Source organism: Mangifera indica, chromosome 19 (assembly GCF_011075055.1).
Source record: "Mangifera indica cultivar Alphonso chromosome 19, CATAS_Mindica_2.1, whole genome shotgun sequence".
In the NCBI taxonomy this organism is placed as follows: Eukaryota; Viridiplantae; Streptophyta; class Magnoliopsida; order Sapindales; family Anacardiaceae; genus Mangifera; species Mangifera indica.
In genome coordinates this window covers 2,030,798-2,102,886 of record NC_058155.1, presented here as the reverse complement: position 1 = coordinate 2,102,886, position 72,089 = coordinate 2,030,798, and the positions used below count along the sequence as shown (strand labels likewise).

General features: G+C 31.3%; 2 protein-coding genes, 1 long non-coding RNA gene and 1 pseudogene across 10 annotated transcripts; 3 read left to right on the top strand and 1 right to left on the bottom strand.

The window, feature by feature from the left end:
• Positions 1-13,040: 13,040 nt before the first annotated feature.
• Positions 13,041-15,509, top strand: LOC123202959. Of its 5 annotated transcripts, XR_006499099.1 has the most exons (5): positions 13,041-13,370; positions 13,929-14,027; positions 14,126-14,755; positions 14,864-15,076; positions 15,204-15,509. It is a non-coding gene; the product is annotated as an uncharacterized LOC123202959 (long non-coding RNA). The 5 variants fall into 5 exon arrangements; XR_006499097.1 differs by having other exon boundaries at positions 14,126-15,029; XR_006499096.1 differs by having other exon boundaries at positions 14,126-15,076.
• Positions 15,510-24,542: 9,033 nt separating this feature from the next.
• LOC123203742 (lysine histidine transporter-like 5) lies at positions 24,543-26,413 on the top strand. The gene is made up of 7 exons (XM_044620202.1): positions 24,543-24,610; positions 24,711-25,097; positions 25,248-25,644; positions 25,719-25,824; positions 25,925-26,016; positions 26,097-26,165; positions 26,315-26,413. The coding sequence occupies exons 1-7, from the start codon at positions 24,558-24,560 to the stop codon at positions 26,411-26,413; spliced, it is 1,203 nt and encodes a 400-aa protein (XP_044476137.1). The 5' UTR covers positions 24,543-24,557.
• Positions 26,414-32,788: 6,375 nt separating this feature from the next.
• LOC123202743 (disease resistance protein RPV1-like) lies at positions 32,789-38,414 on the top strand. Of its 4 annotated transcripts, XM_044618837.1 has the most exons (7): positions 32,789-32,983; positions 33,389-33,915; positions 34,282-35,380; positions 35,500-35,772; positions 35,910-37,234; positions 37,604-37,720; positions 37,848-37,932. In XM_044618837.1, exons 2-6 carry the CDS (start codon positions 33,419-33,421, stop codon positions 37,632-37,634), a joined length of 3,225 nt encoding a protein of 1,074 aa, XP_044474772.1. In that variant the 5' UTR covers positions 32,789-32,983; positions 33,389-33,418; the 3' UTR covers positions 37,635-37,720; positions 37,848-37,932. The 4 variants fall into 4 exon arrangements, with proteins under 4 accessions (XP_044474772.1, XP_044474770.1, XP_044474769.1 ...); XM_044618835.1 differs by lacking the exon at positions 37,604-37,720 and having other exon boundaries at positions 32,789-32,927; positions 37,887-38,414; XM_044618834.1 differs by lacking the exon at positions 37,604-37,720 and having other exon boundaries at positions 37,887-38,414.
• A 9,568-nt stretch (positions 38,415-47,982) lies between these two features.
• Positions 47,983-50,555, bottom strand: LOC123203715 (annotated as a pseudogene).
• Positions 50,556-72,089: the final 21,534 nt, after the last annotated feature.

The window sequence follows — 72,089 nt, the reverse complement described above, 5'->3', positions numbered from 1 at the left end:
TATTTAGAGATCGAGTATATGTTCCCCAGATAACTGAATTGAGACAGAAAATTCTTACAGAGGTTCATAATTCTCTTTACACTGCCCACCCTAGGGGTGTAAAGATATATCAGAATTTAAAAAGACATTTTTGGTGGTCAGGCATGAAAAGGGATATAGGTGAGTTTGTTACCAGATGTCTCACCTGTCAGTAAATTAAGGCCGAACACCAGAGACCTTCAAGGTTGCTTCAGCCTCTGCCTATTCCAGAATATAAATGGGAGCATATCTCCATGGACTTTATCAGTGGACTTCATAGAGTTCAGAATGGATGCAATGCTATCTGGGTAATTATTAATAGATTAACCAAGTCAGCTTATTTCCTGCCCATCAAAGATTCTACTACCACAGATCAGTTGAGGAGATTATATGTTAGAGAGATTATTAGATTACATGGTATACCCAAGATCATAGTATCCGATCGTGATACAAGATTTGTATCAACTTTTTGGAAGAGTCTTCAAAGATCTTTGGGTACTAATTTGGCATTTAGTACAACCTATCATCCTCAGACAGATGGACAGACGGAGAGGGTTAATCAAATTTTAGAGGACATGTTGAAAGCTTGTTGCCTGGATCATAAAGCTACATGGGTAGAAATGTTACCCTTAGTGGAGTTTGCTTATAATAATAGCTACTAGGAGACTATTCAAATGACACCTTATAAGGCATTATATGGTAAGAGGTGTCGTTCTCCTCTCTACTAGGATGAGATAGGAGAGAGAGATATGTTATCCCGATCCCTTGGGCCCGAGTTGACCTAGAAAATGATTGATGATGTCTAATTGATCAGGTAGAGAATAAAACAGGCCCAGGATCGATAGAAAAGCTATGCAGATCATCAACGCCGAGACTTGGAATTCAATGTAGGTGAATTTGTATTTGTAAAGGTTGCTCCATTCAAGCATTTGATGAGATTCGGAAAGAAAGGAAAGCTAACTCCCAGATTTATTGGTCTATATGAGATAATTGAAAGAGTTGGTAAAATGGCTTACAAATTGGCCTTACCAGCGAGTATGGATTGGATTCATGTTGTATTTCATGTCTCATCTTTGAGGAAATGTCATGGTGATCATTCCCAGGTCGTGAATACAGATGATATTCAGTTATCAGAAGACCTTAGTTATGAAGAAAGACTGATTCAGATACTTGACAGAAGAATTAAGCAACTAAGGAACCGACAGATTCCTCTAGTAAAAGTCTTATGGAGAAACCAGAAGATAAAGGAGGCTACCTAGGAAATGGAGTAAACCATGAAGGAGAAGTATCCAGAGTTGTTTTTGTGAATTCCGAGGACGAAATTCTTGCAATGGGGGAAGAGTTGTAATACCCTCAAGTATGTTCTAGGGGCAATTATGTCTTTTGACCTTGTTTTGAGATATTTCCCATTTTAAGTATATATAGATTTTCACATGTATATATGTGTTTTTATAAATAACTATATAGATATATAAATACAAAAAGAAAAAGAGATAAAGAGAAAGAGATAAAGATGTAAAAAAAAAAAGACAAAAGACAAAAACAATAAAAGGAAGCTTCAAGTGTTTTCTATCATCTACTCCCGTAAAACTCCAGTAGCCAGCCCCTTCATGCTTGTTTTCTTCATTTTTTTTAGAAGGAAAGTGGATGACTTGAAGAGTTTGAAAGGAAAGTAAGGAAAGAAAAGAAGAAGAAACACTTTTGGAGCTTGGTAACCAAAAGATCTCTTTCTTTTTCCCTCTTCCTATGTTTATATATATTGAATGCATGTTATATGAATATGTTAGTATGTTTTGGTGTTGATTTAAGGTGATTTTGGGGATAAAAGAAACAAAACAAAGAGGAGTGAGCCAACTTGCAAATATTGGCTTGAAACAAGGTAAGGGATATCATCCTTGATATGTTGCATGTTTTAGGCTTTTGGTTTCTTGGATCTATGTTATAAATGATGATTTTGAAGTTGAGAAATGTTTTTTTGTCATTTGGGGTGTCTATGTGTGTGATTTTGTTGATGGCAGAGAGTTAGATAATATTTACAATTTTGCCACTGATTTCGTCCCATGTTTTGGCTGTTTTATCTGATGAATCATAGGTGTCATTATATCTTGTTGGAAATCTATTTGAATCCTCTTTCCAATGATATATAGTTTGTATGAATTAGAGATCATTTGGACTATTAAATATTGTATGAACCAAAAGGACTGTTTTACCAAATAAACAGTGAAGACAGTTTTTGCCACTGATTTCAGTCTACGTTTTGACTGTCTTATCTAATGAGTTATGAGTTCTATTATATCTTGTTGGAAATCTCTTTGAATTCTCTTTTCAGTGATATATAGCTTGTATGAATTGGGGATCATTTGGACTGTTAAATATTGTATGAACCACTAGGACTGCTTCAACAAATAAATAGAGGAAACAATTTTTGCCACTGATTTCATCTCACGTTTTGACTGTCTTATCTAATGAATTATGAGTGCTATTATATCTTGTTGGAAAGCTCTTTGAATCCTCATTTCAATTATATATAGCTTGTATAAATTAGAAATCGTTTGGACTATGACATTGTATGAAAAAAAAGGCTGCCCTGTCAAATGAACAGGGTTATGAACAGTATTTCACAGTTTTGGAAAGGAAAAGAAAGAAAAGGAAAGAAAAGAAAGGAGAGAAAAAGAAAAGAAGAAGAAAAGAAAGAAAAGCAAGAAAAGGAATTTGGGGCTCAAGATTCAGGGGTCGTCCCAAGAGTATGGTCTGGTGAGTTATGAATAGTTTAGATGGAAGCAAAATTAGTAAGATATAAGGCCCGTATGTATGCTATGAACTATAATGGGGCACTTTACACTACACCGCCAGCAGTAGGGCACGTCTGTAGTAAGACATGTCCGTAGTAGGACATAGACCTCTAGTAGGGTCCGCTCGCAGTAGAGCAGACTTGTAGTAAAGCTCAATTCAGATTCAGAAATGGTGTAATGAGAGAAAGGAAGAGAGCTCGAGCTTAGAAAAGTGTCAAATCCTTATAGTCAGCTTTTAGAAAGTATCAAATAGACACCAGATGGGACAAAGTGTGACCCAAATAATAAAGCATGAACTAGATTATCCTCTCGATTTCTTATGAGGGTTATGAGTGAGGTTGAGTCCCGAGAGTGAGTTAGAACAGGAAATAAGATAGTTTACTTAATTCTTTCCCCTTACTGAGTGTTTTTATCTCTCACTTCCTTTTCTTTCATGATTGTAGGTACAGGTGATCGAGGTAACTGCAAGGTAGGGTCAGATCAGTATAGGTAGATTCGATTGGAGCAAGTTATCTTTAGTTTATATTACATGCATACAGTGGCATGTTTTTGTTGACTTTTGACCTTTTTGAGATGATGGTACAATTGTATATAATTACTCCACGTATTCAGATGCTTTCATATGAGTTTTCATATGAGTGTATACATCTTTTGTTCGCTTCTAGATTTTCAGTTTTCTTAGAATAATTTCTAAACACTTTTAGTGATGCGTTCATGTTAAAGTATTTTAAAAGAAAAAAATAGACGCTCCGGATATTAATTCGTAGCATTTCTCCTTTGATGGGTAGTACTTCGAGGGAGGGATGTTGCACTTTCTGTCTTCCATCCACAGTTACATCATCCTCTAGAGCTCACTCTTTTAAGCAAATAAAGCCCATAATCTTTACCTTCCTCCCAAATTGGTGTATTACAAAAATTTCAAGCCATCCTTTGCAATAACTTTAACATCAAGCAAGGGGGTGCCTTTGCAGTTCACTTAACAATCCAAAATCTTTACCAATCCTGCAAATTTCAATATCACTGTCACATTTCCTGTATAATTCTAAAGCTGGTTACTTTCACTTTAATACTTTCAATGTTACAACCATATTACTTGCAAATCAAGAAACCAATCTCTTTCCCTCATTGAAGAAACACACTAACATCATTTTAAGCAAAAAACATAAGCCCAAAAACCTCTTTAGATTCAGGAATTAAAATTCTAAAATCTCTTCAAAACAAAACACTGAAAGCAACAAATACAAAAAGGAAAGACTATAAAAGAAAGTTTATTACTAACACAAAGCCAAGCAGAGTCAAAGCCAATTTTGCGTACAGTGTGCATCAAAGATAAGAAGAGTGATTTTCGAAGCTACATTCCTGAAAATCCGTTCATTTTTCTGCATTTCACAGCTGCTTTTGATATGGAACTAACGTAACATTCTTTTTCATTTCTATCAATTATAATATGAAAAATAAATCTATATAAATAAACTTATAAATTTATAGGAAATTTTACATTGAGTAAAAATATATTAAACATACCATTACATAACAAAATTTTTGTTAAACCCTTTTATAGGTAGAAAATCTTGAGTGAAATGAACTTACTTTACCATTTATATATCTTTTAATGGCTATAAAATTCACAAAATTTGACTTCATAAACGTACAAATAATACATAACTGTTTTTAATATAAATTATGTGCTGGGTTCTTTGGTTTACAACTTTAGAGCTCGTTTAATATGGATTTATTAATTTTTCAAAGATTTTTGCAATTGAATTTTATAGATAACTAATCAAGATAAATTGATAATGTTAAGTACATTAGATATACATATTGTTTCAAAAAAACTTTACTATAAAACAAATATCTCTGAATCAATGTCACTGTTTAGGGATGGCAATTTGGACCCGATTTTAGGGTCCTGACCCTCCCCGACCCTAACGGGGAAGCGATTCCCTGATAAAAACAGGGAAAGGGGAGGGGATGGGGACAAAAAAAATCCTCGTAATTGGGGACGGGGATACATATGTCCCCGCCCCTCCCCTACCCTCCCCTCCCCTCCCCTCCCCTCCCCGCCCCCTCCCCACCCCCTAAATCTAATATATTAATATAATTATTTTTGAACTATTAAATTCTATAAACTTTTACATTATGATTTATTAAAACTATAACTTTAATTTTACTGATTTTTGAATTATCAATTATCAGTTTTTACTAATTTCTGAACTATTAATCTAATATATTAAAAAAACCTAATGTCTCATTTATCATAAAATGCAAATGCACCAAATTAATTATATTTCAACTTCAAAACTTAATCAGCCAATCCACCAGGTTTTACAAAAAAAAAAAAATTATAAACTTGATAAAAGCAATTGAAGTGAATGAAAAGTGTTAAATTTAATGTTATTACAAAATTATCTTAAATCGCATACATATTTACTAAAAACTATAACCTTAATAATTTTTATTACAAAATTGCCACCCATCTTTTAACCCTAAATCTAAATCTCTTTTTCCTTCCATTTTTCACTCTACAGCCGCACACTCCCTCTCCCAACCAAAGCTTCCATTTTTCACTCCATAGTTGCATACTCCTTCTCCCAGCCAAAGCTTCTTTGTCTTGTAGTTGGAGGTAAGCTTCTTCCTTCCATGATTGCACTGGCATGCAAGGACTTTTGATATAAATATATTTTTTTCAACATTTTTTTTCCCAGTCAAGTTTGGATGGATGTGTGTTATGTTTCTTTGTTTTGGTATCAAATTTAGCTTTACAGATTACGTCTTTTTGATTATTTTTAATTATTAACTAAAATTAGAGACTTGTGTGTTATCAAATTTATGACAGTAAGAGAAATGATTATTAAGATCTTGATTCGCTCTGATTTCTATTACTATTACTATTACTATTGTTATTTGTCCTAAATACGATTACTATTGTTATATTATTTTTTGTTATTTCCTAGCCTATTTAATTCTTCTTCGTTTATCCATATGTAAATTAAAGTCTTTTTCTGCTTGTCAGGTTTGTCTTCATATTAAAACGATAAAGCTCTCCGGAAGTTCTTGCAAGTATTCTTTTTGTTCATATACCTACACATACACAAACATGACACATGCACACACACATCAGTACACACCATTTAGGTCTCTTCACTAAAGCATTGCCCTTTCATTATGCTGAGCCTGAGTTCATTCATTTTCTTTTACCAAGAACATGCTATTGGAATTTGTACTGTGATGAATTCTCAAATTATAATTCCAGTTTATCTGTTGAGGTTGGTAATAAGCTTATAACTCTTCTCAAGAACATTTTTTCATGGTTGTTTACCTGTTAGGTTAGTGTTAGAAAGTTTACAAGGAGTGTTCAAATAATGGTTGAAAAGGATAAAGAATTTTTTTCGATGTTTTCTTAAATTCTAGACATGTATTAGGTCCTGTCTATTTTATGTCTTTGCCTTGCAGTACACCAACAGGTATAACAAGTCCTATGTTACTTCTGTGGGTCTGATCAATTTAACATTTTCAAAAACAAGTTTATTATATCTTAGACGCTTTCAATAATGACAATTAAGAAGTATTTGAGAGAGAGAAGATTCTATTAAGATCTTTTTCCATTAGCATTGAAGAGTGAAAGAATAATACCCTGTGTTCTGTAAATCTTCAACTTTTTAATTAACTATTACACACTATGCATTTCATGTGTGTGCATGTGTTTATGCATTTGGATTGGCAGACTATGTAGCAAATTACTCACTTTGTTATGATTGTATAGATTTCTTCTGCCTCTTTGAGTATGCTTAGACAAAACTCAAGATTCAAGAAATTTTCATTTGATAGTTATTTTCTAAAATCAGTTTTAATGAATACAAAATAATTTTCCAATGTTTCCTGGAAACAGAAACATGTTTAATTGTTTTCATTTCATGTAGAAATAGTTCTCAATTTCTTGTTTTCTTAATGCTATTTATTTTCTTCAAATTAAATTAGTTAAAAGTTAATAATATTTAAAATTGTTTTATAGATGCTTGGGTTGTAGAGGTGTGAAACTTAGTTTGCTGTTTCATTTTTCATATTCATATTTTGTATACAGATTTGTGAAACAATATTGGATGGCAATTAAACAATTTCCTGGTTCCCTTTGATTTTGTGTATTCAGTATGACTGAAATGTGTTTCTAGTTGTACCTTTTATTCTTTATTCATCTTTTTCTGCTAGATTCCTCTTATTGTCATAAATTTGATAATCATTTCTCTTACTGTCATAAATTTTATTCTAGTTGTATCTTTGATTTTGTGTATTCAGTACGGCTGAAATGTGACTTGTGTGTTATAATTATTCTTATTTAAGTGCTTGTATTTGACCCAAATTTTTTGAACTTAGTTTTAGTATAAGTAAAGTTTATTGATTGTGATTCGCATTATGAGTTTTAATATTTATGTTCTATATTAACTTGTATTCTAAATTTTGGACTATTTGATAGGAATGTCTGCTGAAAACTCTTTGGTTAATAAAAGAAAAATCATTAAAGATGTTAACGTGTAAAATTCTCAATCCTTTAAAAAACTAACATCTTCTGAAAGTGGTCCTCATACTACAACTTCGGTAGAAAGTAATCAGATGCATTGCCCGTTGATGAAATTAATAAATCAAGTTAGGAGTTAGATAGTCCTTGTTCAAGCCCTCTTCAAAATGCACTTGACAACTCTCTTGTTACTGATCTTACTGGAAGGTGTAAATAAATTGTATAGCAACATTTCAAGAAAGTAAAGGTTGATGGAAAAGACAAGGCAGAGTGTAACTATTGCCACAAACAATTGGTTAGTGGGGGAAAAAATGGCACTAGACATTTACATGATCATCATAAAATTTGTCCAAAGAGAAAATACCAAGATGTATCACAAAAGTTGCTTGTGGAATCCCATATAGAGAATAATAAGTTGACATTATCCACTTATCATTTTGATCAAGAGGCAGGTAGAAAAAACCTTGCAAATATGATTATACTGCATGTGTTGACTCAATGAGTCATTATGCTCTTATTTTGATGATAACAAACTAATATATCCCTAAACATATTAACTAATGACTTTACTTAAGTGTGAGTTTAGATTGCAATAATTTATCGAATGCACTTGAAGGAGTTTCAAGATGGAAATGAAAGACAAGGCTCAAGTGAAGAATTCTCGAAGATTTGAAATAAAACTCAAGTTTAGGTAGACATGTTTGTAAATTTGGAGCATTCATTTTGATTAGAATATTTATTTGCATTGGATAGCTCACTTGAAAACTCACTTTCATATCTTTCACATTTTGGGTTAAAATGTCATTTTTCAAACTTATTGGGTTAAGCCAAGTTTGTCACTAAAGTTTATTAATTCTTTTAAAATGATGAAGTTTTGTGAACTATATTTTCATATCTTAAAGTTGGTTTTGAAAGAATTTTCAAAAATGGGTTAAATTGTCACTTTTCAAAGTTTTAGGGGTTAAATTGTGATTTTTGAAAATTCAGGGGGTAAAATAGAATAAAATTTGGTCGGCCGAATTTTACCGACTGAATCAGCTTCTGAATTTTCCAGAAGCCATGTATTTTGGCTTCAGAAATTCTGTCAACCGAATTTTGGTTTGAATTTTTCCAACGGCTAGTGCCACATAAGCTCTACGGAAGTGCCATGTCACATCCGGTTGACCATTGTGTGTTTTTTGGAAAACTAAAACGGCTATTTTTGTGCACAACGGTAACTTTCCTCATTTTCCCCTATATAAACCCAATCAAATTCGTTCGAAAAGAACTTTTGCCACCAAAAACTTTCATATATTTGAGAGCAAATTAGTTTTGAGCTATTTACTTGCAAATTATTCTCTCTAATCAAAACCCTTGCTCATACACTTTGTAATTTCATTTGCATTGGATAGTTTTAAGCTTTAACTTTCATATACACTCTTGAGAGAGATCATATTTCAATTTCATACTAAAATTCGTGCTATAAAAGAGTGAGGTTCACTGTTGGAGAGATTAGAAAATTTCTTGTGAGAGAAATTGAGTTTTAACATTTGTAAAGGTTAATAGCACCTTGGAAGCTATTTTGGTTGTGAAGAAAAGCTTGGTTGAGATTTAAGTCAACCAAGGATTAGTGAAATACTCCAAGGGAGAAAGCTTGGAGGAGTGGACGTAGGCCGGGTTGAGCCGAACCACTATGCATCGCGTGTTTGATTTTCTCTTCCCTTAAACTCATACTTTATGTTATTTTGTTTTGATTATACTGATTATTTGGAATATTTTAGTTATTCTCATAAATTGGATTAAAAATATGCAACATTTATTGATTTGAATAAATTGCTTTAATTCTCAAATTTGGTAAAAATTGTTTTAAAATTGCCTAATTCACCGCCCCTCTTAGGCCATTCGATCCTACAGCATGAATATCCTTTAAGCATGGTAGATCATTGTGGGTTTAGGAGATTTTGTAACACCATTCAACCTTTGTTCAAGATGGTCTCTAGAAACACCATTAAGAAGGACATAATGAACATTTATGATGTTGAAAAGGGCAAGACAATGAAATTGTTATACAAAAATTTAGGGAGAATTGCAATCACTTGTGATTTGTGGATTGCAAGTAACCAAAACAAAGGGTACATGACTATTACAACCCACTTTATCGATAACAAATGGGAGTTACAAAATAGACTTATAAGGTAATTTTCTTTTTTTATGTTTAATGTCTTTTAATATATTTTGTTAATATATACATACATACATATATTATATATATATATATATATATATATATATATATATATATATATATATATATATATATATATATATATGTATTTAGTAAACAATTTTCTATTTGAATTGTAGGTTTGTTTATGTTCCTACCCTACATACAAAAATGTGATTTCTGAGGTATTGGTCGATTGCTTTTATGAGTGGAATATTGATAGAAAGTTGTCCACATTAACTGTGGACAACTGTTCCACTAATGATGCAATTATTAATGATATCTTGAATAAATTGCCACGTTCATCACTTATGTTTTATGGTTCATTGTTTCATATGCGTTGTTGTGCTCACATTCTTAATTTAATTGTTCAAGATGATTTGTCTGTAATTAGTTATGAAATTGCAAAGACTCGAGAGAGTGTTTCCTTTTGGAGAGCATCACCTAAAAGGGAGAAAAAATTTGATGAAGCGATTAATCAGTTGGGCATTCAAAGTACAAAGAAGTTGTCTCTTGATTGTAAGACTCGTTGGAACTCAACTTATTTTATGCTTAATACTGCTTTGATTTACTAAGAAGTTTTTTGTCGGTTAAAGCTTCATGAGCCACAATATAAATGTTTACCAACGGAGGAAGAATGGGACTTGACACAAGATATTTGTGGGAAATTGGAAATATTTTATAATGTCACTCTACTATTCTCTAGTACTAAATTTCCGACTGCAAATAAATATTTTCTTAAAATTTTTCAAATCAAAATTCATTTGAAAAAATGGCTTATGGGTGAGAATGTCATGATAAAGAAGATGGCTGCACAAATAATTGAAAATTTTAATAAGTATTGGAGTGTGATTCATGGTGTTATGGGGGTGGCCATTGTTTTAGACCCTAGATTCAAAATGAAATTGTTAGATTATTTCTTTTCTTTGATATATGGAGGTGATGGCAAAGATGAAATAATCAGAATTCAATAGTATTGTCATGATTTGCTTTATGAATATCAACCAGAGCATGAAAGTAGTACAAGTCAAACTTTGTTTGCTTCATCTTCTTCTCAATCTAGTTTTTGTGGTGATGAAGAGTATCTAGCATATTTTGATATGTTTATTGAACAAGAATCAAGTAATATCTTGAGAAAATCAGAACTGGAATGTTATTTAGAGGAGCAACTTTAACCTAGGAGTTCAGACTTTGATATATTGACTTGGTGGAAGTTAAATGGGCCTAAATATCCAACCTTGCAGAGGACTGCTCAAGATATTCTTACTATTCCAGTCTCTACTGTTGCTTCTGAGTATGCTTTTAGCACTGCTGGAAAGGTAATAAGTCCACATCGCAATAGACTTCATTCAGGTACATTGGAGGCATTGATGTGTTCTCAAAATTGGTTATGGGCTGACCTAAAAGGTAATAAAATGAATTTTTATCAACTTTAATATAAAGTTAATAATTATTAGATTTTGTCTTTAATTTTTTTTATTTTCTTGAAAGGTGAAGAGTCTTGTTCGATAATCTACGATGATAATGATTCAGAAGATAGTAAGTATTTTTCATTAATCTCTAAAATATTGGTTTTTAAAATATTGCAAGAATTTATTACCTATTGTCATCCCAGTAACGGAGATGGGGACGGGGATTGATATCCCCTGCCCGCCCCTCCCCGTTGTCATCCCTACCACTGTTTTTGTGTTTTTGCTTCAACTTGTTTTCATTTTGATTCAAAAAAAGTTAATTTGCTCACTGAATAGCAGTCTTTGTATATAACTGAAGCAAAGAATAAAGATAAATTGAATTGATTGGTAATAAAATTAGTTATTATAGATGTGAATAAAATTAGTCAAACTTTGAATATGAATAATTGTTTTATAGATAGATATAAGGTAGACACTAGGATAAATCATAATCAACATGAAAAGCAGCCAGAGTTATTATACTATGTACCGCCGACGAAAACAGAAACCTAGAAATATCAAGAACCCCAATAAAAAATTGAAGATCCTTGATATGGAATACCTAATTAAATAATTAAAGATCCCTTGATGTGAAATACTTAATTAAATATCTTATTATATTATATACTTTTTGTTTTAGGAGTTACGAGTGAGTATGTTCGGAAATGCAGTAATTTGGTGTGATAAGTATTGCAACTTTAGCTCCTAAAGCAGTTTTTCATGGTAAAACTAAACACAATGAGATAGATGTGCGAGAACAAATAGCTTAAAAATCTTGGTCAATACAGTTTAACCAAGTCTCCGACCGACCATCTCCAAATTTGCTCAATTAAAGGCCAAGTTCAAGGTTCTTGATGCTTCTGATTGCACGGTGGGTGTCTGATAATTCAAGTGAACATATTGAAAATTCTAATTAATCAACTGGTAGTTATGGCTGTTTACTGGTAATGTTGGATTGTTTATATTAATTTCTAGTTGTTTTGATGGTGAATATATTGACAATCTTGGGTGGTTTCTGGTTGTATGGTTTTGGGTGAATTATTTTTGAAAAGGTAATTGTGTTTTAAGAGGACTGATTAACATGTTCTATGCTGCAATTATAGTTTGTGGTGCAGATTGAGTAAGTTTGGATAGTATGAAGAAGAGGGGAAATTTGTGAGATTGTGAACAGTAATATTAGTAATAAATAATAGTGCTAATGTGTTGATATCGTGATGGTGATTTACTTTCTATTGCATGTGAAGTAGTTTATAGTAGTGGGGAGTTTATGAATATTAGTGGTAGTGCTATTGAATTGGTGTTGTGTTTTTCTATCAATGTTATGTGTATACACTTTAGAGTATGTAAATAATATATTATCATATGATTAAATGTTACACTAAAAGAAAGCATTTAGCGAGGAAAAAAGTAGCGAAATGATGAATATTCAGTAGTTATAACTACTACTTTCATGATTTTAGTGGCTAATTATTTATACATTCCTTAAAACTAAATAAAATTATACTTTTAATGATAAATTTTTAAGTTTTTGACTAAAAACCTTGTATGCCCTCATTATTGGTGAAGTTAGACTCAAACCAAATTAGCTTACTCTTATAAATTTGATTCGAATTTGTTTAACTCAATTTTAAATCAAGTTAAAACCTTTAACTCATTTCTGAAAATCAAATCGAATTCAAACTATAGAAAATTCAACTTTGTTCAACTCATGATTTAAAGATAATTCGATTTGGTTCAAATTTTGTTTATAGTTTGATTCAAATTATATAAAATAATTCTTAAATCGGTGTCATTTTATCTGTTGTTAGATAAATTGATATCATTTTTTGAATGAGTTACGGAGTAAAACCACAAATTCAAATTATGAATTTGAATTAAAATTTTCAAACTTAAATTAATTTTCTTTTTTTTTTATAGACAAACTTAAGGTAAGAGATGTATTCAGACTTAGCTTGGTTCATTCTCTTTGTTATTGGTTTATTCTTCGAAATGATATATCATTCGGTAAAGTTATGGTATTGGATTAAAAATAAAAAAATTAAAATAAAGTGTGAGTTACAAAACAAAATATCATTTTCAATGTCCATAACACTTCCTCAATCGACCATTCAGTTTCCACTCTCCAGCTCCACTCTAGTTTGTCCCAACCTAGAGCATTAGTCCCGAAATCTTACAAAATTAATGACCGGCAACGATTGAGATGACTGAGCAAGTGGCGACCGACCGAAAGGAACACATGAGACTATGTGACAACAACTGAAAGGACGAATGATTGACGGACGACGAGGAGAGATGAAATCCGACCGACGGAGCCCAAGAGACGAATCGAGAGGATGAACGACCGACCTACTACGATTTGAGACAATATCTGACTGAGAATTGAGCAGAAACTGGTCATTTCTTAATCATGTCTCCTTCATTCGATTCTTTTCCAGTGGATTTTTTTTGAATTTTATGTTTTTCTTTTTTTTTAGAAATTTTAGCTTGTTACATGTTTGTGAAGTTCAATATTGATTAAATTTGATGCTCTGTCGAAACCCTAACACATTGCTGCCGATCTTGTAAATAAGAAGTTGAAAACGTTTTCATAGTGTTTGCTTGTAAATTTGATGCTCTGTTGAAACCCTAACACATTACCGGTTGTTTTTCCTTATTTATCATTACAAATATTTATATGGAACACTTTATTATTTCAGCTGCTTGGGATATGATAAGAGGATTGAAGAACTTAACCAAAATGTATGTATGTCATTTGACATCAATGATCATATTGTGTCCGCATACTTGGGCTTTCAGCTTAAAATTTTTAATCCTTGAATATCCTTTCTGATCCAGATATAGAGTATAAATGAGTTGTTATGTCTAATGGAAAGTTATTGTCTGCCTTCTCACGTCTTTTCATTTTTAAAAGCGTAAACTTATCTAAGTTTATTCTTGTGGCTACATTGTAGTTGTTGGAAATGATCTTAAAGAATTGTGGGGACATTGTCCATATGCATGTGGCAGAGAGAGATGTTCTTCATGAGATGGTTAAAATAGTAAAGAAATAGGTGAGAATGTTTCTTGAGTAGTTTTTGCTGTCTTTCTGTGGTTTACTTATTTCCTTTTCCCGAAGCTTGTTCATAGTTCTCATGATTCTGTATTGTAGCCTGACTTTCATGTCAAGGAGAAGATACTGATTCTAATAGATACTTGGCAAGAAGCTTTTGGAGGACCGAGGGCAAGATATCCACAATATTTTGCAGCATACCAGGAGTTGTTGGTATGTTTCTGGTGGATGGTTTTTTAAGTGATTAATTAGTGGAGAAAAAACCTATGTGATGAGACATGGCACTGCCGTTTATTCATCTTTTCATGCATTTTCTACATAGATTGATTTCATTGTACATTTCTATACTGATTCTGAGAATATTTGAAATGGTGGTAATCACCAAGAGGCAGCTGAGTCTTCTGCAGATTCTGAGTTCCCAACTTTGAGGTACTTCTCTTGGCTGGTTTTTAATGGAAGCTAATTTAGTGGTACTTAATGCCATGAGCATAGCCATTTGTTTGATACTTGTGCTGTTTTTTTAAGCTGCCTGTGAGAATATGATGTTAGAATTTGTTATGCACACACACTTAATTGGTGCAGTAGTTCATTGTTATTGTGATTTCATTTCAGTGGTCAATCCTCTCTGCTTATGGCTCTATTATTTTTTTATTTTTTGTCATGTCTTTCTTCTGAGTACTGGAGCACTAACTTCACCTGATGATTTGGGTATTGCAAAAATAAGAATGAGTATTGACTATTTGCTTTATTTTAATTTTTAATGTTTGTGTTGCATTTACTACTTCCTTTCCTATCTTCTGTGGTAAAATTAGTAATCATGTTTCATAATTTAGCTAGAATTTGACTAGCCTGACAAAAATTCAGATTGCACGTGGCATTATGGATGTCCTTTTCGAAATGCTGAATGCATTAGATCAAAGCAACAAAGAGTTACTATTCAAACACTATTTGAATGGACACTTTGCTACTAAATCTTGGTGCGAGTTGGATAATTAATTGATATGTAATGCTCAAACTTATGAAATTTAGATAAGTTTTAAGATCTTACATGTAAGTTTTTAAATTTTTGTGATAAAAATTATAAGCCTCTAATCCTTTCAGTTAATTTCTCTCTTACTATAGATTAAAGTTTAATGTTTATTTTCTAGTTTTATGATGTGTTAACTTTAAATTGCAGGGGCTTAAGCAGGAGGTGATTGTTGACTTGGTGGAACAGTGTCGAACATCTTGCTAATTCAATTAAGTCATAGTTTTTCACCCACTTGTATGTGTTTCTTATATAGTGATGACTCAAATCTTTTACTGTTTCCCTGTTTCAATATCATGCTGTTATATTGCTATTTTTATGTCAAGTTTCAGCACTGCTATGTCAGCATATATACTTCTGCGGTAAATTTTTATCTATTTCTTTCAGAGATGAGTCACTGCTATGTCAAGAATTTCTTGCATAACAGTCAATGGGTATCAATGTTGTTTTGCGTGTGTGCAGTTTTCTGTGCAACCAAATCCCCAAATTTTGTGAGTGCCTACAATTTTTGATACATTAGAATCTACCTTCTATTGTGATAGGAACCTGGGTAGCCCCTCACTGCCACTGCACTTCTGAAGATATCTCACCCAAAGCTTAATCACCCAACTAAAGAAACTGTTGAACTGCGTAAATTCCAGCCAAGACAGAACACGCAAATGTAAATAGCGTAGAAAAATATGTGTTGTATTGATGGAGTTATAAACTTGATTACAGCAGTTTTCTACCAATACAATGACTATCTCTCAGCTGTTACAATTGATTAACACAAATTTACAGAACAAATACAGATTTCCAGCAAGGCATAACTCAGTAACACTGAACTGAGTTCCAAAAGTATTCACAAAACAACTCTAAAAACCATAGCCAAAGGCTCCCTTGTTCAGCTTTCGAGAGGCTGACTCTCTCCCGCTCACTCTACTCAAATTTTTTCCCTCTCTCTTTCCAGCCCCTGCTTCCCTTTTTCAACTCTTTTCCACAGCTACTTCTCTCTCTCCTTCCCCTGTTTTGCCACGTTTCATATTTTTAGTGGCTGGTTTTGCATTAGGATAGCAGCCTTCGATTTTGCATTTCCCTTTTATACCCTCTTTTTTCCTGCAGGAAATAAATAAATATATGAGTCCTAACATTTCCCCTCCCATCGAGAGGCACCTTGTCCTCAAGGTGTGATTGGGGAAAAAGATATTGGAGGTTGTTGCATGATTCCCAATTCCACTTGCAATCCGGCAACCCTTTCCACTTATTAAGCAATTCAAGATCACTATAGGAGGAATACTTGTATTCTGATACACCTTCGAGCTGCTACTCTAGCAAGTCTTCCTTCAAGCCTTTCATGTCGCCACGTTTTATCAGATCACGAACAAGGCTACGAATATCACAATGCGCAGAAAAGTTCACAACAGCCTATCGTTCTATCTTTGTTGGCTCCACTTTAGCAAAATTAGTACTTATTGAAATGCCACATGAACGTAGCATTGGTTCAACATCATGCTTGTCATTTCGTAGAACATTAGATAAGGTATTCATCCTTTCTTGTGGCTTCTGCCTTGATTTTTCCATAAGCGAAGCTCTTTGTAGAGTGTTAAGAGCTTTTGTGTAACGCTGTAAGGAAACCAAAGAACAAAGCTTAAGAGGGATATACGTAGGGCGCTTTGGCTCCCCAACATTGATGCAAGGAATATCTGCTGAATATCGTAAATCCATACCGCGATGATTGACAAAGTAGTCATAAACAGTTAATTCCTGGGACTGAACTTCACCATCCTCATCCCTCACATTTTTCTGCTTGAGTGAAAACATCTGCTCTCTGCAGGGTTTTTCACTCAATCTAGTTATCTTGTTGCTGCTAATTGGCCAATGATCATTTTGAATCCACGCGATACTTGTGGAATTATTGGCATTTCCCACCATTTTATCATCCCTAACAGTGGCAGTCACTTCAAACTACATGGTCTGACCAGATTGCATATTAAAAGGATCTTGTGCACTGACTGAGCTTGTAAAATCATTCCAAGTATCAAAGAGATCATCTTCAACATCAACAGTTTTGTTATCAAGTGCCTCCTTACTGGTGCTTTCACTTTTCCATAGGGCATCTTGAATTAAATCAACACTCATTGAAGAAGAATTATTCACATTCTCCACCATTCCATCATCCTCCGTAGCTGCAGTCAAATCAACTTGCTTCGATTTGCCTACTTCCTCAGAGTTAGAAGTACTCCATAGATCATCTTGAAACAAGTCACTGGGTTTGGTTACAGAAGAACCAATATTTTCAGATCCAAACACTGCATCCATGTGGGCAGAAAGATCTACTATTGTCTCCATAACAAGATTATCCAATTTAGATTCCTCATGAACATTTCCATCATCAGCAGATTGGAAACTGGCCTCCCAACCATCAAATGAGTCATCACCACTCTTGTCCTCCGTAGACCTCATTGTTGGCTCAAAACACTTAATATTCTCTAAAGAATTATGATTATCTCTAACTTGAAAATCATGATCAACACTACTGTCATCATTTTGGTCTTCCAACTTCTGCTGATCCGAGACAATGTCTTTCTTCCCTTCAGTGAAAAAGTTGTCAAGAGGGATACCAACTAAATGCAAACAACTTTTATCACTCTCACTCTCAACTTTCTCCAACTCAGGCTGCCATTGTATTTCTAAATCTAGAAAATCCAAGATCGAAAACTCTTCTAGTTCTGTCTGTCCTCTGTTTAATTCATTTGCTTTAACAGATGCCTCAGCAATCTCAAATCCATCTAAGGCAAGGGATTGAGGTAACCAACGACAGCCAAACGTAGACTTGAAATTAATAGGCTTAGGTGTCGTTTCTTGTTGAGCTTCTTTTTTGTCGCAAAACACGCAAATTAAAGACACAACACCTCTGAGAAGTCTTCCCTTGCAATGCTTACATCGGAGATACGGCGGAGACGGGTCGAACTCAGAAAGGGAAGATTGAGACGACGGTAAGTCAGGAACCGATGCGTCGTCTAGATCAAATGATGAGAGGTTGGCTTCTTTGAGAATTGCAATCTGTACCTGCTTGATTAGATCGTACGGGATGTCAACCGACATTGTTAGGGTTTGTAATCGGTAGTTTTTTAAATATGAAATAGGTGTTGGCTTTGTTGATAAGTGATTAGAAATGGGGTGGGTAAATGGTAAAGGGTTATTTGGGCCTGGGTCATATATTTTGGTTGGGTTAGTGGAAGGGTTAATGAAAAATTGGGTTAGGTATTGGGCTAGGTTTAATAGTGATGGATTTTGGTTTAATGAGTTGGGTTTGGGCTGGGTAAATGGTTTATTGGGCCGGGTAGGGTTATAAACCCTTCTTCCTCCTCCTCTTCTTTCTTCATGGGCACCTCCTTCTCCAGAATTCAGCATCTTCGTCTCAGGAATGCTGCAACCAAGTGAGAGAGTGAACTCCGCCAGCTGGATCTCGTTGGCATCGTCCACTGTTTCACTGTATACTTTCGATTTCTTCTTCCAGTCACCCAAATCGACTATTTTCTTGCCAAAATTCTCAATCTCAACTTCTTTCCTCCTTTTTTCACTGTCAAATACGATTAGGACGCCTTCATCATCCCGATCGTCTTCTTCCACCACAAGAATGACCCATGATTTGCGTTTACAGTCATGCTTCGGCTCTTCCTTGTCGTCACAACGAGGACAAATTTTGTTCGTCATCGATTCTTGAAGTTCCCATTGAGTCAATCGTCGAACCATCCACCAACGCCCACTATCTTTGATGAAGTCGACTTTCTCCATCCCTATAATCGGTGCTCTGATACCAATTGATAGGAACATGGGTAGCCCCTCACTGCCACTGCACTTCTGAAGATATCTCACCCAAAGCTTAATCACCCAACTAAAGAAACTGTTGAATTGCGTAAATTACAGCCAAGACAGAACACGCAAATGTAAATAGCGCAGAAAAATATGTGTTATATTGATGGAGTTATAAACTTGATTACAGCAGTTTTCTACCAATATAATGACTATCTCTCAGCTGTTACAATTGATTAACACAAATTTACAGAACAAATACAGATTTCCAGCAAGGCATAACTCAGTAACACTGAACTGAGTTCCAAAAGTATTCACAAAACAACTCCAAAAACCATAGCCAAAGGCTCCCTTGTTCAGCTTTCGAGAGGCTGACTCTCTCCCGCTCACTCTACTCAAATTTTTTCCCTCTCTCTTTCCAGCCCCTGCTCCCCTTTTTCAACTCTTTTCCACAGCTACTTCTCTCTCTCCTTCCCCTGTTTTGCCACGTTTCATATTTTTAGTGGCTGGTTTTGCATTAGGATAGCAGCCTCCGATTTTGCATTTCCCTTTTATACCCTCTCTTTTCCTGCAGGAAATAAATAAATATATGAGTCCTAACATATTGATAATTGAGAGGATTTTTTTACATGATTATTAATTTGGTAGGATTGACATTATGGTTGATTCAGTCAATTTTGGTTTCCTTTACTTTGATAATAAGATTGTGATAACAAAATATATGTTTGAATGTATGTGTGTATATGTTATGTACATTTTAATTCTATCCTCTTCATAATTTGTAGGTACTTAAAGACACAAATGAATCATAAAACACTTTATTGTACATGATACATAGATTCTTATATTACATATAACAAATTTTTAGTTTTGATTATAGGAAAAGATTATAATAATAGAAAATTTATAGTTTTTTTTCTTATTTTTGTATAGAGACTTTGAGATAATTGTGATTGGAACATAATCAATGTCAATTATTATATTTTAAAAATCAAAATTTTATTATCAATATTATTATAATGATGAGAATATTCATCATTAATATTATGTTTAATGTCGGATAAATATTATTATAACGATGGAGATATCTATTTTGATATTATGTTTAATACTAATAAATATTATTATAATGACGGAGATATTTATCGTTGATATTATGTATAGTGAGCGGTAAATATTGTTATGACGATGAAAATATTTATCGTTGATATTATGTTTAGTGACTGATAAATATTATTATAATGATGGAGATATTTATCATTGATATTATATATAGTGACAAGTAAATATTGTTATAACAATGAAGATATTCATCATTAAAATTATTATTTTAAATGATGAGACTTGCATCTCTCTTATTTATATTAATGATGAAAATTTTCTTTTAGAACGGCCATTCTATCATTGGATCAGGTGTTCCCTATTATTACTTAAACAACATGTTTTCAACCCAGCTGCAAAACTTTCTAATTCACATGGAAAATAGCACATTCAACGACCCTTGCTCTCTCTTCCTTCAATCTATATAATCGATCTAGTAGTCAATCTTAGTTTGTCTTGGCTTATACACATATTGTGACTACTTAGTGTCTCTGCGTGGATGATCATCACAACAAGAAAAATGATCATTAAGCATATAAGTAAATAGTTGCTGACATTTTGAATTTAGTTACATATTATATTTAGTGTTTATTCAAAATTAGTTGTATACTTCTTGTAAAATCACTGTTAAGAAAAATATACAATGATTAATTTCAAATAGTTATCAATTTTTTTAATAACTAAAATCTTAGCTATTAAGTATAATTAAATTAGTTGCAAATTAATCTAAATAACCATTCATTTTAGTTACAAGTGAATATTGTTAGCACCTAAAAAATTGGACATAAATGAATGTCATTAACAATTAAAAAAATTAGATGCAAATAAATGTCGTTGGTAATTAAAAAAATAAATACAAATGAACATATAAAGTAACTAAAAAATTAAATGCAGTTAAATGTGGTTAACAATTAAAAAAATTATATGCAAATGAATGTTATTAGGCATAAAAAAATTAGTTATGCTAAAAAAATTAGACACAAATAAATGTCGTTAACTAAAAAATTGAGATGCAAATGAATATTGTAAACAATTAAAACAATTAAATACAGATAAATGTTGTTAGCAACTAAAAAAAATGTGTTTCAAAGAAATGTCATTAGCAACTAAATCATTTTAATATTTTTTTAATACTCTGCCGGTATTTGGTTTAACATTTTGTAATTATTAAAATGATACTTTTGCAGCTAAAAATATTATACATCAATGGTTTTATTCTTGCACTGTATTTTTTTCAATTTTCCTAATTTTATATATACAACAAAAAATAATATAATATCACAATTATTTGAATAATATCACAATACATATCTCTTTTGTTACATATAAGGAACACATTCATTTGTACATAAAAAAATATGTATTTTCATTATTAAACAACCGCATAAACATATCGTATTTATTATAAAACCAACACTTTCATAAGTGTTTATCCAAAAAGTCAAAAAGTTTATCATATATTCAACAGAAGATACCTTAACAATTTATATATTTTAAAAAATAATGTGCTCATAGCTAAACAATATGTTTATAGTTAGACAAACAAAAAGTCCACATGTAAGCGTGAAAATAGAAATTCTAGTTTTATAAAAACCTCAATTAGATGGAGGGTGATGAGGTTGATATGAACGTGCTACATATGATGTCAAATTTTTTTACCAAATTCGTCACATTATTTTGTTGTTCTTCAAGTTCATGTTATTGGTGAGAAATGTCGTTGGAAGGTTGTTGATGGGAAAAATAATGTTATTGATAAGATGAATGATATTATTGAAGGGATGAATAATATTATCAATAGAATAAATATTATTACTATGCGGGATGAACAATACTAACAAAAGGATGTGTAGTGTTGTTAGTGAGATAAATAATATCACCGAATGAAAATTTAAAAAAACTTTGATCGAGTTATCAAACTGAAATTTCAACTAAAATTTAGTTCAAATCAAACTGAACACTAGTTTAAATCGAGTTGGCTCAATTCAAGTCCCTAAGAGTGTATCAATTATTATAAAAGAAAATAATAATCAAAAGAATGATGCTTTAATTATTTAAATGTAAATATAATTAGATACTAAGAATATATTGACATAATTTTATATTGAAAACTTACTAATCAAATGCATCTTAATGATTCATTACTAATAACAAATCATCTCTTAATTTTCTCCTCTAACTAGATTCCCATAAAATTAACTTCTTTGTTTTTATGTGCTCTTGTACTTTGCATGACAATTATGATAGTAACTACTAATATATATATTATAAACCATATTTTGTAACTGAAGTTATAGTTGACAAATAAATTTATTTATAACTAAAATTTAGTTGTTAAAATAACAATTTAGTTACCACTAATTTCCCTTTAGTGAAACCTTAATTTACCTAATCCAATGATGGTGGGTTTGATCACTATACTTTAGATTTATTTGTTTAATCAATATGGATAATGTCTCTAGTTATATAAAAAAAAAATTTCCCTTTATTTTGTAACTATACCCTTAGTTGCTAAAACATATTTGTTTATGACTAAAAAATTAGTTTCTAAAACATAATTATTTGCAAGTAAAAATTTAGTTGTAGAAAATTAATTTTAGTATGAAATTAATTTTTGGTGACTAAATTCATTGCAGTTTGTATAGGTAAGTTTTTGTAACTATTTTTAATTAATAGTAAAGCAATTAGTTGTCATTTGTTTGTTTTTCAGTGAGTCAATCAACATTTTGTTAGATTTGTGTTTTTAGGATAAAATTTTTCTGTTTATCATGGCATCATTTTAGCATCAACATCATTTATTTAAAATTAAGAATGAAGATACTTGAATCCAAAACCAAGATGTAGAGAGGTGCATGCACCCATTAGACTAGGTTCAACATTACCCTACAAATATATTTAAAAAGAGTAGCGTTATGTGCATAACTTTTGTGTATAAACAATGATATGTTATTATGTGATTAGATAGTTAAGAGAAAAACAATACTCAATCATATATTAATATGTTGTTGTTTGTGCATAAAATTGTACGTATAGTTTTATTGATTTAATAAACCTATTTTAAAATTTTAGATCTTTACATTACTAATTATTGATTGTGGAGCTGAATTTTGTGATAGTCTAGGTTTCATTTTGGTGAATAAAATTATAATTTGTTGCTATTAAATTTGCTAATTCTGGTTAAATTTGTTTACTATCTTGAAACTTAAAAGTTGATATGAGGGAACTGAGAGGGATGTTGATACTCTTGGAGCAAGCTAATCTTAACAATATCATCTTGAGGTCGGAGGATGTTGAGAATATCAACATGATTGAATGGGTGCACATGGAAGATGAACAAACTTTATAGACTGACATGAGTTTTGGAGTAAATGGGTTAACAGAAGTTAAACGGAAGAAACTGACAAAATGCAGCATGCAGAAGAAACGGTGTCGTATGAATTTAACAAATGTTTTAATATATAATTAATCCATGCACTCTTTTGATAAAGATCTGATGTAAAACTAATTCCCTATCTTTCTTACGATAAGACATTTCAATCAGAAAACCTAAGCATAGAAAATATATTCTCTTTCAAATCAGGCTTAGAATAGTTTAACAAAAATAAATTAAAAAGAAAAGAAAACTATATATTCGTTGAACCCATACAAAGCTCATCTTTTTTTTTTTCTCTTTTTAATTTATACTTCGTTAGGATTGATTAGAAAGAGACAAAAATCGGTTCTCACTAGATGCTCGGAATTTCCAATCTGTAATTTTTCTTGGTTAATTATTTGATTTTATTCAATTATAATTACTCAAAATCATTCCTAACAAATTGATCATTAAATGTTAAGATTTACTTCATGGATAGGGTTGCCTGAATCGCCACAAATTGCTGCATGAAGAGCTCACTTCAGTTTGCACAACTTATTTTCTTAACTGTGGCTGAGATTCCGAGACCGGTTCAAGACCCTCCAGAATAGGATCTTTATAAATTCAACTTTCAGGTACTTCTTTTTTTTTTTTTTCCAGTTTCATTCTACCATTACGGTTAAGAGAAGGAAATTTCTCCACTGCCAGAAGCTTCATGGTGTGTTTTCATTTTCATATTTTTTCCTTTTTGTAATCAATCAGAAGGGTTCTAAAATATATATTTAATTTGCCGTAATCACAAACACTTTTTCCAACTGACAATTTAGCTTGAGATAACGGGAAAGGAAATTTCCTGTAGGGATAGAAGATTCATGAACTGCTCTGATTTGTTTTCAGATTCAGCCAAAAGTTATAAATATGAATGGTTTCTATTGTTTCCATTCTTGTTTGGAAATTGTATCTTCATTTCGATTACTATTAGTATACACTACAGTATAATAATATTCAGTATCCAACACTGAATATTTAGACCTTGTTATAAGTCAATTCTCGAATTTTTGAAAAGGTTTTAAACATATATAATGGATTGTGTAGATTATATCATTCTTAACTATATCTGTTCTACAAATGATTTTCAGGCAAATAACGAGAGAGCAGACGCTGTACGTGATCCTGAGAATGATTTAAATAGCTGGCTACCCATTACTGCTTCCAGGAAAGCTAAGTGGTGGTATTCAGCTTTTCACAATGTAACTGCTATGGTGGGTGCTGGGGTACTCGGCTTACCCTTTGCACTTTCGCAACTTGGATGGTATTATTTTATCTAAATCTATTCATATTGTTCAAGGAATTCGATCTATTTGATGACACCTTAGTTGGATTCTAACTGATCCCTCTTTATAACTGTTCAGGATTCCTGGGGTGCTTACAATAGTTGCATCATGGTTGATTACTTTATATTCATTGTGGCAAATGGTTGAAATGCATGAAATAGTGCCTGGAAAGCGATTTGATCGATATTCAGAGTTGGGAGAGCATGCTTTTGGGCCAAACTTGGGCTATTGGATTGTGATGCCTCAGCAAATGCTGGTTCAGGTGGCATCAGATATTGTTTACATGGTCACTGGAGGAAAATCACTCCAAAAAGTTTTTGAGCTAATGGATCCCGTTGTATTTGAGGGCACTAGATTAACATATTTCATCCTCATCTTCCTTGCTCTTCATCTTGTCCTCTCACAATGTCCTAATTTCAATTCTCTCAAAGGAGTCTCCCTCTTTGCTGCTGTCATGTCTGCTACGTACGTTAAATTTATTAGTATTTATAAATGACAATTCAGATTTATATGTAGTTCATAAAAGCTGAGATGAAGAGAGAATCGTAATTCTTGAAGAAATTACAGAAGTCTGCAATTGAGAATTTTCGTAATTCCACTTTTCCCCTCTTGCAGCTACTCAACAGTGGCCCTTGTGGCATCAATAATCAAGGGAATGGAGCACCGACCTCCAAGACATGGAGTTCGATCTCACACAGAAGTTGGGCAATTTTTCGACGCTCTGAATGGACTTGGAACAATAGCATTTGCATTTGCAGGACACAGTGTTGTGTTGGAAATTCAAGCCACCATTCCATCAACTCCTGAAAAACCTTCAAAGAAACCCATGTGGTTGGGTGTTCTTGTTGCCTATGCTATTGTTGCCTGGTGTTATGTTTCCGTCGCCATTGCCGGCTACTGGGCCTTCGGTGAATATGTAGAGGATGATGTTCTCATTTCTCTCAGAAAACCTGCTTGGCTCATTGCCCTTTCTAATTTCATGGTGTTCATTCATGTTGTAGGAAGTTACCAGGTAAAATCTATTTCAAATTCATCGTTTTGTCTTTCTGATGCTAACGTATGCAATGTTTTCATGGCTTCTGTTAGGTCTTCGCCATGCCGGTTTTCGACTTAATTGAATCATATCTGGTAAAACACTTACATTGTACTCCCGGGTTAACTCTTCGCATCATTGCTCGTAGTACATATGTTGGTAGGAAGTAGTATTTTTGCAGAAAGCTTACCCACTCTTTTATAAATTTATTTTTCTACTAATAATGGATTATATTAATTTATTTTGTAATTATGTGCAGTTTTTACAGCAATTGTTGGAATCTGCCTTCCCTTTTTTGGAGGATTGCTAGGGTTCTTCGGGGGACTTGTATTTTCATCAACATCATATTTCGTAAGTTGTAAAATGAATGTGATTTCAGCTTTATTATTTTGTTTCTGTAAGCCAATTAAATAATAAAATATTGGATGCAGCTTCCTTGCATCATGTGGCTTGTTATTATGAAACCCAAGAGATGGAGCTTTCACTGGATTGCATCCTGGGTAACTTCATTTATATTTCATAACATAGCAATGTCCATTTATATGTTATTTCATCATATATGGTTTATTTCTACAAAATAATGTTTTTATTTATATACTTGACAAATGCATATGTTTTCTCTCTCTCTTATGTGTTTGATTGATTGCAGATTTCTATCATTGTTGGTGTTTCAATAGCTATTCTTGCACCAGTTGGAGGAATGAGACAAATTATCCTATCATCAAAATCCTACAAAATGTTCTCATAAGATATATATTTTCCTTTTAGATAGATAAAATTTTATTTTACAAAGAGGTGATGTTAGAGGGTAATGTATAAGTTAAGCATGGCTTTTATATATATGGCACAGCCTAATTAACTATTATATTGCTAAAATTTTGGCTACAATACCTAAATTTTTTTTTTAATATTTTTGCTATACGAAACTTCTCAAGTGTAATCTGACTAGAGTTAACTCTTTTCATTTAATAAGAATTCACAAAATTTTATCTCTTCTACGTCTGAAAGATAAAATTCTTAGATGCACGCATGAATAATCTCTTTTTGGCAAAGTTCGGTAAGCATAATTTTTAACTTTAAACAATAAATGGCCAATTGTTAAGTAATTTAACTGGCTATTACAGTAGCATCCGGTTTTGGGGGATTTAGTCCAAACAGCAAGAATGTTTCTACTCAAGAATATTTTTTACAAATAATTCAAGATTGAAGGGTTTTTTGAAATTCAAACTATTCCCAACATCGTATCAATCATAAGTACATCCATAGGATGTGTACCTTTTTTTCTGAAACATTAATCGTTCTCTTAAATATTTTGAAACATTAATCGTTAGTGACATATGAAGTTGAATAAGAAAGGGATAAATTAGATCTTAGGATGTGTGAAAAAATTATGTAGTGATGAATCTGACCAAAAGAGAGTGTAAGAATAGGCACTAAAGTTCACTCAAGGGTAAGAAGAAGTCAAGACATGTAAACACAGAGGAACAGATCACCTTCTTGCAAAAAAGATCTCAATAAGCAAGGAAAGTTTTCTGAAGCAGCCTTTTTTTTTTAAAGTATTTAGTCTTGCTAATGTTCCGTGCTATTTTGATAATGTTAATTTGATTTGTTAGTTTGGTAAAGTTAGCTTGATATGTTGTTTTCTTTGAGGTATCTACTTGAATTTTCAGGTTACTGTAAAGGAAAAAGAAAAAAAAGAGAGAGAAAGAAAATGTATAATAATGGTTAAAAACAAGAAAAAAGAGAAAGAGAAAGAGAAAAAAAAAAGAAAAAAAGGATAAGAAAAGAAAAGAAAGAGAGGAAGGCAAGAAAATGTATATTTGAGTTCATGATCCTGAACTTGATTATGTTCACAAAGGTAGGAAACAACAGTGTCAATATTTAGGAAATTTTCTCTAGGAATCTTGATTGATATTCAGAAGGCAGGCAACAGTAGTGTATAATAGTGTTCGAAATTTTCTTTAGGAATCTTGTTGATATTCAAAGGCAGGCAACAATAGTGTCAATATTTAGGAAAGAAAGTTCTACAGGAAAAGCAAATCCCCAAACACAGAGCATGAGCAATAGCAAGGGTAACAACTACAATATCAATATCGAGAGAAGCCTACAGAAGGATAGATCAACAAAGGGTTCAAAACAGAAGGATAGATCAACAGAGGGTTCAAAATAGAGGAGGTCCAACTTAAGGGGGTAGGTTGGTGTATGTGTTTTTGTCAGAGTATTGGTCAAATTTGTTGATTTAAAGAGTCATTATTCTCTTATTTTGATGATAACAAACTAATATATTCTTAGATATATTGACTAATGACTTTACTTGAATATAAGTTTAAATTACAAGAATTTACTTAATGCACTTGAAGGAGTATCAAAATGAAAATGAAGGACAAGACTTAAGTGAATAATTCGTGAAGATTTAAAAAAAAATTTAAGTTTAGATAAATATGTTTGTAATCTTGAAGCATTTGTTTTAATTAGAATATTTATTTGCATGTAAAAACTCACTTAAATTCTCATATCTTTCACATTTTGGGTTAAAATATTATTTTTTCAAATTTATTGGGTTAAGCAAATTTTTATCAAGGTTTATTAACTCATTTAAAATAATGAAATTTTGTGAAACATTTTCATATCTCAAAATTGATTTTGAAAAAATTTTCAAAATTGTTACTTTTCAAAGATTCAAGGGGCAAATCAAGTTTTCAAAAATTCAGGGGATAACATGTAATAAAAGTTGATTGACCAAATTTGACTAGTTGAATTCTTCGATGGCAACTTTCAAATTATTCAAAAGCCATGTATTTTGGCTTTTAGAAATTCAGTTGATCGAATTTCTTTCGGTCAACCAAATTGTTTTATCAATTTTCTAACGACTAGTGCTACGTCACATTTGGTTAACTGAATTACATTTAGTTGACCAAATTTTGTGTTTTTCGAAAAATTAAAACAACTAATTTTTTTGCATAATAATAACTTTCCTCATTTTCTCTTGTATAAACTTAATCAAATTCACTTGTGATAGACTTTTTGCCATTAAGAACTTTCATATATTTGAGAGCAAATTAATTTTGAACTATTTACTCACAAATTCTCTTCTCTATTCAAAAACTTTTGCTTACACATTTTTAATTTCATTTGCATTAGATTATACTAAGCTTAAATTTTCATATACACTCTTTGAGAGAGATTATATTTCGAATTCATATAAAAATTCACAATATAAAAGAGTGAGGTTCACTCTTGAAGAGACTATAAATTTTTTAGTGAGAGAAATTGAGTTTTAGTACTTATAAAGGTTAATAGCATTTTGAAAGCTAATTTTGCTATGAAAAAAAGCTTGGTGGGGATTTTGTCAACCAAGGATTAATGGAATATTTCAAGAGAGATAGCTTAAAGGAGTGGACATAGATTGGATTGTGTCGAACTACTATATATCTCGTGTTTGATTTTCTCATCTCTCAAACTTATATTTTGTGTTATGTTATTTTGATTGTGTTAATTATTCAAAATATTTCTTGTCATTCTCATAAATTGCATTAAAATAGTCAAATTTATTAAATTAAATAAATTGGTTTAATTATTTGATTTAGTAAAAATTGTTTTGGATTACCTAATTCACCCCTTTCTTAAGACCATTCAATCCTTCAATTGGTATTAGAGCAACGTTGCTCATTTTCGTAAACTCAACCGTTTAGAGCAATAGTCATGAACCTAGGAAAATCTCATACTGCTAGTAAAAGGTTTACTCTCAATAGACTGCCATTGTTTGGTGATACCAGATATACCCATTGGAAAAATCGTATATTGATTTTTCTTCAAAGTGATTATGAATTGTGAGATGTAGTACAAGATGGACCTTTTGTTCCTATAAAGGAAGTAGATGAAATACAAGTACCTAAAACTAGAGAAGAAATGATCCCTTAAGATAAGAAAAATATTGCTAGTAATACTAAAGTTATGGATGTATTATATTATATATTATATTATGCATTAAATGACTATAACTTTAACAAGGTACAAGTTTGTACCTTGGCTAAAGAATTTTGGGAATTATTGATAGTGTCAAATAAGGGAACTTCACATGTCAAAGAAACTAAAATTAGTATGCTTACACATTCATATGAGTTATTCAAAATGAAAGAGGATGAGAGCTCCGAATGACAAACCCTTACAATGTACATTGATGTGCCAACTATCATGTGAAACTTATGACATCTTGAATGTCATTTTTATGTGTAATTCATACACATGCTAGTTGGACTTGGACTGTTGGGAAAATATTACTTGTACGATGAGTCCTTGGACCTCTTCTGTTTCACACATGCATCTTAAATGTTACGACGGCCATCGTTGGTGCGAAATCACATAGATTTATTAGCTCGTTGCTTTCCCTACCACTTTACACATAGTTTGGTGGCTTATAACATTATTATACATTGTATTCAAGTTTTTTATTTGGAAACGATCTTATTCGATTGAGGTATGTGTCATCATTTATATAGTCGGGTGCATATTTATTGATTTCCATTACCACTAACTCTTATTAGAGTCTTATCGTTGACCTTCTTTCATAAACATCCCTTATAGGGGGTAAATATGTCATTTCTCTAAACCATTTACTCATAGCAAAACTTTATAGATTTTTCATCAATTCTAGTGTTTTCATTTTCAAATTCCTTAAATATACATGGTTGTGTATTCTTTATACATGGACATATGTTACCCAATTCACACAGTATGCACCCTAGGCACATGGGCGTGCATCTTCGGTGCAAGGCACACGGTTGTGTGTCTTATACCACATGGGCATGTATCCATTCTCAATTCTACACTCTTGTGCATTCGCGTTACATGGTTAAATCTTCTCCGAATACACCCAAACATGTGTTACTGAAATTTCAGAATTTCGACTCTAATTTTCCTGCATTTTTCAGGTCTCAACAAATAATCATAATACTTCCAAAGAAGTATATTTCATAGCTAGCACCTTAACATACGATCCTATTCCATCCTATCCCTATAAATTGATAACTTAACATCACTAACAAAGCACAAGTCATATTCCATATTCATATCCCATACTACACCACCTTTCAAAAGCATATTTCATCACATACAAATATAGGCAAAATCCCAACCTTCTATCAACCCTAACAAACCATCAACATCCATTAAAACAACCTTTACATAAAGAGAATCAGCCAATAATCAAGATCAAACAATTCTAACCTATCAATTGAGCAATAATTAAGTAAATTTAATAAATCCCAACATCAATTATCAACACATACATATGACTCTCCTAAGAAATAAAGCATCAGACACATTCAATTCAAAAGTTCATAAGGAATCCAATACATAAAAACTCACCTAAAACCACCCTACTTATCTTGATAATGTGATGATACTAGTCTTCTCGTGGCCTGAATGACTCTCAAAGCTTCTCTCCTGGTAAGACATGACTCTAGCACTCTCTAATTTTTCCTTCTTTCCTGTTAGCTGAAAGGTTTTAGAAAGAAGATGAGTACTACATGTATGCCACTTCTGAAATATTAAAACCATGTCACATTTTTCCCATGAAATATATCCTTATTTCATAATTCAAAATTTGCTAACTAGACATGATCATCTACCTTACTCACACGGGTGTATACCCTGGTCAAATTTGGCCAAATTATATGATGTATGAAAAGACCATTTTATCCTTTCTAACACATCATACATAGGCATGTAACCTCTCATACGCAATTGTGCATGCCACAAATCACATAATAGCTTCTCAAACACAATCTCACACAGGTTAATACTAAAAAGACCAAAATAACCTTAAGTATACCTACGAATATTATAATACCCACTTTAGATATACAAATATGTATACACTTATATGTATCATCACATGATTGAGTAATTTTGAATTAAAGATAAAGTAACATCCAATCATATAATCACATTTATAAATGTGTATCTAAAATAAGTACACATAGTATTACTTTAAAAAAAGCATCAGATGCAAATAAGATACTTAACTGTGAAATGAGTGAGATAATATTTTTCCTTTTTCATCCTCTTTTTGTTGTCTTTGTGGATGGTTATGGGCTTTGGTAGTTTTAGGTTTGAAGGTTTGAATGAATGATGGTTGTCATAGTTAATACTTTCAAAATTAAATTATAAAGATTAAATAAGAGATTTTCAAACCTATAAAAAGTTTAAATTGATATCATTTAAATGTTAAAATCGGATATTAAAGGAGTATTTTTTAATATTTTTAAAATTTTGGATGATAAAATAGTCAATTAGTTGTTATAACCATAGTTTATTAGGTTAAATTACTATTTCCTAACGACGTTTGATGAAATGACATTTTTTATTTTTCAAGTTTAAAAAAACAAATTTCTTACCTATCTATCAAAGTCAACCTTTAGTTTTACCAGTTAAAGGGTATTTATGTCATTTAATTCAAATGCTATAATAGTGTATATTGTTGGGTGTGAATGTATTTTTTAAAAACTTACTAGGGGTAAAGGAAGTATTCCCTATCTTGTTTAAAAAGTTATTATATTCATCCATATATTTTTAAAATACAACTATAGACCAGGTTGTTTGTAATATTGTATTTATAACCCTAATTTGTTGCATTTTTAGGGGTATAAGTATCGTTTTTTAAACTATTGGTGAATATATTAAAATTTTAAAAATTAAAAAAATCCTAAACTTTTTTAAATTAAAAAACTCCCTTAAAATTTTTATTAACACCCCTGATATTTTTAAAAATAATATGTTGCCCTCAAACATTATATTATACATCATTTATATCTCTACCCATATTTGTATTAGTAGAATTTTAATTATTTTTAATTAAATTAATATAAATTAGGGTATAATTTAATTAATTAATCAATTTTAGGGACAATGTGTGATTTAATTTGAGAATTTTTTTGTATTTTCAGCAATTTTAACATAGTTTGTTAAAAAATTTAACCGATGGGAAAAACATTGGTTTTTTTTAAATTTAAAGGGTAGGACTTGTTAGTTAATAAAACCTTGGGTGGGAACAAGTGTTTGGCCTTTTTTTAAATTCAAACAAGGGCTGGTGGGAAAGGAAATTACTCAATCAAAAATTATTAGAATTTGTTGACTTTATTAGCAATCGATCGGAGCACCACCAAGTAGGAGAAATACCTAAAGCTGTTCACTTTCTACCGCAAAATCCGTCCTCATGAAATTCAGATAGAACCAGAACATCACTCAGACGCGGACTTAAGGTAAAAATAATAAACTTCTCTCAATGTGAAAAGGAGCTAAATTCAAGTAGATACAGGTATGGTTGTGCTCCAGTTTTCGTCATAATTTATTGTTGATGATTAGTTATTCATTGTTTCATTGATAAAAAGTTCTGTAATTCTCTTTTGTTTTTAATAAATGAAACTATATCTTGTCTTTATTCATCTTAATTAGTGTTGGGCAAGCGTTTTAGGATGGATCGAAAATATCGTTGACTTTTACCCTCCTTCTGTCTCTCTTAATTCTCTGTAATCAGTAAGTTCCAGTGTCCTTTACTCAATGCGTCTTTGATGCTTAATTTTATATGAATATGTATTCTCAGACTGAGATTTTTGGATTTTAGAACTTGTAATTAGAATGGAATGCAAATTTACAAAACATGTGGTTAGCTAGATAAAATGTGATTGATATAGATGATATCTTAACTTTCCCACTTTTTCAGGATATTGGTACATCAGTGGTAATATATTCCATGGGCATCCAAAAATCCTCTTCGCATATGTGTTCTTCATTCTATGAGTGGAAATATGATGTCTTTCTAAGCTTTAGAGGTGAAGACACTCGTAACAACTTCACTGATCATCTATATGCTACTTTCAGAAAAAATGGAATTAATGTATTTAAGGATGACAAAGAACTTGAGAAGGGAAAATTCATTTCTCCGGAGCTATCTAAAGCAATCGAAGAATCAAGATCATCAATTATTATTTTCTCAAGAAATTATGCTTCTTCGACCTGGTGCTTGGATGAACTTTTAAAAATTGTTCAATGCATGAAAACAATGAAACGAATGGTTTTTCCGGTTTTCTATGATGTTGATCCATCTGATGTGAGGAAACAGAAAGGAAAATTTCAAGAAGCCTTTTCAAAGCATGAGGAAGCATTCAAGGAGAACACAGAAAAGGTGAAAAAGTGGAGGACTGCTTTAACAGAGGTGGCCAATCTCTCTGGATGGGATTTAAAGGATAGGTAACATTTATCCTTGTATCTCTTGATTTTGTTCTCCAAGAGATTGACCATGTGTGTAATGTGTGTATGAGAAAAATGACTTCCCTTTAATTGTTTATGTTTTTCATTCTGTGTATTTCCTTTTAGAAAAGCCGTTAAGATTCATTTAGTAGCACTCGCTAACTAATCATAAAATGTATTTTAGCTTGCTACATTTATGGATGCAAAGAAATTTCAAACCACAAAATATTGAGAATAGACAAGGTCTAGTGTATATCAATACAATCCAAAATATGAATGTAGCATATATATGTTGTTAACTACTCATTTGTATCTCTGTGACTGGTAATAGTAGAAAATTCTTTTATGTTCTTTTTTAATTTGCAGGCCTGAATCAGAATTTATTCAAGATATTATCAGGGAGATATCAAAAAGATTAGGTCATAATAACTTAAGCACTCTTGAAGGTCTAGTCGGAATAGATTCACGTATGGAGAAATTGAGAATGATGCTTATGAGTACAAAAACTGATGATGTTCGCATGATAGGAATCTATGGAATGGGAGGTATAGGAAAGACTACAATTGCAAGAGCTGTTTATGATTTGATATCTCATGAATTTGAAGGTCGAAGTTTTCTTGCCAATGTTAGAGAGATTTCTCAAAAAAGTGGTATATATAATTTGCAAATGCAACTTCTTTCTCAAATTTTGAAAGAATCATATATTAACATATGGGATGTTTATGAAGGAATTAGAACGATAAGAAGTAGACTACAGCATAGAAGGGTTCTCATTGTCATAGATGATGTTGATGATATAAAGCAACTGAATGAACTAGCCGGCAAACATGATTGGTTTGGCTCCGGTAGTAGGATCATAATAACAACAAGAGATAAGCATTTGTTGATGGCACATGGTGTGGACATTGTGTACGAGTCAGAGGAACTAAATAATGATGAAGCTCTTCTACTCTTTAGTTTGAAAGCCTTCAAAAACTACTATCCTCCAAATGAACATGTGGAGCTGTCTAAGCATTTTGTAAAGTATGCTTGCGGTCTTCCACTAGCTCTTGAAGTTTTGGGTTCTTTTCTATTTGGCAGAAGTATAGATCAATGGAACAGTGCTTTAGAAAGACTGGGCAAAGACTATGAAAACAGGATTCTTGATAGTCTTCAAATGAGTTTTGATGGACTAAAAGAAACTGAGAAGAAAATATTTTTAGATGTTGCATGTTTCTTTAAAGGGAAAAATAAAGATTATGTAACACGAATTTTAGACAGTTGTGGTTTCAGTTCAACCATTGGAATAGCTGTTCTTGTTGATAAGTCTCTCGTAACTATTTTAAAAAACGATGTACTGTGGATGCATGACTTATTACAAGAAATGGGTCAACGGATTGTTATGAGAGAATCGCCTGAAAACCCTGGAGAATGTAGTAGGTTATGGAAAGAAGCAGATGTCCATGATGTGTTGACAAGAAACAAAGTAAGTGATTCAACCGGAAAAAATGTTTCTCAAAATTAATCTAATTCTTTAACTAATTAAAGTTCTATCTTTTCAAATAAATTTTCTTTTTCACTTACCCCTTGACTTTTATCTTTTAGGGTACAGAATTGATTGAAGGCATGATGCTTGAAAAAGTGGTGGGGTACTTTTCCTTAAGTGGGAAAGTCTTTTCAAAAATGACCAAGCTAAGATTGCTAAAAATCTGTAACGTGCATCTTCCTGAAGGCCTTGAATACCTTTCTAACAACCTAAGCTTACTTGAATGGCATGGATACCCTTTGAAACATTTGCCATCAAGTTTGCAATTGGACAAAATTGTTGAGCTTAAACTGCAGTATAGTCACATTGTGCGACTATGGAAAGAAACCAAAGTAAGATTCATTCAGTTGTATGCATATTTGTATTTTTTTTTTTTTTTTAATTGCATCTTCATTGAAAAGGTTTTACATTCATCCTATTAAAAATTTGTGAATTAAATCTTTTTGTTGTTTTTTTTAATTTTCAACAGCCCCTAACCAAGTTGAAAGTCATTGATCTCAGTCACTCCAAGAACTTGATCAGAACAATTGACTTCTCAGAGGTCCCAAATCTTGAGGAGTTGATTCTTGAAGGATGTACAAGTTTGTGTGAGATTCACCAATCTTTGCTAGTACACCGAAAGCTTATTTTGTTGAATCTCAAAGATTGTACAAGTCTTACTGCTCTTCCAAGAGAGGTGGACATGGAATCTTTGAAAACACTTGTACTTACTGGTTGCAACAAACTGAAGAAATTTCCAAAATTTGTGCGAAGTATGGAATGTCTAGAAGAGCTTTTCTTAGACAAAACTCCAATTAAAGAACTACCGTTCCAAGTTGAACTTCTAAAAGGAATTGTTTTGTTGAGTATGAAGGACTGTAAGAATCTTTTGAGTCTTCCAACTGATATAAGCAGTTTGGAATCTCTCAAAACTCTAAATCTTTATGGTTGCTCAAAACTTAAAAATATGCCAGAAAATTTAGGGCAAGTAGAATTACTAGAGATTCTTGATGTAAGTGGAACAGCTATAAGGCAACCAGAGTCTTCCATTTTTTTCTTGAAGAATCTGAAGGAACTATCTTTTCGTGGCTGCAAAGGACCATCATTAAACTCATGTTATTTGCCCTTTTCATTCCGTTTGATGCCGGGGAGAAGCTCAAATCCAATGGCTTTGAAGTTGCCTCCTTTATCAGGTTTATCTTCTTTGAGAAAATTAGATCTCAGTGACTGTAATCTAGAAGCAATTCCTGGTGAAATTGATAGCTTAGTTTCATTGGAGGAGCTACATCTTGGAAATAACAATTTTGTTTCACTACCAGCAAGCATCTTTCATCTTTCTAAGCTTGAAGAACTTACTTTGGAGAATTGCAAGAGGCTTCAATCATTGCCAGAACTTCCACCCAAGTTACTTGTTATTTCAATTGCTGATTGTACTTCACTTGAAAAGTTATCAATTTCCTTAAAATCATGCAAATCACTAACATTGATCTTATGTAGTAACTGCTTGAACATGCGTGGCTGCAGCATTATGGCATTTCCCATGCTGAAGGTCTTTTTCTCTTGCCCTGTTTCTCCCTTTCTTAATTTAAACATATCCAATGAAAACAATGTAAAGCCATGGTATCAGATTGAATTTGACAGGTCAGAGTATCAAACAATGACTGTGAAGAGGCGTGCAGTCCATCCAATATATGAACAAGAAGCTGAAGGGTTAGACCAATGCTGTAGTACACAAAATCTTGCTGACAATGATGGACTGAAACTAGTGGACTTTTCAAATTCTCTTAATCATCTACGTGGCTATGGAACTAGCAGGTAGTCATATAAGTTCTCTTGTTTTGCTCTTACCTTAATTTCTCTTGGGTATCCTTTGGAGTGCTATAATGCTTTTTGATAATGCTACATTATCTTGTAATTAAGATCAGACTTTGATTTGAAAACGAACATAATGTATACATCATGAAGTTTTACCGCCTTCACAAAATGTAAAATAAAATAATAAATGTTAAGCAGTTCACATTTAGTCCACATGTTAAAAACCATGGAAGATCCACACACACACACACACACACATATTGTTTGTGAAATCTGTTATTCGCAGAGTTCAATAAGCAGAAGATTAAACTGAGAAGACTGCATAACGTTTGAAGAAGTGTTTTGTGTGCTTGTCTCTTGCATTTTCAGGCTGAAGAAATTATGTTTTAGAAACCATTAATGCTGTTTCTCAACGGTGTTAGCTGCTGTTAGAAGAAGATGGAAATTGGCAAAGGTTGCCAGTTTGTCAATTTCAATCATCTGTATGTAAGTACCAAATGTCGTAATTTGTCGTAATTTGTTAGTGAGAAGAATTCCAGAAATTAGTTACAAATTTTGGTTATCTTTTAAACTCGAAAGGTTATATTTATTTGGTTGAATATACATGATTCAGGGGCTGTTTTATGTTGTTTAAATAATTCTGAATTTACGGCTCTTTGGCTTATGAAGATAGAAGGGAACAATTCAGATGCTCTCAAATCAATAATGAAGGAAATCCGGTGAACATTACCTTGTTGATAAAGGTCTTATTCAAATCATACTTAAATTTCTTTTGCATGATCCTTGAATTCAGCCTCTCTTCATCTTTGTTCGAGTTTCTGAGTTGGTACTGTTGCCTTTCTCTTTTCATAATTTTTATTACATATATACTGTTGAGCATCAAGAGAAAAGTGTTGAAGCCAGGCCAAGCAAAGTATGACTACAGTCAAGTAAGCTGTTACAAAGTCATTGCTGAATCAGACAGATACTTCTGGGCCTAATTAGCTACTGTTGACTTAGTTAAAAGAGCAAGTTTTGGAGATTAGAAAAACATGTATTAGGTATGTGTCTTGTGCCAATTGTAAATGTGTAGCGGTAGCGATTTCTCTTGAATATGTAGCAATCGTATACATCTACGTTGATTCCCAGAGATCGTTCTTTGTTGAGAAAACTAATACTAAGAGTCTCGTTCTACTCCTGATTCTCTCGTTCTCTTTCTGATATTATACTTCTTTTTGAAGATTTTACTTAAACACTTGATTAATGTTCAAACTTAAATAATAAAGAAAATCCCAATTTATAACTTTAAAAAAAAAATTACTATAAAAAACAGAACAATAAATTTGTTCTAATTGAGTTTTGCTTACTTTTTATAGCTTTTGTTTATTTTGACTCTTTGGTTTCTGTGGAAATAAATTAGTAAAAAGTTATAATTTAAGGTTTTTGTGAGCAATAAATATTTTTATTAGCACACAAATTGTCAACATAAACATTTTTAATGAGAATTCTCCTTTTTTCAAGTGAAGTCTCCCCTTTTTTCCTTTGTTTTTTTTTTTTTTTAAATTTCTATTTCTATTTTACATAATCTTTTTTTTTTGTATGGTTTAATTTCTTAAACACCCCCATAATCTGGCAACTACTGGGAGATTGAATATAATAATGTCATAAATCATGTTATTTCTATTTTACATAACATGATTTATGACATAACCTAATTGACCCAAACAATGTCATAAATCATGTTATGTCAAAACTCAACTTGTAATGGCACAATTTGTTACATATATTAAATTTACAAAAATTTAAAAAATTGAGAAATTTATGGAATTATAAATATTTATTTTATAAGCGGTAAAAAAGGGTTTGAATATAATAAATTTATTATTTATGAAATTGAAATTCTTTACAAATAATTGTAAATTACTCAATAATGTTTGTTTTATTATTATGTTTGTTGTAATTATATTTACAAATGTATTGAAGGAATTTGTTATTAATATCATTTGTTTGCATCATAATTATAAAAATTATTCCTTTAAATAGTTTTATAGCTGAAATTAAATGTTAAAATAATTAATTTGATTACTTAGGTTTAAAATCAATTATTTATTATTTTTAGTTGATAAGCATGCTTTAATGATAAATACAATAAAATGTCGTTGGAGAGGAGTAATTATTTTATTTAAAGAGGTAAACGTTATAAGTTAATAGTTGTATTATCATGATACAAAATATATTTGTATCCAAATGAGATTTTTTTTCAGTTGTCAATTTAAAAATTAAAAAAGAAAAATCATTATAGTCACTTTGGATGGGCTTTTTGTCAAACCAAACACAACCTAATTTAGATTAAGTTAACTCTAACACGATCTGAATTATATTTTGTGTCGAAACACTCAATTTTAACTTAATTTTTTTATGTAACGTCATGTCGTATCAAGTTAATTAGACCTATTAATTCATGTTATTGATTATGTTTGTGTTGTATTCTTTGGGATTTCAGTTTAGAGACTTTCAACCCTAACTTGACCTAATTTATAATTGTCTTAAATTTTTTTAACCTAACCTAACTTAAACTATGTATGTAGTGATATGACATAACTTTGAATTGACCTAAAATTGTCTACCATTTCCACTCTTCTAAGTTTTAATTTCTTTGTTAAATTATCTCAACCTATGGATTAACAAAACACACAACATAACACTTAATCTTATTTACAAATGGTTTAAAAAATTATATACTAAAACTTTTTACAACATTTTAATAATGTTAGAAGCTAAATCTTATCCTCACTATTGAAAAATAATATAAGTTTAAAGAAAATAATAATTGAAGCAATTACAATTATATGAAGAAACAACTATATGCAATATATAAAGTTTTTAATTATTGGTGATACTTGTCTTTCAATATTTATTTAATTTACCTCTAACAAATTTTACTATATTAACAATTCTCTAAACATACGAGATAAGTTAAGTTTAGTTTGAGTTATTTTCGTGTTAACTCGAACACCAATTAGATTTAGTTTAGTTCAGTTTATCCAAATTAAATTTTATGTAAAAAAAACTCAATCGGAATCTTATTTTTCTATGTCCTGTCATGTTAGATTAATGAATCTTATTCACAATTGCTAATTCTAGAGATAATTGTCATGCAAAAATTTGTCAACTCTTAGGTTTATCATGACCCTTGCTTGAAAGTATTTGATACTTTATGAGATGAGTTTAATACCAAGCAAATTTGAAAACGGAATATGAAATGAAACCACCCTTCCACTAAACAAGAGATAAAGTTGACAAATTTCAATATAACTCGTTGTTAATCTGATATGATATAATACAAAAAAATTATATTAGTGTTGAGTTTTTCTAATACAAAATTCAGTTTAAATCAATTTGATAGGACTTAAAATTAAATCGAATTGTGTTTGAATTGATATAAAACTAATTTGAATTAACCATAATTTTTAGAAGAATGTCTGTTTTTTTTTTTTTTTTTAAGTATATATTAACAAAAACCAAACTAGAGCCTAAGGGGAGGAGCAAGATAGCAACAACTAAATAGAAACATACCATAGGACAAGTCCTTAGTTTACCAAGTAAAAGGGAAATAACCTACTTCTCTTAAAAGTTTATCATATGTCTTACGAAGATTGAATTCAAGAGGAGACACCAAATGAAAAGAAACAACCCAGCCCTCATCAATGAGTAACACATATGAACAAACGAGCCCAATACCAAAAAAATAATAACAATAATAAATGAAAGGAGGAGGAAGAAATCCGCACCACCAGCAAAAAATCCAGCAAGAGACCCATAACAAAATCAGCCCAAAAGCCCAGCCAAATTTTAAACACTTATTACAATCCAGCATCAATATAACTTATCAGAGAAATGTTATTATAGTACAATTTATTCGAAGCAAAATGAAAAAATTTTAAAGACAAGTACCAGTATTAATTGGAATCTTTACATATTTTATATAGTTGTACTTCCATGTAGTCAAACTTATTCCAATTATTCTTTGCTTAAAAATCTTATTTTATTTTTGGATTATAAAGATAAGAGTTGGTTACAAAGATTATTGATATATTTCAAAGGATATTTGTGTGTAATTTTTTAAATCATTCGTAAATAAGATAAAATATTATACTGTACATTTTATTAGTAGTAGATTGGGGATGAAATTAAATATACTAAAATATTTAAGTGAGTGAAAATAGTAGATGATTTTAGGTCAAATTGTGTTGTCTAATCAATATAAATATAATTAAAGTTGAGAGATTTTAAAAAAATTTTAATTTATGAATACGATCCAATAAAATGATTTATCAAATCCATTGAGAGGTCAATAACTATAGGAAGAGTAAACCTTTAATTTAAAAAGTATACTCTTATAAAGTGCAACACTAGTAATTTATTTATGAATCTATTTTAGATTTTTTATACATTGTTTTGGGTCATTCATAATAACTATTTTCCCCTTAAGGCATAATAATTTGGTGTACAAACCATGAATTTGACAAAAATGTATGTCGTTACATTGACATTATCATCAATAATTGTTTCATTTTCTTCACTAAATAATTGGAAACACAAGAAAAAGGTTTGAACAACGAAATTTACTTTATGTCGCTGGACTTTGTAATGATATTGGGCCAAATTATTTTATAATATCAACTATATTATATATATTTATAATGAGATCAATTAAGAAGTTTTTAATAATACGTTGTTATATAATTAGTGTTAATTATTTATTACATAATAATATATTATTATTAGTTTTTAAATTGATATTATTTATAAATGCATAAGTTTTATTGTTATAATATTAATGGTAATATTTCTAAATCCGCATGGATTTACCTCTTTCGAGGCTTAATCTAATTTTAAGTGGGACAATTTTTACTTTGAAAGTAAATTACAATAAAAATATTTATACTTATAATGAATTCTAATGAAGATAGATGAGGTACAAAACAATGATTGAATGGGTTATGATCTAGTTCACAATAACATTAATATGTTGATAAAGGTGTGAGAAGATAAAAAAATATATATATAGCAAGGAATGTAAATTATTGAATCAACTAAATTAGATGCATATTATAAAGACTTTAACCCTTATATACAGGCTAACTATTGACCTAATTCAATTAGAAAACATATACTCAAATAGATTAAGATAAGCACTAAAGGATTTATAAAATAAAAAAGGTCCAATTTCAATTGACTGTGACTTACTTTGAGAAAACTAACTTTAATAGAATTAACATTCAAGAAAAAACTTATTCTTTAGGGAAACTTAGTTTAATTAATATAAGGATTTTCTATAACACAATTTCCTAAATTCATTAGAATACTGCAAGCATCTTTCCATCCACATGAGAGCCTCTCTATACATTAGGATTCACATGATACTTGAAATCTTCCAGCACAGACAACTCTGTTGGAATCGTGTTGTGATGAGGCTAAGATGTGCTGCAATGAGTGGCCTCGAGTCGAACTCCAACATGTTGTGGCTCTGCCACAACAATATATTTCTGTATCACAGTGAGCAAATTCTGTTGTTAGAACTTTCAATAAAGTTTTCTTTCTCAAAAATAATACTTAATTATATAATAATATATAAATATTATGTTATCTAAATTAGTAGTCATTATCAATACATATAGTCTTACTCAAAAAATTATAGGATTGTTTTCAGATTTAAAATCATTTCTAAATTTTTTTAATGAAACCATTTTGCAAAATATTAGGATACTAAAAGATCCCTCATTTGTGAGGCAAAGCTTCCTACTTTATTATATTTTGAATAAATCTGTATGGTTACGATAAAATCTACAATGGTAAATGAAACACCTTATTTTGAAAAAATATCTTAAGCGGTAATTATCTCAACGGACGTGTCACCCAGTTCTAATTAATGTAAAAATATAATGGGAATGAAGATTAATGAAAAACATCATGCATTTATTTTAAATGGCAAGGCGAAAGGTGTCTTATGGAAAATAACAATAATAATAAATATATATAAAAGTAAGCATTATTCTTAATTTTAATGTACATTAAATCAAAGAAGTTCAAATCCATACATGATCAAATGTCAAGTCAACAATAGCTAAATACACCATTTAGTGTGCTAATTCCCTTGTCTCTCAGCCTACCCCACTGTTTCCCCTATCTACCAAAAACAAGAAACATGTGAGTCGTAACTCTCAATATGCTTTCATAATAAGTTTGTGTGTTCCTTATAAATATCCTTGACAGAATCCCATTGTCACATGCATCCAGATGCATCCAGTGGGATATCTATTTCAGGTGTCACTTACTTTCCTCGTGGGAATGGCTCGAAGGGATACCCATCTCAGATGCCATTTCATCATTATTGTCACTCAATTTAATTCCACTTTTCTATTAAAAATTGAAACATCTTATTAATCAATTCGTACATCCTCAAAACTGAAACGTCTTATCAAATTGACCTTTAATACAACTCGTAATCATCTACATATATAATTATGACTATGTTTTCAAACTTGGTCCTTTGCGAATATTATCAAGTTTGTCCCCAGGCTTATAAATAGGGTGAAAATTATCTCTTTTTTTTTTTAAATTTGACCCGAACGTGACACATTCGGCTTGGGTACTCTACAAACTGTGAGGATTCAATCCAAACTATGCAGGTGCACCATAACTGGGTGGGTGTGCACGTGGCACACTGTTCAGTTGAGTGCACCATTAACGCGTACACAAAAGAAAAAGAAAACGGTTGAATCATTCCAGCCGACACAGTGTAATAAACTTGAAGAGAATATTTCACAGAGACAACTATAATATATCCCTCCCCTTACAAGAATGTTGAAAACATTACGGAATCATGAGCGGCTAAAACTACTCAAAAAAGAAAAAAAAATTGGAGAAGGACTAAAAATGTGAACTAGAAGAAAAATGAATATGGTGAAATGGATTCCAATACACATTGGATCCACCGCTGTAAAACTGGGGCAAGCCATAAAAACCCAATATTCATGATCTTGATCCCATGTATACCCAAAGACGATGTTCTCAAAGCAATAATCAGAAGCCACAAAATGCTGGACGCACGGAGTGGCTAGTGGAGCCTCACCCGGTAAAAATGCAGTGGATAAATGCCTATTTCTTCTGGGCCTCTGCAGGTCCATCGTCTCTCGTGTTGTACGTCCGGTGTGCACCCTACATTTCCGACATGGACGTTGCACGTCGGCAACAAAAAACCTGCCTAACGTGCACAGTGCACATCAGGCACAAGCGTTGCAAATCTGGACCTTGGCGGCGCCAGACGGTGATCCGGCGAAGGCACAGTCGCCATTTTTATTTGAAGTCCTCATACAACTATACATACATGATCATTATGAAATATTCATGAAAAAAATATAAACAGTTGACATACATGATCTTTATGCATAAAATACACGGACTCTATATACAAAATTCGTAATTACAGAAATTAGTGACAAGAGGAATTGGTGGATTGAAGGCCTATCTCACCTCTGACAATCACGACGGTCTTCATGTGGTAAGGATCTCCCCGACAACTTCCTTCTCTGGTCGGTGAACAACCGCTTCTGCCCTTTTGCTCTCTTTATGGATAGGTGCTGGGTGAATAGGAAAATTTGCGTTAGTTTTCTTCCTTCTAACGCAGTTCCTTTTTTTAACAAAAACAATAGCGTTATACATGGCAAGTCTATCCTGCCATAGATATCTTCATGCCAAAATTTTGGGAGAATTATGATTATTTAAGCGCAAATTATGGGGTCATGGTTTTTAATTCCTATAATTGAATGCAAGGTGCGATTCTACTTTGGAAACGTTACATTTCGCATCTGATTGTCAGAGGTGATTGGCATAAAGATCCTAATCACCCAAAATTCGAGCAATAAAAGCAGTGTCAAAAGATAGGAAAATGTCAGAAATGTCTTTTACACTTACCTAGGGGTAGTACTTTTATCCCCTCTTAAAAGAATTTCAACTTCAAAATTCAATAGTTGGGAAAATCTTCGCTTGATGGCTTAGTGGAATATTATAAAGCTCGGTTAGTAGAAAGAGATTTACTCAAGGGTATGATGTTGATTATGAGGAAAAATTTGCTTCAGTAGCTCAAATCACTTCTATTTGCAGTCTTATAGCTATTACAACTGTTCAGAAATGAAAAATTTCTCAGATGAATGTAAAGAATATCTTTTTAAATAGAGATCTTATAGAAAAAGTTGATATGAAACCTCCATTTGGATATATTCATCCACTTACAAAGTTTTGTCGTCTTCGCAAAACCTTATATGGACTTAAGCAGGTTCTGAGAGCATAGTTTGTCAAATTCAACTCTACCATTGGTCAATTTGGGTTCTACTTTAACTCTTATGATAATGCTCTGTTCATCCACAAAATTGAGAGATGATGTACCATATTGTTATTATATGTCGATGATTTGATTATTCCTAGAGATGATGCATAGGGTGCAATAGAATTAAAATGAAGGAGCTTGGTCACTTGAGCTATTTCCTTGGAATAGTAGTTCTCTCTGATGGTACTAGTTAATACTTATCGCAAGCCAAATATGCTATTGATCTTTTATTTCGTGTTAGTTTGTAAAAAATAAAACTATCTCCACTCCATTTGAAGTCAATGTCAAACTTTCTCCAATAGACAGAATGATGTTGAATGATCCCACTTTCTATAGAAAATTGGTTTGAAGTCCTATTTACCTAACTGCCGCTCGCCCAAACATTGTCTGTGTCGTTCATATTGTTAGTTAATTTATGGCTACTCCTCGTACTAGTCACTTTGCAGCAGTACTTTGTATCTTTTAACATATTAAGAGTACCCTGTTCCATGATCTTTATTTTTTTGCTCAATTCTCACTAATATTACGTGCATATTCTAATATTGACTAGACTGATGATCCTACAAATAGACATTCCACCATTAGTTATTGTTTATTTTTAGGAGATTCTCTTATCTTGTGGCATAATAAGAAGTAAACAATTGTTTCTCGTTCAAATACAAAAACATAGTATAAAGTACTTGCAGACACTATTTCTAAACTTCTCTAGCTATAATGGTTGTTATAAGATATAAGAGTCTCTCAATCAAATGCTACAAACATATACTATAATAATCATAGTGTCATTTAGATTGTTGATAATGATGTTTTTCATGAGTGCACCAAACAAATTGAGATTGATTGTCATTTTATTCACCGCCATTTTATTCACCATCATCTTATCAAAAGGACCCTTCATCTTGCTTTTATACTTTCTATTAATCAAATAGTTGATATCTTCACTAAAGCCCATTTTCTTTTATGATTTATATTGCAAATTTAAAATAGCAAATTTTTTGCCTACTTAAGTTTTGGGGGGAGGGGAAGGGGGGGAGGATGTTAGAGTATATTCTATTTTCTATATTTTCTATATTTTTAATATTTGGCTTCTTGTTATATGTAATTATATATTGATTAGCTTGATTTTATTTTATTTGTATACAATTTAAAACATGTATATATTCATGTATAATCAAACATTATGAAATATACAAAATAATATTTTTTCAATTATTTACATGATTGATGAAGAAGTCATTAACCATATACTAGATGATCTAGATCTGAGTATTTTTCTTGTTGTTGCCAGCATCATAGTAAGATTAGAGCAAGTATGATACAATCATACTTCAAGAAGCCTGATTTCTTCTACCTAAACATTAATTGAGACTTGAAAGAGCTTAACAAGCCTTGAATTATGGTATCTCATTTGAATTCCACGGTAGAACAACCAATACAACTAGTGTTGTTAACCAAAATGGCAAACCTACAACCCTTCTAGCTTATGTTACAACTAGTGTGGGAGATTTTTGTAATTTGGAAACTCCCACGTTGGAAGGATACACTCCCACGTTGGAGGTTTTTTGTAATTTATAAAAAAATAATATTTAAGCTGAGTTCAAATTGAGTTTAATCTTGACTAATTATATCAAGTTCAAACTCGACTTTAGTTTTGTAAAAACTCATCAAGCTCAAACCTAAATTTAAACTCAATTTTTATGAGCCGAGTAAAACTCAATATAATCCAAATTTAAATTTAGTTTGATTTGATTATATCCTTAAATATAATTATATTATTATATTCAAAGATTTTAATATTAAAAATAATAAATAATAAAAAAATAACATTCCTGAAAAGGTAAAAATGCGTCTATCATAATAAATGTTATTTAATATAATTTCTATTAATGATAAATCTAACATTATGAAGTTCTAATACTTAATGTTGCTAAAGACCACCCTATTTCTTGAAATCAGAGCTATACTCATTATTAAGAATTTTTGTTTACATTGATATTTAAAAATAAATTTATAATTATATAATGATAACAATACTGTAATTTAAAATTTTGACCTAATTTTTATTTTTTTTCTATATAAAAGTGACAAGATAAAAAAAATTAAGTAATTGCATATAAGGAGAATTCAATATATATATATATATATATATATATATAGTGTAAGATTAGATTAAGTCAAGGATGGCAAATCATTATATCTTGACCCCTAAATATCGATGATAGAAGGAAATATTAATAGGAAATTAATTAGCTGCAATTCAAAGATTTAAGAAGAAACCATTTTCCCTTATTCATATAATATTTGATTTCATAGTAATAAATAATAAATGTTAATTAATTTTAAAATAATTTATAATGAAATGACATATTAATAGCACTAATCTTTACCCTTTTCAAATATAATACTTGATAATTGAAAATTTAAAGCGGGTAAAAAGGCCTGCCCACATGAGCTCTATGACTAGGAATTGTAAAATGCCTCATCCTCCCCTCTTGTTCCCTCATATATCCTTCACAAAAAAATGCCTTGGAAAATTTATCCTCTACAATTCTGTCTACATCACGAACAAACACATCCGTCTCTCCTTCTTCTCTGTTCCTTGCCATCAACCCCGCCGTGTAAATTGCGGTCATCCTCCGTGGAGCTTCATTGTGGTACCCTGTCGGAGCATCCACCATTATCAAATCCCACTCAATATAATAAACACCGCTCGGGAAAGCCTTCAGCGCCAACTGACACTCTGAAAGCCTCGGATCGCTCACGGCCGTGCACTCATTTCCTATACCGATTCTCATCAAATCTTCAGCTTGGTGAACTTTTGTGTCAGAAATATATATTGGGCTTACAAGTGTGTAGATTGAAACCCATGTTACACAAAACCAATTGACTTATGTTAAGGTCTAATCCATACACTTATATACCACTCTCTTATGTTTTATTTATTAGATGTGAGACTCTTTCTTTGAGTCTCCAACACCCCCGCTTAAGTGCAAGCACCTAGGTGGTTAAACCTGCCTCTTGGCTCAGCCGATTTTTGGCTGGGTGCATTGTCACTTGTATCCAGGAACACTTAGGCTGTTAAACCCGCCGTTTGGCTCATGCTCTGATACCATATCGGAAATATAAATTGGGCTAACAAGTGTGTAGATTGAAACCCATGTTACATAAAACCAATTGGCTTATGTTAAGGTCCAATCCATACATTTATATACCACTCTATTATGTTTTATTTATTAGATGTGAGACTCTTTCTTTGAGTCTCCAACACCCCCGCTTAAGTGCAAGCACCTAGATGGTTAAACCTGCCTCTTGGCTCAGCCGATTTTTGGCTGGGTGCGTTGTCACTTGATGTTGAGGACTCAAAATAAAGAAGAGTCCCACATCTAATAAACTTAAGTAAAATGAGTGGTATATAAGTGTTGTGGATTGGACCTTAACATAAGCCAATTGGTTTTATGTAACATGGGTTTCAATCTTCACACTTGTAAGCCCAATTTATATTTTCGACATGGTATCAGAGCATGAGCCAAACGACGGGTTTAACAGCCTAAGTGTTCCTGGATACAAGTGACAACGCACCCAACCAAAAATCGGCTGAGCCAAGAGGCAGGTTTAACCACCTAGGTGCTTGCACTTAAGCGGGGGTGTTGAGACTCAAATAAAGAAGAGTCCCACATCTAATAAACTTAAGTAAAATGAGTGGTATATAAGTGTTGTGGATTGGACCTTAACATAAGCCAATTGGTTTTATGTAACATGGGTTTCAATCTACACACTTGTAAGCCCAATTTATATTTTCGATATGGTATTAGAGCATGAGCCAAACGGCGGGTTTAACAGCCTAAGTGTTCCTGGATACAAGTGACAACGCACCCAGCCAAAAATCGACTGAGCCAAAAGGCAAGTTTAACCACCTAGGTGCTTGCACTTAAGCGGGGGTGTTGGAGACGTAAAGAAAAAGTCCCACATCTAATAAATAAAACATAAGAGAGTGGTATATAAGTGTATGGATTAGACCTTAACATAAGCCAATTGGTTTTGTGTAACATGGGTTTCAATCTACACACTTGTAAATCCAATTTATATTTCTGACATGGTATCAGAGCATGAGCCAAACGGTGGGTTTAACAGCCTAAGTGTTTCTGGATACAAGTGACAACGCACCCAGCTAAAAATCGGCTGAGCCAAGAGGCAGGTTTAACCACCTAGGTGCTTGCACTTAAGCAGGGGTGTTGGAGACTCAAAGAAAGAGTCTCACATCTAATAAATAAAACATAAGAGAGTGGTATATAAGTGTATGGATTGGACCTTAACATAAGTCAATAGGTTTTATGTAACATGAGTTTCAATCTACACACTTGTAAGCCCAATTTATATTTCCGACACTTGTCATACACGACGTGGTACGATTCTAGGGACTGGAGTTTTTCTTTGATTTTGTCGACCCAGGCTTTATCTTCTTCTAGAAACACTGTGCGGCCTCCATGGTTGAGAGATGCCTACATGAGGCTATCGTGGCCTAGGCCAAAAAGGAGGAAGTTGAAGGGTGATTTCTTCTCAAGAACTCTTAAGGAGACTGAGATTTCTTTCAGGGTTTGTTGTGGGATGATTTTTGTGGTTGCATAATGGACGACCATTGGAGAGAGAGTACGGGGCTTTGTTGCAAGTTTGGGGTAAAATAAGAGAAGGGAAGATGGTTTTGTTTCTTTTTGTTGTTGATCTCATATTTTGAGTTTGAGGAGTTGATTTGTGAAATGGGGGCTGAGTTTTTCCCTTGAGAAGATGAAGATGAGAAGGTTGTTCTTGTTATTAGGAGAAGGAGGAGGAAGAGAGCAAAGAGGAGAATGAGCTTGATGTTAAGAGGAGATTGAAGCTTGGACCTCGGGGTTATCATGATTATGGTGAAGGAGAGACAGAGACAGATCTCAAGAGTGATGAAAATGGAAGGACCTAATAGAGAAATTGTAACTCTTTTTCTTGAAGAAATAGACCGTGTATGACCTAGTGAGATTTTGATATGTTTGGTGGAGGGAAAAAATCTCATGTTTGGTGGAGGGAGACAATCTCATACTATAACTTTCATGACAAGCTTACCATGCGCCTTAAGTCAGAAGACTCTAAATCAATCAAAGATCCGAAACCATACTGATTAATATTACCGACTTTTGATAACGATTTTATTTTGTACATGCCAAATCCTTGACAATCACATTGTACTTCAACTAATACTAATGTATATATTAGGTATACAATCACTACCAACATATGGGATTTCATATTAAATTGGCAGGGTCCATACTTCTTAATTTATCAGAGATAAACCGTGGAGGACAAGGTCCCCTGACCAAGAGAAAAAGAAGTTGAAAAGGAAGCAGATGATGAGTAACAATGATTGATCAAAATTGTTTGTGGGTAATTTCTTTTTTCCTAAAGACTTAAAAGTGAAGAAAAGAAGATATTATAAGAGTAATATTATATATATTTATGTGTGTTATTATGTGATTAAACGTTATTTTATCTTTAATTCAAAATCATTCAATTATATAATATCAATAATAAGTATGTATCTATTTATTTACTCAAAATAAATATATATAATTTTATTGATTTTATAATGTCCAGCAAACTTTACTACTTTGATTTGTGGATTGTTTATCATCATTAATAAATGGGTTATTACGGGATGTCTTTTATAGAGTTTCAGGTGTTGGAAAAGAGCACATGGCGGTTCGAACTTTTGATTTTAGGAGGAAAAAAAAAAAAGGCCAAAGTTTTTGTTCCCAACCAAGTTTTAGTCAAGTACCAAAATTACCAAAATTTCATCTACAAGGTTTCAAAACTTAAATACCAATTCATTATTTAGCTTTCATTAAAATTTTCAATTAATTATAGTGGTAAAATTATCATTTTATAATTAATATTAAAATAAATAAAATTATATCTCATTCTACTATCTTAGATTAAAAAAATTACAATTTTTCTCTATTTAAAAGTTTGAAATTATAATTTTTCTTTAGATTTATTATTTTTGTTTCTAATGTAAAATCCATTAAAAAGTTGATCAGACGACACACGAATCTATGCATTGTTTGGCTAACACACAGACGACCAGACATTGCACAGATATGATTTGCAAATCTGAGACTCTTTATAACCCACAATTGTAGCGAGTCTATACCCTTAAAAAAGCAAAAAAATTAAAAAAAAAAAAAACATGCAATGTAGCCAGTAGTATTGGGTTTCAATTTTTTAATTTTCTTTTCTTTTCTCTTCTATATTAACCTCCCTCCCACTCTCTAACCACATATGCAACCTAGTTTCTCAATCTCTCTTTATATTCTCTTTTTTCAATCTCTTTCAATATTTTCTTTTTTAATTTTACTCTCATTTTTTTTATACATTTTCTTCATTTAATTTCTGTATTAATTTTTTTGTTTTAGTTTTTTTATTAAATTTTTTTTAAATTTATTAATAATAATTTTTTTTCAAATTAATACAACCAAGGATTGTATATTATAAGTCAATCATCTAAATCACATTTTATTTATATTTTCAAACAATATAAAATTATAATCTATTATTAATTGTCGTATCTAATAAAATGAAATTTTTTATTTTATTGGTGACGTCGTGATAGATTTACTTTCTCTAACTATATCTTCTTGACTTGACACTTGAGTCGAGATAATTATTTTTCATACACTTTACTAGTAAGAAGAACTGAGTAACTCGTGGACATGGCTTTAAGACAATATCCCTCTTAATTTTTATTGTACTCGTTATTGTTGCCATTCCCTTAATGTCTATTAATAATTTAGTTTTTATAATTTTGCTAATTATTTTTTTCTTTAAAATATTTTGATAATAAAAAGACTTAATATGCTCTAAACGAAAAAAAGTGTGTAGATAATTGAAACACCTTTACTTTTGTAGACTCAATTGATGAGGAATGAGCACAATGTAAATATTGTAATAGAGATCAATGTAAACATTGATCAATGTTTTATATTGTAAACATTGTTCTAGTATTTACATTGCACCCACTCTTGATCAACTGAGTTTATAAAAGTAAAGTCATCTCAATCGCTTACACACATTTATGTTTAGAGTATATTAAGTTTTTTTATTATTAAAATATTTTAAAGAAAATAATAATTAAAAAATTATTAAAATAAAATAAAAACTAAGTTGGTAATAGACATTAACAGAATGATGATAGTAGTAGGTATAGAAAAAATGCGAGAGACACTATCGGATGACTGCACATGCTAGTTATTCGATTCTTTTTGTTTATAGAGTATATGAAAAATAGTTGTTTTGACTCAAATGTCACGTAAGCCAAAAAGACATAATTAGATAAAGTAAGGTCATCGCGGCGTCACCGATAAAATAAAAAAATTTTCTTAATTAGATACGATAAATAGTAATAAAAAATAATTTTACATCATTTTAAAATATAAACAAAATGTGATTTACATAATTAACTTACAATTTACGATCTTTAATTATATTAATTTAAAATGAATTTTATATTAGTAAATTTAAGTAATTATTATTTTAAATTTATTTTTTCATTAATATGATTAATGGGCTTAATATGACATAATCTTATAGATATAGTGTCGTGTCTGGGTTTCAATTTTTTTGTAGGCCATCTCAACACAAAAGGCACACGACTATGTAGGCCCTAGGCCTGACACGGGCTGCAGGCCCAGTGGGCCCTGCTGACTGCCATGTCATACATGAAGTTTAGCTTAGCAGGAATTTGAGAATAGACTCAGCTCCGGGACGAGTCTCAATTCCGGTTTCCATTGCATGGCTGCATACATGACAGGGGTGTTATTAAACATGTTTCCAATACCAAATTAAACATTTGTTTTTTACATTGCGTGTAGACAGTAGTTGATCACATGGGGTGAGTCACTGAAGTCTAAACCCGGTGAGTTAAAAAGAGAAGTAAACCAGGTGAGTTAAAAGAGAGAAGAGAAAAGAGATGGAGAGAGAAAAAGGGCGCTTGAAATTGTAAAGGTTGAAAATGATAAGGAGATAAAACGTACTATTCATCATCTAACATAAAGACAGGTTAAAATAATTTGGTTGTGATGGTTGGGTGCAATGCAATTAAGTTTTTAATTTGCTAAGGAGATAAAGGTTGCGGACAATTAAGCAAAAATTAAAGAAATAATTTGTGTACAATTAAGTTTTTAATTTGCTATTGATCATTTCCGGTTTCATTCGGTTCTTTAGGAAATAGTATTAAAATCAAAATCGAAACGGACGGTTTCACAATAATAAAAGTCGGAAAATACTCAAGGTAAGACAATTCTAGATAAGAATCAAAATTGAAGGGCAAGTACTTGACCATTTTGGTTTCGACTTAATTATTTTGTTTAGCCCTAATTATTGTGGGTAAAAATAAAGACATGTTAAAATAATTAAGAAAATATATAATAATTAACTAAACGCCAAAAGACTTATTTTCACCTAAGGTATAGTGAAAATTAAAAGTGACTCATTAACTTTTAAAAATCCAAATGTTTACTCATCTTTTAGTTTTAACAGTTATAATTAGGATGAAATTGTTATTTAAAAAATTTTATTTAAATAAAGAAAAACTGATTTCTTTTTAGCCTCTTAATTTTAAAAATTAATCATTTTCCCTCTAGTTTATTTAAATAAACTAAAATTAATTTCCTTTTTCTCCTTAGTTTTAAAAATTAACTATTTTTTCTTTAAATTAATTTTAAAAATTAATTTTCACCCCCACTATATATATTTTTACGGTTCTATATTTCAAAATGAACATCCACCTCTGCAAACTTTAAAACATTACAACTCAATTCCATCTTTTCGATTACCGTTCTTCCTAGCATTCATCTTCGACAGCATTTCTCCTCCCTCCCTGGTGGTTTTTCGGTACGAAAACCACCATAAACTTGTTGAAATAGTCAAATTTTCGCAAACGAATATGTGAAAATTGCATAGATCTGTGCGATGATCGATGTGTCGGTGAAATGCAGATTTGTCTATTGGTGTCAAATAGACATGGGCGTCGTCCATGCAATGCCATCCAACTAATTTGTGTGTCACTGACGCATAGATTATTGCACAAATTTGTACGATTTTTGCACAGATCTATACAAAAAAATCTGACCATTTCAATCAGATTTTTGGTGGTTTTCATGTCGAAAAATCACCTTGGAGGGAGGAGAGATGATACCAAAGAGAAATGCTAGGAAGAATGATCGTCGGAAAGATAAAATGAAATTTAGGGTAAAATAGTTAGTTTTTAAAACTAAGGGGGAAAAGGAATTAACTTTTCTTTATTTAAATAAAAACATTTAAAGGATGATTTCACTTTTGATTATAACAACCAAAACTAATGAATGAGTGAGTATTTGAGTTTTTGAAAGTTAACCAGGTCACTTGGGTTTTCACTATGCCATGGGTGGAAATAAATCATTCGGCCTTATTAAATTAGGCACTTTCGGATGCAGTGATACAAATGGCTATACATTAGTACCCCACACACGGCGATGCGTGCCTAAAGTCAAACACTTTTTAACGGGTCCGTAATATATTTTAGTATCCAATATAGCAATACACATTTTTTAATTGACAATATCGTCAAAAAAGATCATAAAAATTTGTTGTCATTATTCTTTGTTTTAGTCGTCATTCTTCTGTTGTTTCCTGCAATTTTAACTTCATAAAATAGGAAAAAAGATCAGTTGTCATTATTTTTTACCTTCATTACACAAATTTCATCATCAATTAGGGATAGCATTTTTACCCTCAACATCTTCGGTTCACCTCTTCTTGAATGAGGAGGAGATTTTTCAATAAGAACGGAGATATGAATAAAGATAAATATATATATCTGATCCATTTTCTATTCAATCGGTCCCTTCTTTAATTCATTCTCTTCTCTATATATTTGCTAAACCCTTAAAATATTGAATTATCCTTAAAAGTTTTAAATTTTAATAACTTAATTAATATTATATTATTTTTTTAGTGGGAATGAAAAGGAAAAGGCGAAAAAAAAAATTTCCTATGAAGATAGAGAGAGAAAGAGGAGAGTAGTTTTCCCATGATAAGGGGATGGGGATTCCTTGTTTTCTTTATATTAGGGATCGAGAAAGTGGACAAGGAATAGGGTATTTATCTCCTATCCTGCCTGTTTCCATCCCTACAATCAATGCCTATGTTAATCAAGTTTATGTGATTTGTGTGTGGCAACATTTTTAAATCGTTAAGGGAGTATTTGATTTAGGTAATGTTTTATTATGAAAATAGAAAGATTACTTTGAAGATAAATTATTTTAAAGATTACTGGGTATAAATGATTACTATGTTTGATAAAATTTGATAGGTATAAATAATTATTGTGTTTAGTTAAAGGTAATAAAAAAATACTAATAAATTATTTTACTTAAATGCCCTTGAATATAATTATTTTTTAAATATTTTTATAATATTTTTTATATTAATTAAAAATAAATTTGTTTTTATCTCAAAAATTAATAAATAATAATATAATTATAATAAAATCAAGATTACCTTGATAATCTTTTAATACCTAAAGTGAAGGTGGTAATTAGATTACCACCTATATTACCTACCATGTCAGCATTGGTAATAGAAGATTACCGTAATATTTTATTACTGACAAACCAAACAAAGTAATAAAAGATATATTATCAAGGTAATTTTTAAATCCTAACGGCCGTAAGTGGTTTTCAACATTGCACATATGATACCCCTTAAGCAAGCTGGGAAAGGCTGGGGTGGTTATTATTATTTGACAGTAGATTATAATGGGTTTATTGGAATATTATTATGTGTAGTGGCGTAATTGAAATTTAAATATGCATATTAGGTGATTTATTGTAACTTTAGTATGCGTATTGAAATTTGATTACAAATACTGAGGGGAAATTTTACTATTCATAAGGGGATTATCGAAAGTTCACTATGCATATTGAATTTCACAACATGTATTGGGGTCCATTGTTATATCCACATGCGTAGCCGGGGGCAGTTGAAAAGTTTACTATGTAAAATGGGTAATTGAAAATTTCCACTTCGTGTAGTCTATATGCAGTTCACAAATTTTTAATTATTCCGTCAACATTTTATATTCTTTTTTCATAATTATTTGATTTCAATTTTTACAAGTATTAACCAAAATTTATGTCTTTTTAGAACATAGGATCAAGCCGAAAAAGGAAATACCAGGGTTGAACAATCCCACATGACCAAGTGTTGAGAAGTTCACGGCTTCTCACGACATTAGAGGTCAAGTGCTTGAGAAGTGTTGATCTAAATTGGATTCAACCTCTTCTATACACCTCTGGTGAGAGTATCCTTCGATATTTGTCTTTAAAGGAAAACAATATTGTTCCTCTCAAACTTAAACATGAACTTGATAGTAATACTATAAAAAATTTCATAAACGATGACAAAAAAATTTGTCCTAAAAAGTTATGCAAGTTCAATGATCATATATATTATCTCAGCCATGCAAGTTATAAGCACTTTCAGATCTACGTGATTTGGAACAAAAAACTAAGAATGTTCTTTCTTTGAATTTGGAGTAGCTGTGACAAATAGAAGAATTAATTTCATCATCCTTTGGGAATAGAAAATGTAATAACCAATATCATTATAATCGTTAATGCCATACAACATCTCATTGATTATATTTTTGGGTTTCATTACTATCTAGATAATATTTAATCTATGGTTAATGTGCAAACGATTACTTAACAACTCAACCAATTTTTCTTATATTATGTCAAGAGGAATTATTACCATTTTTTTAGGCCAAAAAGCTTGTTCCCACCAAGGTATAGTGAAATTCTAAAGTTCTACCCTCCAACTTTCAAAACACAACACTCATCCGTGAACCAAATTCTGTTAAAATTTTCAGTTAGGGTTAACGGTTATTTTAATAATATTATTAAAAATATATATAATTCATTTTTTTCCCTCCCAAGTTTTAAAAACTAGCAACTTGACTCTTACTTAAAGTTTTCTAACTTTGAAAAGTCACATTCCCCCCTCCCCCCCCCAAAAAAAACCTAGGGTTTCCATCTTTTTCCAATTTTAACCACCCCCAAAACTTTTAAAAACAACATTTCACCGTGCTCTTGAACTTCAGTTTTCAATGTCATCTTTGTCCATTTCTGGGCACCTCCTTCGCATGAGCCAAGCTAACGTCAACCTTCCTTTGCTTGAGCAATCCATTGGCGATGGGCGTGATGAAGAGTGCACAATCGTTGCACCCTCACCAATATCACTGATGGATTGCTTGGGCAAAGGAAGGCTGATGTAGGCTCTGCTCTAGTGAAGGAGGTCACCGAAGATGGACAGAGATGATGCCAAAAATCAAAGTTCAAAAAGGGGGTGAAATGTTGTTTTTCAAAGTTTTGAGGGTGACTAAAATTGAAAAAAGATGGAAACCCCAGGTTTGGTGGGAAATGTAATTTTTCAAAGTTAGAAAACTTTAAAAAATAGTGAAGTTGTTAGTTTTTAAAACTTGGGAAGAAAAATATAATGAATTTTAATAATATTATTAAAATAACGATTTTACTTTTAATTTTAACTAAAAATTTTAACAAAATATAACTCATAAGTGAATGTTTGAGTTTTTGAAAATAGGAGGATAAAACTTTGAGATTTCACTATACTTTGGGTGGAAACAAGTGTTTTGGCCTTTTTTTTATTTCCTCTAAAATAATTCATTGTGTTAGACTTAGTTGTTGTCTACTATCCTTCATACCCAACCAGTACAATCACATCAAACATTTTGATCAATCTTGCAAAAGTTATATATAAGATCATTTATTTTAGAATTAAAAAAAATCATGTCAAAAAATTAATTTATCCTCATTTTTCGTGTGTATTGTGTATAGATTAGGCTTATTAAAAAAATTTAAATAACCCTCTAATATTCAAGATGTTTCTTTATACCTGTAAGGAATAGAGTAACCCTATCCTACCTTTAAATATTTAGACTTACCCTCTAATTATGCATACACGAGTCCATACTTGAGATTTTATGCCTATTACATGACTATAGAACAAGTTATGCCCCTCACTTATAGTAAAATTTTAACAAGCCCCTTATGCATGGTGAAATTTTAATAACCCCTATAACGCATAGTCAAATTTAACTTCTCTCTTGTTTAACATTTACCCGGTATGCAAACTGGGTAACAAATACGTGTATTGGATATACTTAATTGACAATTGGATTAGTCAATCAAGAATCCAATAAATCAACCTAATAATAGTAAACACAGTAATCTATAAATTGATTGCAAAAGTTAAATTTAAGATTTATCACAATACTTGAATGCAATGATAGAGATATCTTGAATGAACTTTAAGTTGGTTGGCTAGAGTTAATTTTATGGTTGTTTTTTTGGAAGGTTTAATTATGAGGGTAGCAATGTATTTAATTATTTTAGTTGATTACATGAGTATAACAGTAAGGTTATTGGTTAATTTTGTATTCAGTTATTGGCTAATTTAATTAATTACACACATTTTCTAGCAATGAAAATTGGTCGAGAATAAGCTTGTGATTAGATTGAGCTTTTCATGATAGACCCACCCAAAGGATTAAGCCCTTATGTTCCTTTAAGAGTGTGTATGGTTGGGCTTAATTCGAGTCTAATTATACTCAAATTAACGTTTTTAGATTTGGATGAGCATATATTTTATAAAAAGATCAATTCAGATCAATCGACATTTGAATCAGTTGAATAAACAGTCGGATTGATAAACTACTTAAAAAAATATTGGAAGAATATTAAAAAAAATCTATTTATTTCATCATTAAATATATTATTTAAATTATATTTAAATAAAATCTAACTATATTAAAAGCCCACTTAGAAAATTTTCTAGTAGTAATGTCATTAATGTCATTAAGTGTTCATTTTGTTTCAATTGTGTTTGTTTAATATGTTGGACCCCTAAGTGTTTTGATTATGTCAAGACTAAGTTTTGAATTGTTAATTAATATTTATTGAGCTAAGTAAGTCTATGACATAAAATTCTTATGACCAAAAGATGGGCAAAATTTATGTTTTCCAACTTTCAAACATGAGACTCCCATCCTTAAATGTAGGACGCCAGTTCCTTTGATCGCCTCATGTTTGTCCTTACAAGTTTGGACCTTTTAGAAATTTTTGCCATATGAATAAAGGATTCTATATCCAAAATAGGGGCACTTATCCTCATGATTTAGGGGCTTATTCCTAGATTAAGGACACTCATCCCTATAACTAGGACACTCATTCCTCTGTTGTTCCCTTACCCGTCCCTTCATATCTAAAACATTCTAGAATTGAATTCTAAAGGTGCAAAGAAGGACGTTCATCCCTCTAGTGGTGCATTTCAAAAGTTCAACCATTGGACGTCTAATTCAAAACTATCAAAGTCAGAATGTGTAAGAGAATGCTCGTCCCTCAAAATGGGAAGCCTGTTCCATCATGTTTTCAAGGCCAAAACATCATTTTCAAAGCTCAATGGATACATTATCCCAACTAGTGGTCATTTGAGCTATTCCAACCATCTAAAACTATAAATTGAAGACTCTTTAATATGGAATATGTTAGAGACTATAATGTAAAAAACTTATACTATTTTCTTCTCCAATTCCGCTCACACAAACTCATGACTCAAAATTCTTGAGAGATATATTTGTGCTTATTTTTTTGTATCAACCTTGTAAAAACATTTACAAATATTATTTTCTATATTCAAATATTTGGATAAAATCTCGGATCAATTAGTGAACATGGATGAAATCTCAAAGAACTATTATAAAAAGGGGATTTTTTACTAATGAAACTTCAAGCGGATTGTTTGAAGAAGTGGTTGTAAGAGGCTTGGAAGATAAAACTCTGAACCACTATAAATCTTGAGCATTTTCTTTTTATACTCTTTTTACTTTATGCATTATATTTATGTATTATATTTATGTTATATGTTTTTGATAAATTGTTGAATATTATCTACATTTGATTGCTTGAGTAAACTTGTTAGACATTGATTTAGTTTAAATATCTTTGTTGAAATTGTTTGTGAAATTGTGATTGATTGGAAATTTGTTCAAGTTGTTTATTTACTTAAAAAGTTTTAAATAATCCTATTCACCCCCTCTAGCATTATTAGGCATTTGGAGTTTTTCAATTGGTATCAAAGCTTGGACTCTAGGTTTATAAATTTCAATGAATTTTAGAGTTTAAGATCTTTTGAAAATGGCTAGTGCATCGACCCTCGTGTTTGGTTAAGGACATAACATTACTAGACCACTACCACTATTGTTTTATGGGTTAAACTACACTCAATGGAAAATTAGGATGAAACTTCACATTTAATCTGTAGATTATAAGTTATGGAAAATCATTAAAAATGGTTACATTATGTCTAGGGACCCTAGAACAAATTTACCTAAAAATGAAGATGATGAACATGATGAAGATGAAAAATTGATGAGTTTAAACACAAGAGCTATAAATATGTTGTTTTGTGCATTAGACTTAATTGAATTTAGTCATGTTTCCTCATGTGATTCAACCCAAAAGGTATGAACTATCCTTTAAACCACCTATAAAGATACAAATGAAAGAGTCCAAAATCAAACTTCTCTTTTAGGAGTATAAGTTGTTCAAAATGAAGTCAGAAGAGAATGTAATCAACATGTACAAGAGGTTATCAAACTTGGTAAATGATCTTGAAGGACTTGGAAAGAAGTTTGAGATCATTGAGCTCGTAAAGAAGATACTTCGATCGTTGCTGGAATCATAGAGCATGAAGGTGACCACCATTGAAGAATCAAAAGACCTAAACAAAATGGGTATAGATGAGCTTATTGGAAGCCTATTAACATTTAAAATAAGACGAAAACCCAAGGAGGAAGAAACTAAACCTAAAAAGAGCACTACTTTAAGAGTAGAAAATAATGGTGATGATTCTTCAACGGATAAGAAAGATGTGAGTGTTCTTGCAAGAAAATCCAATAAGTTCCTTTCAAGAAGCAAAGGCAAGAACTTCTTTAAAGCAAAATACAAAGAGGATGGTGATGATGAAGTTATATGCTATGAATGCAAGAGACCCGGTCATATCTGACAAAAGTGTCCTAAACTCATGAAGAGGATGAAGGATAATAAGTTCAAAAAGAAGGTGCTTATGGCCACTTGAAGTGGAAGTGACAATTCAAGTGATGAAAGTGAGTCAAAGCATGAAATAGTCAATCTATGTTTCATGGCCATGAGTTAATCAGAGAAAAAGGGTAACAACTCTAACTCTTTTTAGTAAATTGCAAGAAGCATTTGATTGTCTCATAAATGAATACAAATGCATGTGTGGTAAAAATGAATCCTTGAGAAAACAATTGACATGCATTAAAAATGATAATGAAAATCTCTTAAATGAGCATGCTAAGGTCAAGAAAGAACTTGAGCTCATTAAAAATGAAAAGATTTAGCATCAAATAAGTCAAAAAAGCTTACAAGTGAAAATAATGCATTGCTTGAAAAAGTGACTAACTCAAATGAGAATTTAGAAAAATTCAAGATAGGCACAAGAAGATTAGATGAAATACTTTCATTTTAAAGATGTGCATTAAATAAGGAAAGCCTTGGGTATAATGGAAATAATCATTTTACAAAATCAGATAGATCATTAAATAATGATAATTTATTGCATTTAGAATGCAAATTTTGTGTTTTTTGTTGGTCATAATGTTGGAAAGTGTCTAATTAATAATGACAAACCATTCAAGATAAAAAGGTTTGGATTCCTAAAGGGACATTAAAGTTAACCATGATAGACCCAAAACCATTTTGGTACTAAAGAAAACTTGAATTTCTTTGTAGGTGTGTCTTATAGCATTAAAATCAAATGTTGCAAAATAAATGGCTATGCAAGGCACATATCTAGGTAATGGAGATAAAAGATCCAAGGATCTTTGAATATTATAATTTCTTCAAGATGAAAGCTAGTACATAAACTTTTCTATTAATTCAATAACCGTATGTTGGTTGTTTGAATATATATTCTTTGATATATTTTTAGTTGAGTGCTCATTAATATGATCTTGACAATATTTGAATAATGCATTTGAATTGATTGAGTGAATTCATGTGTATCTTGATTAATATGTGATGATATGAATATATTTTACATGTTTGCATATCCCATGATTGACATATTTCAAATGTATATGAATTTGTGATGTTTGATATAAGTTTAGGTGCATAATTGTGTTTAATGCTTATTGCAAAATCGAATTGAATTGATCCAAACTTGTGTTCAAAATTGATCATGACTCGATTTACATAAATTCTCCTCAAAATGGATCAAAATATCCAAGATTTGTATTTTGAGGTGTTTTGACTTGATGCATAATTCATTTGTCTCATTGCATGGTTTTAACTTCGAATTTCTTCAAAAATCTTATATCAACAACTTTATGTAAAATGCTAAAGGTTTCACAAATTTATGTTTCTACCTGTACACCCTTCCATACATTTCATTGTCTTTTACTCATATTGCATATCATAACATTATGAGGAATATGTTCTTTTTGTTACTCAAACATATTCTCATGCTTATTTAGTCAATTATCATTGTTCATATTTATGGATGATATTAATGTCTAGGTATCAATTTTGAAAATTGGTATAGATACCTAGTTGACATAGCTTCTAACATATTGATAATGCTTTTGATATTTTCCTTGAATATTTCTATTGATTATCTTGATGATGTTTTGAGTTTAAATTATATATTTTGAATTTTATTGACATGAGAAGATATATTTATTGATGATGATTGATTGAATAGTTTTTGGATATATGATATTCTTTTGGATTTAATGTTTGCTAAATAGTTCTAAGGTTGAATGAAGATGAAAATTGTTTTAATGCCTTATTTTGGATATTGAATTGGTTGATGATGTTGAATAATGTTTTATGTGATGTGATATTGATATTAAGGTAATTGCTTAAGGTGATTTGTAGCTTAGGGTAGGAAAAAAGTTTGGATGGTGTAGATGCATATATTGAAGTGTATTTATTGTTAACTAGAAAAGAGATTTATCAAAAATATAAGAGATACTATGCCAAAAGTTTTCCAAAACCTTATCATATGAATTTATTTTAACACCAAAACTTGGTAAATATTTTTGTTAAAGTAAAGGGGAGCATATAAACATTGGCTAAGGGGAAGAAAGTTTTCAAATTGGTATATTTTAGTCTTATATTGAAAATCAAATTAAAAAGAAAAAAAAGCTTTAATTTATCTTTCCTTTATTATTGTTTTTGATTTATGACAAAAAAGGAGAGAGACTGGTTAAGTTTAAATGGGTTTATAAAATAAAAATAAAAAAAAGGAGAGTTTTTTTTTTTTAATTATATTGTTACAGTGATAGGGAGTTTTTTTAAGTAAGAGGGAGTTCTAAATATTTTCTAAAGTTTTTCAAAATTTTAAATTATTTTTTTCAATACTTAAACTTAAGTTTTGTCATCAATTAATAAGAGGAAGATTGTTGGACCCCTAGATATTTTGATTATATGAAAACTAAGTTTAAAGTTATTAATTAATATTTATTGAGCTAATTAAGTCTATGACATAAAATTCTGATGATCGAAAGATTAGTGAAATTTATGTCTTTCAATTTTCAGACATGAGACTCTCATCCCCAATTATGAGATGCAAGTTCCTTTACTCATCCCATGCTCATCCTTGCAAATTTGGAGTTCTTGAGAATTTTTGCCAAATGAATAAGGACACCTATTCTCAAAAAAAGAGCGTTTATTCCCATGATTGGGACACCCATTCCTCTGCCAGTCCCTTGCTTGTCTCTTCATGTCTGAAGCATTTGTGCTCATTTTCTTGTATTAGCCTTGTAGAGACATTCACAAACATTATTTTTTATATTCAAACACTTGGAAGAAATCCTAGATAACTATTGTAGTGGGCAATATCCTGGATAATTATTAAGTTGGGAGTAATCCTGGAACAACTAGTGGACGTGGGCAAAATCGTAAAGAACTATTATAAAAAGGGAATTTTTTACTAGTAGAACTTCAAGAAGATTACTTGAAAAAGTGGATATAGGAGACTTGAAAGAGGAAACTCCGAACCACTATAAATCTTGAATATTTTTTTCCTTATTCTCTTTACTTTATGCATTATATTTATATTATATGTTTTTGATAAATTTTTGAATATTATCTATGTTTGATTGTTTGAGTAAATTTGTTGGATATTAATTCAATTTGAATATCTTTGTTGAAATTGTTGTAAAATTGTGATTGATTGAAAATTTATTCAAGGTTTTTATTTCGTTAAAAAGTTTTAAATAATCATATTTATTTTCCCTTAGGATTATTAGTCATTTGAAGTTTTTCTTAATATCATGGAAACTGGTATCACAATTGTTATTAATTTTCATTGTATAAGGGATTATAAGCTTTAAGTGGTGATCAATTTTGAATTTAGTGTTTTTATTTAAGAAAAAAGAAAATATATTTAATTTTGTGTTCTCAATTCGTAAGAAAAAAATTTGAACTGATAACAATGAAAACATTTTTGTTATCAATTAAAAGTCGATTCAAATTCCCTTACTTTCTTCTTCTTCTTCTTTTTTTCTTTAAACTTTAAGGAGCTAAATTTAATAATTTCTATAATAATATGCCATTAAACTACATAAGCAATTACTAAATCAATTTTCAATCAAGGGCCAAGATTTTTTAGCATAAATATAATTTTGATTTAATTTAATAGAAATTTATATGGTTAATAAAGTTACTTATATCACCCTTTTTAAAAAAGCAAAGTCAAATTATTGCCCAAGATGTTTCCTCCTTCAATGAAAATTATTGAGAAATTACATTAAATAACACTTTTCAGATGTAATAATTGAGAATCCACTCTGTAATATCCTTTGATATGTGTGAAGGGCATTTTGGTAATTTTCTTTCAATTTGATGCTCTAATTATTGCTCTATTAGTAAATTATTATTTTGTGTGTGTTCGTACACAGAAATTTATACACTCGAGTGATTTCACAGGGGCATAATGGTTTTTATGCTCAATGTTATGGGAGTTGAAATTGTGATCCCATGATTGTAGTGTTTGTATATGCATGATTTGGCCTTGCCTGATCTCTGCACTTTATTTAAGAGGCCAATCATGCTTTGAAGAGAAACTAACTTTTTTTTTCCATAAAATACAACACACACAAAGCAAACCAGGGAGAAAGTCGAGAGCTTCAGGTGTTATGAAGGGAAGGAGATCATTGGAAATCCATAGCCATGTGAAGACTCACATTTCATTGGAGGAGAGGTAGGCATTCTTTACCATTTCTTTGATTTACATATCGTATTTTAGGGAGTTACTTGTAGAAATCGAGAATTGGGTAGTCATATGTTGTTTACAAAAAAAAGCTTGTTAAATTGATACGTGGGTTGGGATGATTATTTTCTAGATTAGGTCGTATGTGTGTTAACCTTAGAATTTGTAATTGTGTTTGTTCCAAACCAAAAATTTGTAGGAGTGCAATGTTGTAGACATCACCCGTGTATAGGTTGGGTTGTCACTTGATACCGCGAAGGGCTAAACATGTAGCTCATGAATGTCGGGGGTACGCATGGATGTCAAGTGTGCAATTCGCACAGTAGGCCTATGTGTAGCGTGCATGTTGGGCATGCATTTAATTGTCAAGTGTGCAGTGTGTATGCCAAGCTTGCACATGATGCTCGACTTGTAGCGAGCACAACTACATAGTCTGAGATGCACTTATACCACCCTTGGCATACGTATGCTTCCTGTGGAGTACCTATGCCACCTATGGCACACCCATATGCTTGTGGTGCACCCATATCACTTATGGCATATCTATGTTGCTTGTGGTGCACTCGTGTGCCTAGAATGCTTGATGGTGCAAGTCAAAAACAGGCTTATACAAAACAAATCTTTGGCACACCCATGCCCGAACGTGTCATGCTCGTGTCAAAACCTTGGGAAGTAACTTTTGCTTTATTTACAAACATGGGGACAAGTTAGTTGACTGTAAGGGTTCAAAAATGATCAGATTCGAAAACATAGCCATAATTATGTACATAAATTGTTACCAGTCGTGTTGCAGGCCAATTGATGAAACGTCTTAGTCTTAATAATACACAAGCCAAATGATGAGACGTCTTGGTTCCTAATAGTGAAATTATAGTTAACTCGATAGGTAATGATAATGTAAGCAACATAAGAGACAAGCGTCCCTTTAAGCCATTTCTGCGAGGGAGGTAAACAACACCTAAGATAGGTGTCTATCCCGATTATAGAGATAAGAGACACTTGATATGAGTGTCCAATTCGATGTGCATGGATGTAAGAGGTATCCAAGATGGATGCCCATTTTGACATGAGGGCAAAAGAGTCACTTGAGATGGGTGCTTGATTTGATGTGTTTGGGACACATACGATGGTATGACTTTGTTGAGGATATTCATAAAGAACACCAAATGTATTATGAATTCCTATTAAGAGTTATAACTCACATTTTCTTGGTTTTGCAAGTAGAAGAAACAACGTGGAGACAAGTGGATTAGCATGCTGAGCTGTGTACTCAACTATAGTTGTCTTGACATTTTATTTTGCATTTGATCTGGATTTATTTGATTCAGTGCAAATTGAGATTAATAATATTGTTTTTGGATTATTTATGTAAAGAGACTTTTTGGCATGTTTTTCATTAATAACAACTGCATGATGTTCGTTCATTAATTTACATTAACACTATATTTTTATAATAATTAAAATTGGGTGACTTGTCATTCAGTACTTTGACCATTTAGGATAAATACCTGAAGTAGGGTGTTACAGACACTGTTTACACTATCTATCAATGAGTATCACTTCTCCACTACACACAAATATTTATCACAAAATACTTTTAAATTCAAGTACAAAGCTCATTTCTCTCAACTATCAAACAATAAAATAATTGGTTGCATAGAATGTAAATTTTAAAAAACTCTCTTCATAGATATACTCTCAAATTGATTTTCTTTTATGTGAATCTTGTGGAAACAACTCATATATTTTAGTGTTTTCAAGTAAAAGACGTGTTAAAATAGATGTGAAATAGTTGGTAAAAGGGTTTTTGTACTAAAGTTCCAGGGCATTTTTGTGAAAATATCTATGAACAGTGAAGAAGTACTGATATTTGTGGAAAGAAAAAAATTTTTGGGATATTAAAATTTTTGCCACAAAATTGATCTGCCTATACAAATATACCATGATTTTAAAAAACTAAACATTTATACCATAAAGTTTGCTGAATACCTAAATTAACATGATCTTCAACCTTATAAACACAAGCAAGCCTTTGCACACCAAAAATCACATATCTTCAAAAAATCTTACAAGAAAATAATCCAAATTCAAGTTAGTGTTGATCCATACCTATTATGTTATGTCTTTTCTTTTTTAGCAAATTGAAAATAAAAAAATGTATGCTAGATTAATGTTGTGATTTCATGCAAAATATAATTTACTGTTGTTTAATGTTATGATTTCATATTGTTATACTGTTTGTTGTTGATATAATGTAGTCGGAGTATTAATATTTAAGCTGGGAATAAGTTGACAAAGATCCAATTCACTTCTAGATAAAAAAACAATATAAGAAACTAGTTGGCAAGGTCTTTAAGGATAGGCGATCTTGCCAACTCGTTCTTCTAGACCTAGGAATACCAATTAGTTATTCGAGTTATTTGCTTAATGTTTCAAGTTTAGTTTAAGCTAAAAATAGAAAAAGATGCATTTAAGATTCGTTATAAAACGTAATGGACTTCAAGTGACAACAATGTGATGAGATATATCAGTAGAAATGAGAGACCGATCTGCATTGACATAAGTATTGATTCTAAAGGATTTGTAATGAAAATAAGCTATCGTCTCAATATCGATCGAAGTTAGTCAAATGTCTATGTATTTATCCCAAGAGATGCATCAATGGATCCAATTGAGATTGTTGAACAATGATAATCTTGAGTATGTGATGGTCATACCAAGAAGTTTACGAGGATCAATAAAACACTATATTACTGAGAGTCTAATTGAAGAAAAAGATAATCAACAAATTGAAGAAAAAGATAATCAACAAATTGAAGATGTTTAGAAGAAAGAAAGAGAGGATCATCCGACATTTGTATGAGGCACAAACTTGTTCGTGGGATCAAATTTTGTCATACTATATGCAGACTAATGTAGAGGCATTAGGAAACATTCTTAAATCAATATTTGTGGTTGATTAAATTTATCGACAGAAGGAAACTATTTCCCACATGACAGGTAAGTACAAGATAGATATGTCAAGACATATGCACTAAATGCATTACGAAAATCTCTTAATGAGTCTTTCATGATATTACTTGAGCATTCTCATAATTTGCAGCTCAAGAATCTAAGAACTATGACACGTATTAATATCAATAGGGAAAATGGGTTTTAGTTTTTCTTCATGTTTTTAGGTTGTTCAATCAGAAGATTTCAACAATTTTGTTGTCCAATCATTTGCATTGTTGTTTCATATTTAAAAGAAAAGTACCTTAGGCCTTTTTTTATTGTTGTGATGAAAGACTAATCAAATTTATCCACTAGCCTTCAGTATTAGCCATAAGAAGGGAATGAATATGTGGACTCCTTTCTTGACATACCTACTTATGTGCATCAACAATGTTCCAAACTTGGTCATAATTTCTGAATGTCATAATTCAATCATTGCATTGATGGTGAACGTAATGCTTGAAGCTCAACATGGTTTTTGTAATTAACATATAAAAGGTAACATGTGTACATAATTAAAAAAAACTAAGCATATATAAAGATTATTTTGTAAGAATTACATTCTAAAAATTTGTAAGAATTAAACAAATGGAAGATCAAACAAGTAGATAGAAATGTATGAATGATCAACTTATTAAAGGAGCGTCCCAAATTGTTCCAATGTCATCCCAGGTCGGCAGTACAACAATTCTTAAATTTAGCATACGACAAACCCAATCAATTGCTTGAAGACTGACATAAGATGATAAGTTTACAGTCATCTTGTAAATCTAATACTGTACCATAAACAACATTTATGGTTAATATTTACAATCGTGTATATGAATTTTAACTTAATGGATTATGTGATTCTTACTTGGAATGCAATGAAGAATCCCATAACATTGTAATTAGCTATAAGGATCAACCTCCTATAAGATGGCTAGAAATCATATTTACTATGTATGCCTTACTATATATAATTTATTGTCTTGTTCCTTGACACCAAACCCTATGGGTATCGACTAAATACCAAAAAAAAAAAAATCATATATGACATTTCTATTGTTCACCTTTAATATTCCTAAAATCGCTAAATACAATGTTGTAATCTTCATAGCATCCTTGTTGTTGTCTCCCCAAATTTGTACCTCAATTGCATTCTTGATATCTAGATATGCTAATGACTTGCGAATACTGGAGAAATATTCCTCTTACAATCAAGGTTGCTTCGCATAATCAACATAGTTGGATATCTCTGTGTCATGCTCGAAGATCAAACCAATGATAACACAAACTCAATAGGAATGAATCAGACTTTAACACTGCATGCATAAAAATAACACTAAACCTTGTCTCCTCCAAATCTAATAAGAGCTTAAAACAGATTGTCCTAAATTAGGCTTTATAAGTCAATGTGAGTTTCTCTCTTATGACGGTCACAATGTTTATCTTCATTAGAAGCGTCATGTCTACTTAAAATTTGAATGTCTCATAGAACTTGTATGCCTCCTCTTAGTAGTTGATCACATATCCCTGAATAATTAACCAAGTCAGTGATTACATTGGCATAAGGTCCATAAAACATATAATAACAATTATACCAAGGTAAAAAAAAGGTTGGCAAGGTAGGCAAGAAATGGTTGGCAACCTCGCCAACCTTTTCTTCCAAATAAATCCCAAAATGTCAACTAAAATTATTCTCAATCATACTCAAAAATATAAATCAAATCTCATTTTTCTACAAAATTCAAAATATAACAAACCTTGAGCGGAAATTTCTGCATAATCATGAAAAAATTTCTACTCAGGTCGGGTTAGTGACCCTTGGCGAGGTCACTAACTTGTTCTTCTCTAAACTACAACAACGTAGTTTTAAAACATGCTCATCCAACACAACAATCCATAAACAACAATTTATTCAACAAATCTATAAAAAACAATCCATTCAACATGCCCATAAACATAAATCCATTCAACTTGTTGAAAACCAGCAAAGAAACTCACTTGTTGTCTTGTCATTGCATCATTCACTGCCAATCCTAAATGTTGCATCATCATCGTCGTCAACGATGATGGGTGAAGGCTTTGGCATCGTTGTTGGCTTTGATTGATCAACCTTTTGGCATCATCGTCAACTTTGATTAGTGAAGACTTCAATCAAATCGTCACAAAAGCAAGGTTCCTCACAAATCGATGATGGGTGGTTGGTTGCTTGAAAATGCTTGAAGGGTTGAAAGGATGCTTGAAGGGTGTGCATTTGGTTGCTTAAAATGCAAATTCTTGCTAAGGGTCAGAAACTCTTGGGCTTCAGTTTCAGTTTGATGCATGAACAATAATGAGGTCAATGCTCAGACGTAAACAGTAATTGCTAACACTAGATGGTCAAACAAGGGGTATTTTTGGAATTCTTCTCAATTTATGGTAGAAATGTTTAGACGTTGATTTGTGTGGTAATTTTGTAAATCAAATTGCTTTTTGTGGCAACAATTTTAACATCCCCATGTATTAATTCTCAATTTTTGCTTTTAAATAAAGTCATTTAATATAATTTTTCAAAAATTATAACAAAATTAATTTCAATGAATAAAATATTTCTTCTATTAAAAGAAAAACCTGGAATTAATCAAGTTAATGTTAATTTTGGTTTATATTATTACTATTATTACGGCTAGTTTGATATTATTGCTATAACCAAGTTCTTTGGGAAGTCATCCAAGCAATTGTCAAAGGATTTATTTCTTTTTCATTCTATAAAATAACTTAAAACTATCTCCTCTACTTTATGTAGAAAGCAGGTGAAAACCCAGTTCTATTGATTGTACCAGGTAAATATTAACAATTTTTGAGCTTATACCCTTTTTACTGTTTGGGTACCTCCACTTTTACTTATCAAATTATCCATTGGAACATTTTGAAGAGTTTTTAATTTTTTTAAAAGGCATTTTGAACAAAAAAATCTAATTCAAAGCAATTTTCTACAGGGAAATGAAATTATAACCCATTTTATCATAACCATCTTGCCAAACTTCCAAAAATTACACTATACACTTGGGCAATTGGGCATCATTTGATTGTAACTGAATCTACGTACAACATTGCATAGGGTAGTCTTAGTTGTATACTTGCATA

What these genes read in the sequence shown, in the direction of transcription:
- LOC123202743 (XM_044618835.1), top strand. Translation starts at nt 33,419, where the DNA reads ATGGGCATCCAAAAATCCTCTTCGCATATGTGTTCTTCATTCTATGAG. An exon ending in GGATGGGATTTAAAGGATAG is followed by an intron (nt 33,916 to 34,281) that starts GTAACATTTATC and finishes TTTAATTTGCAG; the next exon opens with GCCTGAATCAGAATTTATTC. An exon ending in ATGTGTTGACAAGAAACAAA is followed by an intron (nt 35,381 to 35,499) that starts GTAAGTGATTCA and finishes TTTATCTTTTAG; the next exon opens with GGTACAGAATTGATTGAAGG.
- LOC123203742 (XM_044620202.1), top strand. Translation starts at nt 24,558, where the DNA reads ATGGTGGGTGCTGGGGTACTCGGCTTACCCTTTGCACTTTCGCAACTT. An exon ending in ATGTTGTAGGAAGTTACCAG is followed by an intron (nt 25,645 to 25,718) that starts GTAAAATCTATT and finishes GGCTTCTGTTAG; the next exon opens with GTCTTCGCCATGCCGGTTTT. An exon ending in TTTCATCAACATCATATTTC is followed by an intron (nt 26,017 to 26,096) that starts GTAAGTTGTAAA and finishes TATTGGATGCAG; the next exon opens with CTTCCTTGCATCATGTGGCT.